This window comes from Musca autumnalis, unplaced genomic scaffold (genome assembly GCF_047663935.1).
Source record: "Musca autumnalis isolate F117 unplaced genomic scaffold, ASM4766393v1 scaffold_4, whole genome shotgun sequence".
Taxonomy (NCBI): Eukaryota; Metazoa; Arthropoda; class Insecta; order Diptera; family Muscidae; genus Musca; species Musca autumnalis.
Window position 1 is genome coordinate 244,296,160 of NW_027411977.1, and position 72,089 is coordinate 244,368,248.

At 35.9% G+C, this 72,089-nt stretch overlaps 3 protein-coding genes across 6 annotated transcripts in view; all 3 read right to left on the reverse strand.

Annotated features, from left to right (window-relative positions):
• Positions 1–4,175, reverse strand: part of nrm (neuromusculin) — an 898,245-nt gene extending 894,070 nt beyond the window's left edge. For all 4 annotated transcript variants that reach the window (XM_073984409.1, XM_073984420.1, XM_073984398.1 and 1 more), the window contains exon 1: positions 3,375–4,175. The gene's annotated coding sequence lies outside the window, so the exon portion shown is untranslated. The remainder of the gene's footprint in view (positions 1–3,374) is intronic.
• An 8,722-nt stretch (positions 4,176–12,897) lies between these two features.
• Positions 12,898–13,785, reverse strand: LOC141402250 (uncharacterized). The gene has a single exon (XM_073983144.1). It carries the CDS (start codon positions 13,633–13,635, stop codon positions 13,033–13,035), a length of 603 nt encoding a protein of 200 aa, XP_073839245.1. The 5' UTR covers positions 13,636–13,785; the 3' UTR covers positions 12,898–13,032.
• A 14,106-nt stretch (positions 13,786–27,891) lies between these two features.
• Mes2 (Mesoderm-expressed 2) lies at positions 27,892–53,733 on the reverse strand. Its single transcript, XM_073982419.1, has 3 exons — positions 52,579–53,733; positions 51,921–52,221; positions 27,892–30,088 (listed from the first exon to the last, which is right to left on the reverse strand). The coding sequence occupies exons 1-3, from the start codon at positions 52,805–52,807 to the stop codon at positions 28,948–28,950; spliced, it is 1,671 nt and encodes a 556-aa protein (XP_073838520.1). The 5' UTR covers positions 52,808–53,733; the 3' UTR covers positions 27,892–28,947.
• Positions 53,734–72,089: the final 18,356 nt, after the last annotated feature.

A 72,089-nucleotide genomic window follows, 5' to 3' on the forward strand; every position in this document is an offset into this window, starting at 1 on the left:
ACACTTGAAACCCAGTGGGTTTGTCAAATCCGGTTATATGTATATAAACGTACTATTAGACACAAATGTTGAACTTTTTTTGGGGGAGGTACCCTAAGGGAGGACCGATATGGAATATTTTAGAAGTTAAACTAAATTTGGAAAAAATATTAGTAGCTCTAAAGATTGGACCATTTTAGTGACAATATTTTAATATTGGTGTAAGGTACGGAAGTTGTGGACAGGCACTGCCCATCATCGAACTGAAACTAAGTGAGGACAAAATATGACGAAGGCCAAATTTTGGACCAAATCGGTTGATCAGTTTGAAAGTTATAGTGTTCTGCCATAGGGGTTTTTTTTACACTCTTCGGGCTGTTTTCTCAAGAAGTATGGACTTGCTCCTGAAAAAAAACTTTTACCGTTGTAATTGACATAGCGAATGCGTGTTGCTTCGGCAAAAATCAAAGTGATTCGAGAGCAGGTCTTTAATTGAACTTATCCGAAATTGTGTGTGGGAGGTACCGAAAGGAGGGGACAAATATAATCCATATTCGAACCTGATCTATATCTGGTAGATATATTAGGATGTGTAAAGTAAGGACCAAATCGGTCACTCCCTTTAAGATTTATGGTGCGCACAATATTTCCGAACAATTTTTTTAAATTTGTGGTGGAGATACCTAAAGTAGTGAACCGATATGGCTTATCTTCGAATTTAAACTACGTTTGGACAAAATATAACGAAGGCCAAATTTTGGACAGAATCGGCAGTTCAGTTCGAGAGTTATCGTGCGCTCCAACCACTACACACGGTGTCAAAGGGGTTTTTTCAACTTTCAGGCTATATTCTCAGAAAGTATGGGCTTACCCTTAAGAAACTTGTATCGTCGTATTGAGTCTATTTTGAATTTTCATCAACGTTTGGTAGAAGTTTCACGAGGTACATAGTGTGAACCAAATCGGTAACTCCCTTCAAGAGTTATCGTGCGCACCAATTTTCCGAACATCTTCCTTCTTTTGTGGGGAAGGTACCGGAAGGAGTGGACTGATATTACCCGAACTTAAACTAAGTTTGAACAAAATATTACGGAATCAAGCTTTGGTCCAAATCGGTTGATCCGTTCGAGAGTTGTCGTGCGCTCCAACCACTACACACGGTGTCAAAGGGGTTTTTTTGAACATTTCAGGCTATTTTCTCAGGAATTATGGACTTGCCCCTGATGAAACTTGTACTGTCGTATGGGGGCATTGAATACAAGTTGTTACATCAAAAATCAAAGCAATTCGAGAGCAGGTCCGAAGTTTTGTGTGGGAGGTACAGGAAGGAGTGGACCGATATAACCCATCTTCGAAATTAAACTAAGTTTGGACAAAATATTATGAAAACCAAATTTGGGACCGAATCGGTTGATACGTTCGAGAGTTATCGTGAGCTCCAGACAGACGGGCGGACATGGCTAAATCAACCCCAAATTTTCTGAAACGAATTTCCAAACATACATGAGCCTAAAACTTTTGTTTCGCTGAGGCACATTTTCCCCGTATGAAAGTGCATATACCCTCATTAACATAAATGCTGAGGGTATAAAAAACACGACACCACTTTATACGGCTGCCAATGCGTTTTTAAAATTAAAGGCCATTATCCTGAAAATAATAGGCATCCATCAAGACAAAAATTATTTTAATGTATAATTATTTTAACTGTAAAAGTCTCCAATTATTTAGGCTACTTTTTCGTCCGAAAATATAGTCATGTCACTCTTTATGTCTTCAGAGTCGCTACTTGTGTATCACCATTGTTTTGTCTCTTCTAATCAATTTTGAGTTACTACTCTTTTGTGGAACAGGTGCGATATGCGAAATTAATTGTTGTACTACGAAGAAATTTAAGCCATTTTTCTTTTGTTAAAAAATTAATTTCCTAAATAAAGATATCTGTCTTAGGACCATTATTATATGTGTTTTTTTACTATCTGATGGATTTGAAAACGCAAAATAAACCAATTTGGAGGCATTAAAAATATAATTTTTATATTGAAAGTTAATGCCAAGAAGCTCCTTCTTGAAATTTAAGCATCACTTCTAACTTTAAGTTGAGCGGAACGCTCTAAATCTGTTCGGTAAATCCAAAATATAACAAAAGAAGACTTGTAATAATGGGGGTTAAGTAATGAACTTCAGTAATAATTTCACAGCTATTCAAGAATAGTCCCTTAACTAATCCAAAGAGGTATAAACTATTGAAGGGAGATTAACAGAAAGTGTATGTGGATAAAGCCCAACTTCGTACCTGAAGAAACATTACAATTGGAAAATCAGTTACATGGGACTATAATAAATCGTGGATCTATTTAGAAAATATTTGGTATTCACAGAAATACCGCACATTTGATGGCAAAATTTAAATAAAATACTGTAGCTAATGCTTCCATATAAATGTATTAATTTATTTTTTCAATTTTAAAAATTCATCTCAAGCAGTTAAAACAATTGAATCACTTAATAATTGATTTTAACCACCTTAAGAGGGCGTGTTAAAATATTGGGGTATAAAGAGTTCAAAAGGAATATGCAAAATAGTAATTCGTAACCATTCCAATTTCAACATATACTCAATAAAAATTTCAAAAATCCTTGAAAGTATTGAATCCTCTATCTTGAATTTGAAAGAATTGCACCCTTTAAAGGCTTCAATTCACCGTTGAATACAAATTTGTAATTTCAATCCACATTCCTAAAAATTTCTAGCTTATTTTCCCAAACCCCATGAAAGTATTGAATCCCACCTTTGGGTTCAAAAGACTTCATCGGGAAAATGCAAAAGATTGGTAATTGTCTGAATAGTACTTCCTAATCATTTAAATTTTATCTTATTTTCGATAAAAATATCTAGGCTTTCTTCAAAAATCGAATGCTATTCACATAAGTTATTCTTTGGTTGCCATGAAATTCTCAAGATCTATCCATTAGTTGAAAAAAGTGTATCCAGGAATTATAACATAAACATGATTTAATTCTCTTAAACTAAAAATCTGGTACAAGAAAAATCTCCTATCCTAATTCAACCTTAAATATAATTTCGATTCAATCCTTTTGCCGAATTTTTCCTATCAATAAGGCAATCGAGTTCACAACCTAATGAAATCAAATCAGAAACATCCACAATCCAGCAATCCGAAAGAGAATCATCATGAAATTCTTCATAATTTTCCATGTGCAACGATTTACGCCCTAAAAAGCAAACCTACACATTACATCCACACATACACACGTCTGTAAGACAAGTAAAACACTTAATTTGTAGCATAATTTTAGGCCTTAATTAAAATCTATGTATGTACATTTCTCCACATCCATAACACAACAAAAAGAAACAAACACACACATACACTTTTCCTTTACATTTCCTTTGGTTGCTAGCATGCACAGCACGGAGGTTCCTTTTCTATTTGCTGTAAATATCTGTATCTCTCACTAAGCGATGGCGAATTACACGATTAACAAGTCAATGACAAGCCAGCCTTTTGGAAGAGATTTTTTTGCCTTCAAATCAATAGATTTTTGTTTGTCACACAATAGAATTATTTGGTTTCACACTTTTTTCTTTTCTTTAATTTAAAACGCGGCGCAAAGAAATTTATTACACTTTGGTGTATTTTTTTGGTAGTCGTGTTGTTATTGTTGTACTCGAAACGAAATTGTGTTTGTATGCCATAAAAACAGCAGCATCAATGCCATGGCAGGCAAGAAAGACATCCCATCTATAGCTCTATAGCCAGCCGACGATGAAGAACCCGTTGTACGTACCCCGTCACAGCAGCAAATGCTCTATTTTTGTTGTTCGCGTATCTCTGTATTCGGTAAATTGTGTTTCGCATCAAACGGTAATTTTCATTTTTATTAATCAACTAAATATTTTGTTTATTTGTATTGGCCCGTAATGTTGCTGCTGGTCATTACTTGGTCGGCATTGTTAAATTAAAACGAAGCAACGAAACAAACAAAAAATTTGCCTAACAAATTTATTCTTTTTTTCACACTTTTCGTTTAAAATTCGCCCTAAAAACTGAAATTGTGCTGCTGCTACGGCCTGCTAATATTGTTGTGGATTTTTTACTCGCGTGCGAAAAATATCAACGTTACGCATATGAACGGTTGTTGTTAACGGTTTTAATGTTCGTTTGCAACTGAATTTGGAGGAAAGATTTTTGCAATACTTCCAAGACCAAAAAGTTTTGCTGCAAGTGTTGTTATGGGTGCACACCGGCAGGGAGAGGGAGGGGAGCCTACAACACGAGACTTCGCATTTGTGTATGAAGTGAGAAAAATCAGTCAGAGGAACACAGTGGCATTTTAGTCGGTTCCAACCGATTGTTGTTGCCAAAACAACAACACACCAGCAGCTAGAGAGATTCGTGGCAATTCACGTTGTTGGTTAAAATCAACAACATCACAACGATGCCAACATTAACACAGAAAACTGCCACGCAAATATCAGGAAATTTTATTGATTGTAATTTAATTCAATCCGCTTTAATTTCAACTGTAACACATTTGTTATTTTTCTCCAAAAGGAGTAACATTCAACTCTTTGCCTCAATTGCACATGGTTCCGGTCTTTTTGTCATTTACTACTCTTTCTCTCTCACTGCATCCGCTAGAAATTGTTTCCCATTTTTCTAGGAGTATACTACCGCTATTTTGTTTCATTTCCATTGGAACCCAAACTTAAAGTGAGAGAGAGCGAAAGAGAGAGAGAGAGTAAACAGGATAGGAATGAGAGTGCATCGTTGTTTTCTAACTGCAAAAGTTTTGGAATATGAGCTTTTGACAAAAGCTTATTTGTCACTAAATAGGGAATTACAGTTTACATCCGTTGTTATGGAATTTTAAAGAAATGAATACAAAAGTAAGGGATTTTTTGTCTATAACACTGTACAACACAAAAAATAATTACAAGATAATTCGGCCAGATTATGAAAGAGGACCGAAAAAAAGAAGACACGTGTATCGACGTTTTGAAAGTTCAAATCGGGAAGTAACCTAAATAGGCGTTGGAAGTGCGGCCCATTTCTACAGGTTTTGAAATATTCGACATCAGATTCCTTGGAATCCTTGCATTTTAGGTATAAAATGTATTTGGCAATATTACTGACAACAATGCGGGGTATCTTTTTATGAAAAAAATTAACCCTCATGCGAGTCACTAAAGTGGTCTTTTTGTCCCTACTACTACTTATAATTAAAAATAAAGGCTGTGAGTGTCCATTGCCAACAAATATTGGGCAAAAATATTGTATTAGGGCCTTGGAATATGATGAAAATTGATGCTTAGAGCTCCAAAAAATATTCTTATGAAGAAATCAATAGAAACAATTTACAAAGTCAAAATTGTATGCTGAATTGGGTTCAATATTTTCAAGACTACAACAAAAGTACAAAGAAGTCACATTTGATAGCTTAATAAGTCCGAAACAGAAGAAATATGGTAAAGACAAGTAAAAAAGTATCAGTCGGCTTTGCCGACAGAGATATACCCTCAGCCTGTGTATATTGAAACAATTTTTTTTTTCCAAAAAACGCATGTATTTAGGGAGTTTTAAACATTTTGGGCGTTTGAACTGACAAAAATGTTGATTAGGATTTAATATCAAAAGTTTTGTGGAGGATACTAAAAAGAATGGATCTCGAGCCACTACATATGGTACCATAGGGGTTTTTTAGAACTTCAGGGATGTTTGCTCAAGAAGTATGAACTTGCCCCTGAAACAACTTTTACCATCGCAATTGAGGCAGCAATGCAAGTTGCTTCAACAAAAATCAAAGTGATTCGAAAGCAGGTTTTAAAGTGAACATGTATCCGAAATTTTGAGTGGGGGGTACCGGATGGAGTGGACAAATATTGTCCATATTTGAACCTGATCTATATCTGGTAGATATATTAGGATGTGTAAAGTATGGATCAATTCGGCCACTCTCTTCAAGAGTTATCGTACGCACAATTTTTCCGAACATTTTTGAACTTTTGTGGGGGAGGTACCTGAAGGAGTGGACCGATATGGCTTATCTTCGAACTTAAACTATGTTTGGACAAAATATTACTAAGGCCAAACTTTGGACCGAATCGGCAGACCTGTTCGAGAGTTATTTTGCCCTCCAACCTCCTCACACGGTGTCATAGGGGTTTTTTTGCAACTTTCAGGCTGTTTTCTCAGGAAGTATGGAGTTGCCCCTGATGAAACGTATACCGTCGTATGGAGGGCAGTGAATACAAGTTGCTAAAGCAAAAATCAAAGCGATTCGAGAGATGTTCCTAAACTGAACTTTTCCAAAATTTTGTGTGGGAGGTACCCGACGGAGTGGACCGATTGAGTCCATATTAAAACCTGATCTAAGTCTGGTACACGCTCCACGATGGGCAAAATATAGACCAAATCGGTTACACCCTTCAAGAGTTATCGTGCGTACAAATTTTCCGAACATTTTCGAACTTTTGTGGGGGAGGTACCGGAAGGAGTGGACCGATATAGCTCATCTTCGAACTTAAACTAAGTTTGGACAAAATATTACGAAAGCCAAAATTTGAACCGAATCGGTTCATCCCTTCGAGAGTTATCGTGCGCTCCAGCCAGCCAGACAGACGGACGGACATTGCTCAATCGACTCCAAATTGTCTGAAACACATTTCGTCCAAACATACTTGGGGTCTAAAACCGTTATTTCGATGAGGCACATTTTGCCCGTATGAAAGTGTATATACCCTTCATAGCCTAAAGGCTGAGGGTATAATAACTCAAATTTCTGCCTTTTCAATTCAATTATTGATATTTTGACCGAGGAAAATGAATGCAAATCGATGGGTTCCACCCAGTTTCGTTGGCTGTGGACATCTACAGGTCCCAAAAATAAAGAAAACCCAATCGCCAAACGCTTTATGTCAGCATCAATGCCTTGAAATTTCAAACGATCCCTAGACGTTTGATGTGCACAAACAACTCAGCGATAGGGACACCCAGACGTTAATTTTATCGGAAAAAAGTACTTAATTTGGATGGTTTTGATGTTTACACGACTTTTACTCATGGTTTATGAACTGAAAAATTATTTCTGATCCATTATTACACAAGAAAAAGCACCTTTGTTCCTGTGCATTTCACGTTGCGCAATATCTTATAAATCAAAGCCCTTGATGTTGTCATGAAGGGTTCAGCGGTGGGAGTTTTGATATTTTTCGGAGCTGTAGATATCCACAGCCAACGAAACTGCGTGGAACCCATCGATTTTCATCCATTTTCCTCGGATAAAATATCAAAATCAATATCAATCATTGAATTTTAAAGGTCGAAATTTGAGTTATATCTACCATATTTCTTCTGTTTCGGATTTAATAAGCTATCAAATGTGACTTCTTTGTACTTTTGTTGTAGTCTTGAAAATATTGAACCTAATTCAGTACACAATTTTGAATTTGTAAATTGTTTCTATCGATTTCTTAATGAGAATATTTTTTGAAAGCATCGATTTTCATCATATTCCAAGGCCCTAGTACAATTTTTTGCCCAATATTTGTTGGCAATGGACAATCACGGCCTTTATTTTTAATTATAAGTAGTTTTTTGTAAAAGTTTTCCACATCTTACAACGGATTTGTGCAAATTCTTATGGTGGTTCTATCCTGGTGAACCATTAAAACATGCCAATATTTTGCCATTTTTTCGTAAAGCGAGTAAAAAGTACCGTTATAACGCATATGTGAAATATGTTAGGCAATGAAAATATCGGCTACTATATACTCTACATGTCCACCAAAATATAATTTTCAATTCCTTTTCCATCGTGAGATATAACGGTATTTGTAGTCAAAATTGGTTGGTTCTATTCAGATGAACCGGAGTGTACATCAAGTTTGCCAACAAAACACCCATATATTTTTTTTGAATAAATTTGTTTTGTTCCTTTTTTGAGTTGATGCATGAAAGTAACATGAAATTTAGTTCTGGACGAAAGGTGTTAAAAAAAGAAATATTGTACACAAAATTTCACTGTAAGTCCCAGAACAAACTAGATATCTAAGTAGAATACTTTGTTAAGAAAACGACGTTACAAATTAGATATTATGGTAGAAATTATTTGTTAAACTTTTAGACTCTTAATTAAAATATATTCCATACTGAGTCAAAATCTCCTAAAATGCTTCACTTTTTGGGGATTGTGCCAAATCAAATTTCATTATGAGTCTCTGAACAAAAGAAATTTGTAGCTATAATATTTAACATCTCCAGAAGCTTTCGCTTTTTATATATGATTTAGGACCATATTCTACCGTTTTTATTCACATTTTTGTTATCTGCCGTCACAAAATATGTTTTATTGATGTTTTTTCATAATAAATTCTTTCAGAAGATTATGTGCGCTCGATACAAACTGTTTTTGAAATATCTATGATGAATATATATAGGGAAAATATTGATAACCTAGATCGGACTTTGAAAAATTACGTATTTTAGTACTATAAACTAAAATAACGTCATCAGGATAAGTCATAGGTGTATGTGGAAATGCGGGGATAGTCTACGGATATTGTCCAGTGAATATATATCTAACATACGGGTCCATGATTTTGGCATGGCCCTAAATACTATAATGCTGGCAGCTACTCCTGCTCTGACAAAATTGAAATTCTGAAAGAATTAATTATGAAAAAAACATCAATAAAATATATTTTGTGACCTCAGATAACCAAAATGTGAATAAAAACGGTAAAATATGGTCCTAAATCATATATAAAAAGCGAAAGCTTTTGGAGATGTTAAATATTATAGCTACAAATTTCTTTTGTTCAGATATTCATAATGAAATTTGATTTGGAACATTTCTTCTTTTGACACAATCCCCAAAAAGTGAAGCATTTTAGGAGATTTTGACTCAGTATGGAATAAATTTTAATTAAGTGTCTAAAAGTTTAACAAATAATTTCTACCTTTATGGTCCTCTCTTGGTCAAGACCTAAGTTGAAGTTTTTGCTTGCCTCAAGTATCAGTGGCCGTTAATGTGGGATTACAATAGCAACAATAATACCTACATATGTATGTATATGTAGGTACTAAAATGTCCAATATGTATATACCCTTGCAAATCGTATTATTTCTCTTAAACATAAACCAATCTCGAAAATTGGCTATATCCGACAACTCTTTTCGGTACTTCACAATAGTTCAAAAAATTAAAAATTTTCGCTTAACTGCAGTTGAAGGACTGCTTGAGGATCGTTTTGATATTTTCACCGAAAGTACTCCTTGTGGTCCTGTTTACAGCGACAATGTTTTTCTTGGCCAAGTCTAAAGCTCTAGCACGATAACTATCGAAAGGGATGACTTCCAATTCAGATCCATTTAGATAGGGTCTATCAGTGGAAAATTAGGCCCACTCTTTAATATATATGCTGGGAACTTCTATAAATTGTTTGTAATCTTCGAAAAGTTTTTTTTTAAATAAGGGTTCTGTTTGATTCACCACTACTGTTATTGAGTTTTTTGCACACTCATATGCTAAATACCCTCAGCATATGACGGAAAATAGCTGTTTTTTTTTTAATATTTAACTCTAAATGTAAACTGCGTTCCGCAGGAAAGTTTTTCCTCCATTTAGGTGAGATATTTTTGCAAATGATGTCGTATCGCCTGGGACGGTGGTGCTATTGGAAAATATTAAGATTTTTGCAGACCCCGAACAGATCCAATATATTAAAAATACTTACTTCACTTGTCATGCCTCCATTTGAGTTTTAAGGTGATTTCTTTAAGATGCTGTTTGTCTGTTTACCTTAAGGATATAACCTAATTTCGCGCCCAGTTTCCAAAAGATCGTACATAGAATTTCACATTTTGAGAAAATCCATTCTGACTATCCTTCGAGTTCATATGGAATTTTATCAAGTTGGTCGTTTTTGAAAAAAATAGGTTGGTTATGGAATATTGATTTTCTTCTTCTCTCGCATGCTTCATAATAAAGAAATCGTTTCTTATGCTCCATATATTCGCTTTTTGTTGTGATTGTGCTTACACCATCGTTATGAAAGCTTCAATACGACATTTTCTGGATAAATTCGATTGGATCTAATACCCTAGACAGACGGCAGCGTTAATTTGCATTAACTGCCTTAGTTCAAATTAATTCGTGCATTATCCACATTCTTAATGCACAAAATCAAAGGAAATTTAAACTGTATTTAGCAATTTCAATATGGCAATGCTGTTGAAAATCAATTGCCTTTTGTCAAATTTCCATGTTTAAGAAAATAAAAACAGCTGTTTTATAAATGCAGAAACTATCAGGGTGAAAAATTAATTCAAATTAGGACATTTTTACCCCCGGTTTTTGTAACTTATTTTTGTTCGTTTGTCTATATTCGTAATAATTTAGGCATTCATAGCTCATCCCCCAGATGACATACACATCTAATTTTTCGTATACCCGTTCCATATATCGTTAAGGATTCCTCATTTAAAAATCAGCGCTCTACATTTGCGCTAAAGCGAGTAAATTGATCTACAAAATTTGACAATTCGTGTGAGAAGAATAAAATTGTTTACAAAAACTGGGGGTTAATGCAAATTAACTCTGCCGTCTGTCTAGGGTATAATATTTTATCATGATGACCATTAAAGTTGATGTGATATTAACATTAAAATGAAAATTATCTTCCAATATTTGAACATCAAACGAATGGATTAAATTTATGGAAATAAAAGAAAAAAAGCTTCTGACAAATAAATACAAATTTAAAAAGTTACAGGGCATTCGGCGCAAAACAAGCCTCGTCGCCTGGCTTTCTCCCTCTGCATCATTTCTGACACAATAAAAATAAAAGAATAAAAAAGGTCGAGTCAATTTCGAACTATCATGTCAGAAATGAAGCTGAGCAAGAAAGCCAGACTTCTAACGTAGCGAGGCCATAATTGTCCAGTATCAATATTTGACTAGTCCCGTATTAAACACTTTGATTTTAATTGTCAATTCCATAGTCTAGGCTTACATTAAGCAATTTCGCTTGTTTCAATGGTCAGATTAGGGGGAAGAAGGCAAGGAACACACCCATACACCAAGATACAGACAATTGTCCCCAGGATAATGAAGTAAAGTAAATCTCTTTCTATACGTCCAATAAATCCTCATAAAGGAGATTAACCTGACAAAAAACTTTAAGTTTACACCCAAGCCCTATAGAAGGTCGGCTATTCAGAGTTCTGTTAACAAATTTTGACAACAAACATAATAGATTTTACATTATTGTGATTTAAGTTTCTTTGTATTTTAAATCACAATAATGTTTATGACAGCAAACATAACAATGAGCTGGGCTTAGTGTCCAACTGTATGTGTTTACACCACAAGAACTTCAAGTCCTGATACAAATATGTTATTTTTCCCAACAAATCCCACATTAATTCTTTGACTTTAACTGCCAACCGTGGGGGCCACCGTGGTGCAATGGTTAGCACGTCCGCCTTGCACTCAGAAGGTCTGCGGTTCGAATCACAGGCCAAGAAACATCAAATTTTCAACGGTGGCAAAATTCCCCCTCAGTAATGCTGGCGACATTTCCTGAGTATTTAAGCCATGAAAAACTTCTCAACAAGTGGTGTCGTAAGACACGCCGTTCGGACTCGGCAATAAAAAGTAGGTCCCATATCATTGAGCCAATATGAATCGGCGTGCACTCATTGATATGAGAGAAGTCTCCCTTGTCCCATCTGGGATGTTTGTGGAACAATTATTATTATAACTGCCAACCAAATTTGAAATACCTGACCTCTACTCTACCCTTTTTGTGCATTTATTTACTTGTGAGAGAATATTAACTGTTTTAGTTCTTGCATTAGTTCACTTCCATTGCGTTTCACATTCCAATTAGAAACCCTACCTCAATCCTATTGGAATTCAGCAGAGCTTCCAATTCAACACGTTGGACAATGTGTTGTTTTCCTTTCCATCAACATTCCAATACAATAGACAGCTCTGTGCTCTAATTTTGTTCTGAGAAAACTTACAATAAGAACAACAACAGCGAGGAAGAGGAACACAATTCATATCACATTGACACTTAAACGGTTAACCGTCTAAACGTTAAAATTTTTAAACGTGTCAAAATTTGCTTGGTGTCTTAGATGAAATACCCCACACCAGAGTAATTTTCTTAACAGAAATCAATGCCGTTAATAAAATAGAGCAAAGGAATTCGCGTGGGAATAAGAGAGAAATTACCTTTACAACATTAGATGAGAGAGTGTTTTAGCTGAGAGGAGATACGAAGAAGAAATTTTTCTTGGAACGAACAATTTGTTTTTGTTTGTATACAAAGAAAAACAAATGAACGAGCGAGCAAGCCAAACCACGACGAACGAACCTACCTTAACATAATTAATGCCGGCCGGGTGATTTCTGTGCGTGTTGTTTGTTGTGTTGTTGGGAGCGCGCCAACAAATTCATGACACCAACAAAGAGCAGCGTTGCAAGGGGGATTGTTGGAATCCGAAGAAAACAATAACAATACGAATGAAGAGAGCAAAACAAATGAAATGTAATTTCTTATTATAAATTCTTATAAGCGATGGTGTTATTGTGAATGATTTCATTCAGAGGGGAAGTTAAGCCAACAGTAAGAAGTGCGAAATTCAAGTGGAAAACTTGAGAAAGAAAAAAATGAATTAGAATTGGTTTGTATGACCACATATTAGGTCGGCTTGATAACTTTTCCGGCAACAATTTCTCAGTAAGTCCATATTTATTGTCAGTTTGAAGGAGAGACAGGTGAGGCATATGGTAACCCTTTGCCTCTCAACACCCTCCCACATCGACAAACTGACAATTGCCACAAGGAAAATTGCCTAACGTAAATATGGACTAACTTCATTTTAACTTCAATTTTTATTTAAATTCTATTAAAATTTATTTTCAAAAAACTTTCTTAGCAAACTTGATAAAAATTGTTTCTCTAATAGACCCTTTAGATTTCATAGATGGCGTTCCACATTTAACATCTTTCGCTTATTTCCCCTTAATAGACTCCTTAGATTTAGTGGAGGGCGTTCCACTTTTCACATCCTTCAACGACTGAGCCGATTGGGCCTCACCCTCTTTGGGTGGACACTTTTTCAACTGTTCCAATTCCCATTCGGGGTCATTACGATATTCTGTGATGAGACAATCACTCTCTTCTTGCAAATCTGCTATTAGACCCCGCACACGACAAATCATCTGGGATTGTTTCGCTTCAATGTTGCCCATTTTCTGATTATCCCTTTCAATGCGTGGCAACTCCTCCGGCTTACATTGACTAAATGCATCAACCTCTTCGAAAGCAATACGCTCTAAATCTCTCAACAGCTTTTCACGTTCCATAGGTTGAGCTTGCATCAGCTGCCGCAAACGAAATTGCAAGCGGGCAAATTGTGTTGTTAAACTTAGGAATGCCGATTGCAATTGTTCATAGTTGCATTCTAGGTTGCGAACATATTCAATTTGTTGGACATTATTCACTGAAGGATACCAAATGTACGAGTTGGAATTACTTTTATATTGTTTGGAGCAAAGCGACTCGGAGGAGGGGGCACTCGATTTGTTATCAGCGGCTTTCTTTGTGGCGGGCATTGTTGAAGATAGATTTTAACGGTATGAAGGTGGTAAAGAGCGAAATCTTAAGGATTGGTTTTTAAATTTTCTTTTTTTCACAAAGAATTTTGAATTTTGATTTTATTCATGGCACAATTGTGTCATGATTTTATTGAAAGTTTAAATTAGAGTTGCCTTATTTATATTTACTTTGAATTTTGAAAAGTAGTCGATTTTATTGAAATTTAAAAATATTTTTTAGAATAGTTTTGTTTATGGATTGAGTTTCTCATAAAAGGCTTTGTGATGCATCAAACATAGGCCCTACAGAACATACGTAAACTCCTAGGCTTCACAGACCGAACACAGGCGTTAACCCTCGAAGGGAGAAACCGGTTTGATCCAAACGTTGTACATAGTATTATTTCTTACAGACTCGAATCATGTACGATTATCGGACCACTCTTTCGGGTACCTCCCACAAAAGGTTAGGAAATAGTGAAGTTTAAGGTCTCGTCTGGTGTCGTTTTAGTCTAGTTACGACGGCACAGTCTTTTTCGGGTCAAGTCCATTCTTTCCCCAAAAACCCAAAAAACCCTATAGACGTTGTATTGTGTTTACTTTACTTACTTAGGCCCGAGACTGAGGGTATATCTCTATCGGCACAGCTGACTGATAATTTCTATCCTGTTACTACCAAAATTGCCACATGTAGATGACGATTGGGAGAAAAAACCTGAAGTAAAGAATGGTTATCTCCTGAATTCCTGATCCTGGTACCTGAACTTCACAAAAAACTAATGAAGGATGTGAAAAGAAGGGCATGAAACAAATGAAGTTTCATCTATACAATGGCAAGAAAGTCACAATAGCGGTCCCTTCAACATCGCTATTCTAGACGAATTCATGGAATATTACCAAAACAAAGGCATAAACCAACAACTCGAGGATATAGAATACGCAGACGACATCGTCTTTTTGCTAAAAAAAGTACGGACTTGGAATTAAAGCCGGCAAGACCAAAACTATGGTTATATGACTGACTAATCCAAAGACGTTAGCAAGTTATTTTAATCAACAATTTGTCGAGCACCCCGACACCCCACGACATGGCGAAGAGTACTGCGTCGCAGGAGGAACCTTTAGAATTTACATCTGGATGATGTTGTAAAATGGTATCAGGATATCGTCCATTTGGGGACAAAATAGGGGATTGTGAACTTCGAATTAACGCCGACAAGACTAAGTCTATGATCCGAAGACGTGCGCAATTTATTTTAACCGACAATTTTTCGACCACCCCTTAAATGACAGGGCGAAGAGTACTGCGTCGCAGGTGGGACCATAACAATTTACAATTGATGATGTTGTAAATACCATCAGGAACTCTAAATCATCCAAAGACTTACGCCCTGGCGGTATCTGGTAATGCTGAAACAAGTGGACGTTAGTCTATAGTTCTCAACCTGTCGTTAGCCACCCGCATCGTGCCCGAAGTCTGGAATCTAGCCAGTGTGGTCCCGCTACTGAAGCCGCAAGGGCAAGGATGCTAATAAAGGTGAATTTTAGAAGCCAATGTGGTGGTTGTCTCCCGTTGCAAGGACTCTGGAGGCTTTACTACTCCCCAGCATCAGAAATGGCTTTCCAGCATGGGTACCATAAGCAGTACAGCGCTACACGTCATCTCCACACATATTAGCCGAAAACTCAACCAGAACAAGTCGTGCGATAGGACAGTGTTGGTGGCATTCGAAAGCCTTCATTACTGATCTTAGCTACGGATACCTTCCCTGATGTCATTTGTGAATGTCTAAACTATTGCTCGATCGTACCATTTTTTTCCGCACAGGGAATATGCAAATATCCGCTACTAAATGTGCGGTCACTCCTTTCACCACATGGACTGCGGAGATGGTCACAGAATTGAATGTCCTGGTCGATGGTAGCAGAATTCCGACCACTAACTACCCCAAGATTGTAGGGTAATAGCCAAAAAAATTTTAAAAAAAACCCATCGGCACCAACAAAATGACTGCTAATTACTTACGATTTGAATATCTGATTTGGCCGAAACATCATAAAATAACCTTGTTGGAAGGTCCACATCGGACAGCACCTTCGTGCATGTCCCTCAGGAAAGTCCATAATTATACCCTCCGCCACAATATGGAGCGTATAATTAAATGTGTTATTCCGTTTGTAACACATCGAAATATTCATCGGATACCCTATAAAGTATATATTCTTGATCTGCATAAAATTCAAAGTCGATATAACCACGTCCATCTGTCCGTCCGTCTGTTGAAATCAAGATACAGCTCGCAATTTTTAAGACAGACCTTTGTAATTTGGTACAGAAGTTTCTATTACTCCTAGGATATTTGGTATTGCCAATGGGCTATATCGGTCCACGTTTTGATATAGCCCCCATAGGACGGTACCACCCGATTTTCGGTATTTTGAAGCTATTAGCCTCATTATCACACCGAAATGGCTGAAATTTGGTACTTAGTCTTTGTGAGGGGTACAAAAACGTTCCCCCAGAAATTTGCTGGTATAGGTCTTCGCCTTCATATTGCCCCCATAGAAAGGTACCTCACGATTTTTGGTATTTTGAAGGTTGTGGTCTTCATTTGGGTTACTAAACCTTCCTTATGAAACTTGTCGGTATAGTTCCACGCCTTCATATAGTCTCCATAGAACGTCCCTCCCGATTTTCGGTGTTTTAAAGTTTATGGCCTCAATATTCCTCAGAAATAGCTGAAATTTGGTATTTACTCTTCGATGGGGGTATAAAACTTTTCTCCGAAAAAGCTAAAATTTGGAATTTGGTCTTCATTTGGGTTACTAAACCTTCCTTATGAAACTTGTCGGTATAGGTCCACGCTTTCATATAGCCTCCATAGAACGTACCTCCCGATTTTCGGTGTTTTGAAGGTTGTGGCCTAAATATTCCACCGAAATAGCTGAATTTTGGTATGGGGTCTTCATTTGGGGTATTAAAGGTTCCAAAAGAAATTTGTCGTTATAGGTCCACGCCTCAGTATAGCTTCCATAGAACGGTACCCTTTCTGTTTCCGATAATTTGAAGGTTGTGGCATCAATATCCCATCGAAATAGCTGAATTTTGGTTTGGAGTCTTCATTTGGGGTGATAAACGTTCCAAAAGAAATTTGTCGTTATAAGTCTACTCCTTCATATAGCCTCCATAGAACGCACCTCCCGATTTTCGGTGTTTTGAAGGTTATGGCCTCAATATTCCTCAGAAATAGCTGAAATTTGGTATTGAGTCTTCGTTGGGGGTATACAACTTTCACCCAGAAACTTATCGGTACACGTACACGCCTTAGTATAGCCCCCATAGAACGGTACCTCCCTATTTCCTGTATTTTGAAGGTTGTGACCTAAATATTCCACCGAAATATCTGAATTTTGGTATGGAGTCTTCATTTGGGGTATTAAACGTTCCAAAAGAAAGTTGTCGTTATAAGTCTACTCCTTCATATATCCCCCATAGAACGCACCTCCCTATTTTCGGTGTTTTGAAGGTTATGGCTTCAATATTCCTCAGAAATAGCTGAAATTTGGTATTTAGTCTTCGTTGGGGGTTTAAAACTTTCACCCAGAAACTTGTCGATACAGGTCCACGCCTTAGTATAGCCCCCATGGAACGGTACCTCCCTATTTCCGGTAATTTGAAGGTTGTGGCCTAAATATTCCACCGAAATATCTGACATTTAGTATTTTGTCTTCATTTTGGGGTATTAAACGTTCCAAAAGAAATTTGTCGTTATAGGTACACGCCTTAGTATAGCCCCCGTAGAACAGTACCTCCCTATTTCCAGTATTTTGAAGGTTGTGGCCTAAATATTCCACTGAAATGGCTGAAAATTGGTATTTGGTCTTCATTTGGGTTACATAACCTTCCTTATGAAACTTGTCGGTATAGGTCCATGCCTTCATATCGCCCACATAGAACGTACCTCCCGATTTTCGGTGTTTTGAAGGTTATGGCTTCAATATTCCACCGAAATAGCTGAATTTTGGTATGGAGTCTTCCTTTGGGGTATTAAACGTTCCAAAAGAAATTTGTCGTTATAAGTCTACTCCTTCATATAGTCCCCATAGAACGCACCTCCCGATTCTCGGTGTTTTGAAGGTTATGGCCTCAATATTGCAGCGAAATTGCTCAAATTTGGTATTTCGTCTTCGTTGGGAGTATAAAACTTTCGCCCAGAAACTTGTTGCTACAGGTACACGCCTTAGTATAGGCCCCATGGAACAGTACTATTTCCGATAATTTGAAGGTTGTGGCCTCACTATTCCACGAAAATGGCTGAAATTTGCTATTTGGTCTTCATTTAGGGTATTAAACGTTCTATATGAAATTTGTCGGTACAGGACTACTCCTTCATATAGACCCCTTAAAACCGTGCCACCCGATTTTCGATATTTTGAAGGTTTTAGACTCATTATCACAACAAAATGTCTGAAATTTGGTACTTAGTCTTCCTTGGGGGTATAACACTTTCTCCCAGAAAACTGTCGGTATAGGCTCACGCCTTCATATAGCCCTCATAGAACGGTACCTCCCAAGTTTCGGTATTCTGAAGGTTGTAGCTACAGCAACCCACCGAAATGGCTGAAATTTGGTGTTTAGTCTTTGTTGGAGGTAAAAGCCATTCTTACTTAATTTCGTCGGTATAGGTCCACATTTCGATATAGCCCCATAGAACAGTAAGATTTTCGTAGTTCTGAAGGTTGTAAAGTCAATATCCCACCGAAAGACTGAAATTTGTTATTTAGTCTTCATGGGGTTATAAAATATTCCAGAAGAGAATTATCAGTATATGTCCGTGGGTTCCTACCTATATCCCCCATAGAAGCGTATCTTAATTTTGATGTTTTTAAGGTTTTACCGAAATATCGGAAATTGTATTCTATGAGACGCATGAAAAAAACTACATTTTCGAATAGTTTCTTGGAGCTTTTGCAAGAAAACCTAAATGTCCTTATCTAAAAAGCATACAAATGCACCAACAGCTCTTTGATCACATAGGCATTAATTCTTTTTAAGGCATTTAAAGTTCCTTTTATTTTGCAAAACATCCCCAACTTTGTATCACAATTCGTCTTAACTCATAAAGAAGTCCAGAGTCTATTTATCACCATCGCTCATAAAAACATCTTTTAAAATTGCCAATAGGAATAAACGAAGACGAAAGACAAAACAATTAGATACGGTCAATGTCAATGACCTCTCCTCATCTTCCTTCCAAAAAACAACAAATTTCTCAGACAACAACTACGCAAAAGCGGCAGGAACTCTTGCAGACAAAAGGGATTCTTAACAATGCCAAACTAAAGCGTATTTATGTAGGCCTTCTTTTCATCTACAAAAAGATATGGTTTTGTTAGCCGATAATGAAAACATACACACAACACACAGTGGCGAACATCGCTCAGACGGACAAACAATGACGGTTAAATGTCTAAAACTAGTTTGCCATGTTAATGAAAGATTTGGTGTGTTTAATTTTTTTTTTGCCATAGAACCCTTACAATCAAATCTCAGGCCAACATTTTTGCTCATATGATCATTGTTGTTGTTGGCATTATTTTAGGGGATGATTTTATGGTTGTAGCTGCTGCTGGTGTTAATCTTTTTGCGTTTAAGTTTACCAGGTTCTTGGCAATGAACGTGTGTATTCTCGTATATGGTTGCCGGGAGAACACCTTTGTTGGCTGACTGGCTGCTGCCCATTCACAACCACATCTGCTTTTCGTGTGTTACCCTTAACTAGTTGAGGAAATAAGCCCTGAATGTTTGCTCTGCTCATGTCTGACTGGTTGGATGTGAATACGTTTCATTAAAAGGCCTATTGTTTTGCCTGTAGCAGGGAACAACATTCTCCTTAGGCAACAAAAATGTATGATTAATGAACGAGAAGAGAGCCTTGGCATTACGTTCCGGTCTTGGCGCATGCGTTTAGTGCTTGAACAACAGGGCCACTAACAATAACAACACTGGCAACAGGAGGGCCGAATGTGTCGTTTATAAGATGATGTAATAGTCATAATGTCTGCTGGGCCGCATATTGTCACAGATGCGGGTTTTTATGATTTAGACACGTTCGTTCGTTCAAACAACATCTGGCCAAATGTCTAAACAAGAAGAAAGGGGGAAATTACAAAAAAACATGCCAACAGAAATATGGGTGGAAAATTGGAACGAAGAACGTGTGAAGATGTAGCAGACGGATGATAACAGGGATTTGTTATAGAACACATTTATGTTGTCCTGCGGATGTGGTGAGAACTTATAAATGCAAAATCATCCAAAATGTTGCGAAATCATTCGGCTAGAAACCTAATGGTAATGCTGAAGCCACCTGAAGTAAATCGTTTAACATATCTCCTTGAACTGTCGTTATGTGGGGTACACACGATCAGTTTTGCTCAAATAATCGGTTGCTTGTTAGTGTGACCGCTAATTTTTTTTGTTGTCAGTCATCAGGCAACCACAAAATATTTAGCACCCATATAACGGTACCTCCCTATTTCCGGTATTTTGAAGGTTATGCTACGGCCTCAATAATCCACCGAAATTGGCGTTTGGTCTTCATTTAGGGTATTAAACGTTCCATATGAAATTTGTCCGTATAGGTCCACGCCTTCATATAACCCCCATAGAACGTACATACCTGGCCTCAATATTCCTCAGAAATGGCTGAAATTTGTAATTTAGTATTCGATGGGAGTATGAAACGTTCTCTCAGAACGGTACCTCCCTATTTTCGGTATTTATTTGGTCTTCATTTGCTGTATTAAACGTTCCATATGAAATGTGTCGGTATAGGTCCACGCCTTAGTATATCCCCATAGAAAAGTACCTCCCTATTTCCGGTATTTTTAAAGTTGTGGCCTCAATATTCCACCGAAATTGGTATTTGGTCTTCATTTGGGATATTAAACGTTCTACCGATTTTCGGTATTTTAAAGGTTGTGGCCGCAGCAACCCACCGAAATGGCTGAAATTTGGTATTTAGTTTTTGTTAGAGGTAAAAGCAGTTTTGACTGAAATTCTTTGGTATAGGTCCACGTTTCGATATAGCCCCCATAGAACGGTACCTCCCGATTTTCGTAATTCTGAAGGTGGTGACGTCAATATCACAATCTTCCATGGGGTTATCAAATATTCCAAAAGAGAATTATCAGTATAGGTCCGCGGCTGTTTGAAGATCGTTTGAAGAGCGGTCAACATAGATATTGGAGTTAGTTGATTAGGTTTCGTAGGTCATTACTGGCAAGTACCGCATGCTAGGCAGATGTGTCATAAATTTTTGCCCTATAAGAATTTAAAAGGCTGCACCATCCTGATGGTAGTTTAGCCTACACTACTATGGTTTGTTGTGGCAGCTGACTTTTTCATCCGCGATAGATGTGGAATGTACCCCGAGGACCGTATTCACACGATAGTTGTTTATGACATCTGCGATCTCTATAAATTATATCTCTTTTATATCGATGGTCCTTCCTTTCTGTATCAAGAAGTTATCTCCTGACATGCCTAGATGGTGAAATCCTAAACATCGTACGGTGATTGTGATGATTCTCACCGTAACACCCGAGCAAGTACTGCAACGGGAGAATACCATTGTGTTTCCGTACTGGAAGAATCTTCGACTCCTCATGCAGATGGTCCACTGATTACACAAGAGGCACCCTGTTGCAGTTCTTAGCTTGACGTGCAATCATCCGCATACGTAACGATGTTAATAACGTACGCAGGGGGAGGGGAGGAAGGTAGATGCAGAAAAGGTTATACAGTTCCGTGGATATATCACCCCACCTTGTGGAACTCCCTGTTTTACTCTACGGGGCTGCACTTCTTATTTCTGGCGCTCACACATATAATTGATTATCTAACGTTTCAAACTTGGCCGCAGGTTTGTCTGTTTATTACCTCTAACAGCGAGGAGTGTTTGACTGTACCAAAGGCTTTTGATAAGTAGAGCGCAACCACTGTCCTTTGGCACAGAGCTTTTGTGCAGCGCTGTTGTAGTGCTGTGCCTCTTACGAAGCCCATGGTGATGATCAGCAGCTCGGGATAGAGTAGGGGAGGAGTAAAGTCTTTGCTACAGGCGACAAAATAAAAATCGGTCTTTACGATTCATCTTTTGCTAGCATTCTTGCCTGGCTTCAGTAGCGGTACCATCCTGCCCATTTTACACATTTCGGATGTGAGATACTCGACTCCCGGTTCACCCAGTTGTTTCATCATTACCATGAAGATGCCGTCATGACCTAACGCTTTAGATGAATTAGCGTTCTTGATGGCATTTGTAAATTGTTGTGGTTCCTTCTCGACAGGAATAGAGGTAATGGGACGCGGCACTCCTCACTTCACGTGGCGTTCGACAAATTGTTGATTTTAATACCTTGCGTACTTCTTCAGATAAGGCAGGGTAGCGTCACAGGAGTCTTATCTTCCTTTTTTCCGGGGTTCGGGGGTAATTTAACCGTTGCCACAATTCACTAATTTCGACTTCATTGTGGGACATCTTGAGTGTCAGCTCCATAACTCTGGGGTCACTAAGATTCGCTTGACGAAACAGATTCCCTCGCCTATGCTGAGAAATTTGGTCTGACTTCGGGTAAACGATCAGAAAATATAAAGCGAGCGGATACAAATGTGATGATACCCCAGAACATCCTTTCTGCTACCCGAACATCAGAAAGGCTGGCAGCTCTCTGAAGCGGTGATTAGTGAACTCTCTGAAACTAGGCCAATTAGCTTTCCATGATTGATGAAAAGGTGGAATTCAGAGTTGAAGAAATTGGGTGGTATGCTGATATAGACAATTATCGAGAGGTGGTCTGACCCGAGAGAAACGGCGGGTTGCGACACGATGGTTGTGTCTGTCGAATTATGGCATTCTTCGCTAATTCTGGTAGGGGCGTCCACATTGACCGTGTAATACTTAAAGCTATTAATCTGCTCAGCCAGTGCTATACCACTTCGGTAATTTCTCTGTTCCGAATAGAGCAAGGCTCAAATGAGATAGGTCTGAATTGAACAGACAGGTGCAGCATGAAAGCTGGTCCCCCACCTTCATTTCTGGCACGATACTTTCTCAGTACGTTGTTACCATCACAACGCTGTAAGCGGCAATTGTTGTTGAGCATAGTTCCCTTTGCAGTCGTGACCATGACATTCTTCCGACTCGAGTGTTTCCCCGATCTTACCTCGGAGTCCATTGTAATTAAATTGCAAAAACTATGCATTTCTAGGTAATGGAACAGAGACGTTTGGTGAGGTTGCTGTTAGGGGGAGGGCGGGGTAGTATTGTATTTTGATGACGATAACATACTGGGGTTTGTGTTCTCGCAGCGTGCAGCAAAATGGTAGTCGTAGTCCCGTATATAGACGAGTCCAGAGCTACTTCTGAGATAAAACTCACTCGCGGCATATATTGCATCTTACTGAAGTTCTAGTGTGGTCCGAGCACATCCAAATTGGTTTTGGGTTTTCCTCCGTCCCGCTACCGACTCCTGCAGTTTGATTCAAGCTGACTAGCAATTAAGTTTAAGACCTTCGCATGCCCGAAATGTGAACTCCGCCTAAAACCAGTCCGAAACTGGACGGATATCCGGAGGTTGAAGATTCAGGATCACTTTCAATGTGAAGAGTGTTTTGATTGCTCCGATAATAAGAATTGACTCAGGCCTTTGCACACTAGATAGTTTGGCCAATAATGCTTTCTTTATTCACGAGTGCTTGCCACTAGACAAGTCCAGCACTGGTTAGGTTGAACAGAACCGCGGTTACATACAGCCAGTTGTACCAGAGTTCTTGGTATAAGGTCAGGTTGGTAAAAATTTAACACTTATCAGAACTACTTTATCATCAGCTGTTGAGGTGAGAGAACCCGCCTGCTATTCGATGTGCCTCTGTCAACAGTTTTCCTCGCGGAACTCTCTCATATGCAATAATTGATAATGGTGCTTTTTAGCATTTCATCCAACCATTGAAGGAAATTCTTGTGTTGCTGAGAGTTTTATGGTTGGATTTAAACTTTACATTATTAAAGATATCGAGAAAGAACGCCATGTTGGAGTTTTAATTTTCCATATTCTTGTCAACGTGTCCAACCACCTCAAATAAAGTCCTCGAAATACATCCCCCATCTATCGCAGCTGAAGATCGTCATCTGCCACGACAAACTAGAGTAGTTTTGGCTCAACTACGCTCGGGATACTGCAGCCGCCTTAATTCTTATTGGGCGGAAATCAACCGCGCCGTGTAAGACATCTGCCCAGTATGCGGCATGGGCCCGCACGACACAAAACACCTTTACAACTGCCCAACCAAACCTACTCATCCAACTCCAGTGGATCTGTGGTTACATCCCATCGATGCAGCCACTTTCCTGGAACTGGAGATAGACCCAGAGCCAGATTGAACAGAAGAACGAACATACAAACATAATAATAAACCACCTCAAGGCGGTTTCTACTGACTTACTCTTGATCTAAGCGTATTAAAGTTTACCGATCTTTTTGGAATCTAATTGTGACCCAACAGTAACTTTTCCATAGTCTTCAATATAAAGAAAAACAACTAATTAATCTTTGGGTAGTGTGTGACTCGGCTTCCCCGTTTTAGTGCTGGCTCCCCTACATTCTGAGGCATTGCTAGTATTATACATATCTTCCGGTCCCGGTGGTTTGTAAGGTTGAAAGCTGCTAATCGCCCATTGATGTCTGGGGAAACTAGTTAGTCTGTCTATCAGCTGTTCAGTCTCCCTTGTCCCTTCTGGGATGTTTGTGGAACAATTATTATTATATCTGCTGTTCATCTACAGTTCGGATTTGATTATGGCTTGCTGTAGGCAGAACACCATCAAGGCCCGCGCAGCCTGGGAAGTGAAACCCTGATAGCAGATCGAGAGTCTCTAGTTTAGAGTTAGTCAACGTAATGTCGCTCCCCTTAATAGTACCTATGGATTTGGGATTCTTAGTATCTTGCGAAACTTGTCCACTTTATTAACTCCCTCTATAGACTTACTAAAACTGGGCCAAGACTTCCGCTTAGCTTTCTTGATTTCACTCTTGAACTTATTGAAATTAACATTGTAGACAACCCAATCCGTACTGAGTTTCGTCACACTGGCTTTTTATACCCTCAGCATTTATGCTAACGAGGGTATATACACTTTCATACGGGCAAAATGTGCCTCATCGAAATAACTGTTTTTGAGCCCAAGTATGTTTGGACGAAATCCGTTTCAGGCAAATTGTAATCGATTTAGCAATGTCCGTCCGTCTGTTTGTCTGGCTGGTGCGCACACGAACTCTCGAACGGATAAGCCGATTTGGTCCAAAATTTGGCTTTCGTAATATTTTGTCCAAACTTAGTTTAAGTTTGAAGATATCGGTCCACTCCTTCAGGTACCTCCCCCACAAAAGTTCGAAAATGTTCAGAAAATTTGTGCGCACGATAACTATTGAAGGGAGAAACCGATTTGGTCCATACTTTGCACATCGTGAAATTTCTATCAGACGTATGTAGATGAGGTTCCAATAACGGTCCACTCCTTCGGGTACCTGCCACACAAAATTTCGGTAAAGTTCAGTTTAGTACCTGCTCTCGAATCGTTTTGATTTTTATTGCAGCAACTTGTATTCGCTGTCCCCATTACGAAGGCACAAGTTTTATCAGGGGCAAGTCCATACTTCCTGAGAAAATATCCAGAAAGTTCTAAAAAACCCCTATGGCACAATGTGTAGCGGTTGGATCGCACCATAACTCTCGAACGGATCTACCGATTCGGCTATCGCAATATTTTGTCTAACTTTAGTTTAAGTCCGAAGATGAGCCATATCGGTCCATTCCTTTAGGTACCTCTCCCACAAAAATTTGAAAAGATTCGGAAAATTTGTGCCCGCGATAACTCTTGAAGGCAGTAACGGATTTGTTCCCTAATTTGCACATCGTAATATTTCTACAAGACATCGATCTGGCTTGAATATGGACTATATATGTCAACTCCTTCAGGTACCTCCCACACAAAATTTTGGAAAAGTTCAGTTTAGGACCTGCTTTCGAATCGCTTTTATCTTTGTTGTAACAACTTGTATTCGCTGCCCCCATGACAACGGTGCAAGTTTTTTTCAGCTGAAAGTCCATACTTCCTTAGAACATAGCCCTATGGCAGTATGCGTACGATAACTCTCTAACGGATCAGCCATTTCCGTCTAAAATATTAGTCCTAACTAAGTTTAAGTTTGAAGATTGGTACTGTCTGTGCACACCTTCCGGCACCTCCCCCCACCTCCAAATGTTAAAAAATTCCACTAAAATAGTACGCGCTATATCTGCTGAATGGAGCAACCGTCCAACCCTTGATCTATTAATATTTTGTCCAAATAAAGTTTTACTTCAGAAATCGGTCTTCTCCTTACCTCCCCACGGTGCGCCTTAACTAATTTTAAATGGAAGGTGCTTACACCTGGGAAATTTTTGCAGATTCTGAAAATACAATGCTCATAGATGAGAAGTATCAAGAAACAAAAAAAAAATCGCCGGAGGGATTTTCAAATAAATCGCGATTTAAGTTCACATTTTTAGGGGTTCTTTAGGTTTTCACAATTTTGCTTGGAAACCGCGCGTCCTATGTAAATAGGCCTAAAGAAAATGTTGTAGCTGTGAAAATTCTCCACAAAATTTACTTTTATTATACTTTCGTAGGTTTACCGTTTTTGAGATATAGAAGTTCAAATTGAGACAATGCACTGGCTGTATCGCCTCCATATAAAACAATGTCATTACTTCAATTTCTGAAATAAAACTTTTATATCTTGAAAATGGTACAACCTAGGAAATTATAAAATTATCCAGTCTTGTAGAGAAATTTCACATCTTCTACATTTTCTTTATTCCCATTTTGATATGTCTTGCGGTTTCCAAGCAAAATCTTGAAGACTTAAGATAAAAACCTAAAAATTTGAACTGAACCTCTATATCTCAAAAATGGTAAAACCTACGAAAAAACCTAAAGGTCAGTCTTGTAGAGAATTTTCACAGCTACAACATTTTCTTTAGACTCATTTCGATACGACTTGCGATTTCCAAGCAAAATCGTGAAAACCTAAAAAAACCCTAAAATTGTGAATTTTGATCGCGATTTATTTAAAAAACCCTCCGGCGATTTTGTTTTCTTTATTTTTCTTATCTATGAACATTGCTGTTTCAGAATCCGCGAAATCTTCCCATGTGTAAGCGGTTTTCATCAAAAGTTAGTTAAGGCGCACTGAGCATGATATTGTTTTATAAGGAGGCGATACAGCCAGTGCATTGTCTCAATTTGAACTTCTATATCTCAAAAACGGTAAAACCTACGAAAATGTCATAAAGAGCAATCTTGTGGCGAAATTTCACAGTTAGTTCCATTTACATAGGGCTCGCGGTTTCCAAGCAAAATCGTGAATACCTAAAGAACCCATAAAAATGTGAACTTAAATCGCGATTTATTTGAAAATCCCTCCAGCGATTTTTGTGTTTCTTGATATTTCTCATCTATGAGCATTGTAGTTTCAGAATCTGCAAAAACTTCCCAGGTGTAAGCACCTTCCATTTAAATTTTGTTAAGGCACACCGTGTCCCCCACAAAAGTTAAAAATTTTTGTTTAGGCGAAGTTTAGGATCTGTTCGAAAACATTTGGAAAATTATACCAATGCCATACTTTGTGGTTCTGTTTAAGCGATTTTTTTTTTTTTTCGTGGACAAGTCCGTGCTTCCTAACATCGTGACCGAAAACCTCTTTGTTATACGCTGACCAACTGAAATGACGAGTGGGCACAAAATCTATCAAAAGGAATGAATCCCAAAATGGACTATGTCGCTCCATTCTTTCAAGTACATCCTTCGTAACATATTTGAGCTTCAAACAAAATATATTTTTTGTCGGCAAATTTCAAAAAGGTCTACAAAATCAGTAATCCGTAGATTCGCTATTGTCACACAGGCTGCGGGTATATCTGATACTTTTTTACTTGTTTTTATAGGATTTTCTAGCTGATTTACGAAGATTAGCTAATTGGATTTTACCTTCTGATATGGTGAAAGGAATAAAAATAACTTCTTCAGTGACTTGACTAATTAAAAATACCGCAACGATATTTTTAAGTATTTCAAGGGGTAACATTAAGAGCAATCCATCTAAACGAAATTATCCCATTTTCCTTATTCTTCAATCAAAAATTGTTGAGAGTCAATAAAAACCATATGATTTTACATTTTTTTGGTAATTTTTATTTTAACAAAACTTCAAGGTATTTAAAAATTTTTGGTTTGTTTTACGTTCTGTACTTGAAAAAAAACTATAATAAAAAATATGCTATTATTAACATGTATGTGTATGTTTGTATAGATGTTTATGAAGCAGATGAAATAATAGCTAGAAAGCTTATAACTAAAAAAAATACAATTAGATATAAAAACTAAAATTAAAGATTAATATTAATATTAATTAAACTACATAACTTTGGCACCCTTAAATTATAATAAAATTAACGAGAAAGGGAGAGAGAAAGAAAATAAAAATATTCATTGAGTAAAAAATAATATTTACACACACACAGATTAAAATATAGAATGGTATATGTATATGGCAAGAGCGAGCAATAAGGATATTAAATTACAAGCCCTAATTATTCTTAAAAAATATATTTGAGCCTAGAATTCATTTTACACAGGACTTTTAAGGAATTAGCCAAAAGTTCTTTAAGGAAAATCATAACATCTCTTTAATGATTTTTAAGGTTGAAAAACTTAACATTTTAATTCAATTTAAATTTCTTTTGTAACATAATGCCTTGTTTGGCATGAGTGTGTGAGAAGTTTACAAAAAATTTTGTATCTGATATTTCATTTTGTTTTAAAACTAATTGCAAAAGGAAATAATAAAATAATTTACTTGGTGTTGTATAAAAACTAAGGTTTTGAGGCAAGTTAAAAAAAGATATTCACAGAAAACAGATTCTTTCAGTTTTTTGTTTCAGGCAAGTATTTTTTGTTTTGTATTTGGTGTTCATTAAAAATTAATATAATCTCTTTGATTTTTTTTTTTTGGGGGAATTCATTTTTTTTTTCTTGCTATTCCGCATTAATGGAATATTACAAAAATATCAGTATAAAAGGTATGTATGTATGTCTTTTTTGTTGTATAAAAATCACAAGTAAAGTTTTTTGTAAATGGCACTTCTTTTGTTTTTGTTCTTTGTTTTGATGCTTTGGGTTTTACATTTCACCAATTTTTTTGCTTTGGGGTGGTGGTAGAATTTGTTTATTTCCCCTCATTACCACTTGCAGGAGTGGTGGCAGCACTCCCTGCCGCCGAAGGTGATGATGCAGCAGTGATCACAGCTGTTGCTGATGCCGTGGTGGCCACAGCAGCATTGTTCATCTGTGTTTGCACCAGCAACATGAGAATTTTATTCATTAAATTATCCGCCTCCGAATCTTCCATGCTATTTAGTTTGGCCGATATGAAACCACAGAATTTCGAATTTAAAACTTCACGCACTGTCTGGGGTTGTGGCATTATATCGCCCATTAAACCGTTATGTGTTAGACCATTGGCCATATTTTGAGCCCGCAAATGGCGATGCTGTTGCAGCATTTGGCCATCGTATTCATCCTGATCCTGGTCATCATCATCCTCATCACCGCCATCGTTATCCTCTTCCCCGGTGCTATTCAAGTGTTTACGTCTGCGTTTCAGTGGTGGTACTCCTGCGCCACCCGAGCTACCATTAATGCCTGCACCACTGGTAGTGGGTGAATGTTGAGAATTCAATATCAAAGGATATGGAAAATCTGCATCTATGGCTTCCAATTCTTCTACCTCATCTGAGCCTTGATTACTAAGACCACCGGCCTCCTCATCACCGCTACGCATTGAAGAGTTATCCAAATCATCGTAAGTGTTGTTTTGTCCATTCGACGAGGAATCGTTACGGGTCGATGAGACACGACTGTCATTGTGCAATTGTTGTTGTAATTGGTTTCCTGAATGTTGCTGTTGTTGTGTTGTATTGTTTGCATTATTAGCATGTGATGTATGGTGTTGATGGGCTGGTAGGGGATTGAAGCTGGCTCCCAAAGCTGCCGCCAATTGTTGTTGATGTTGTTGTACAACCGCATTGGGATTTGTATTTTGATTAGACAAATCCAATTCGGATTTTACGTTATAATAGTAATCATCGCCCGCGCTCATATTTAGATTGGATGAACATTTGGAAAGATTCAATGCTGAATCATTAAAAGATGAATGCATTGAATTCAATTTGTAATTGCTTTTGTTGTGATGGTGGTTGCTGTTGTTGTTATTGTTATTAGCTGCAGCAGCATTGGAGATGTGTTGGGCCAAGGCACTAAGATTCAAGCCCAAGGGGCCACTGTGCTCCAAAGCATGTGAGCCACCTCTGTAAAGAAAAGAAAAAAGGAAAATAATTAGAAAATGTTGAAAATTAAAAAAAGAGGATAAAAATTAAAGCTAATGTAAAAAACTAAATTTATTTTAATATTTTGTTAGTTGAGACTATGGTTTAACATGTTATTTCGCCTTGGGAGATAATAATCTATGTAGAGCCCTAAAATTTTTAATTCTACACCAATAGAAACCTAAGTGGAGACTTGTGTAGAGTTTTCAAAAATGTCATATAACTGAAATAGAGTGTTTTTAATGTGTTTTAAAATGATTTTTTAGAATTTTCACTAACTCTCCACAAGTCTCCACTTGTTAAATTTGATTTCTAAGATGAAATAAGTGTCTAATTTTTGCAAGAAGAAAATATGTAAACGATTTCGGGTGAAATAAAATAGTTTTCACTTGGTAATTATCGCCTAAAATTTCAACATAAAATCCCATATTAAATAATTCGCAGATTTTAACGGAAATGAAGAAATATTAAAGTTATTTTAATATTTTCTTAATGGAGACTATGTTGCAAAATGTTATTTCGCCTTGGAAGACAATAATCTATGCCATGAACTAAAATTTAAAACACAAGTGGAGACTTTTGTAGAGTTTTCAAAAATGACAAATAACTTTACCGCAGTGTTTATAATGTTTGTTAGAAAAATTTTTGAGTATTTTCAATCACTCTCCACAAGTCTCCACTTGTTTTATTTTACTTTTAAGATACAATTTTTTGTAAGGAGAAAATATGTGAGTGGCATTGTGTGAAATCAAATAGTCTCCACTTGGAAGTTATTACCCAAAACTTAAATATAAAATATAATATATATATATATATATAACTTAAATATAAATATAATATTTCGAAGATTTTGTGCCAAAGGAACTTCTGATCAGTTTATCAAAAAGATAAATTGCTCTACACTTGGAATTTATATCACAAAACTACTTCAGAAAATTCCTACAATAATATTTTAATAATCTCGAACAATCAAAATTCAAGCAAAATTAGGCTAATTAAAAAAATCCCAAGTAAAAAAACGAGAAGATTTAATAGCAGATGGAGAAAAGTTTCATTTAATTTATTATTTTGTTAGTGGAGACTTAGTTGTAAAATGTCATTTCCCTTTAGGGAACAATAATCTACACAGTGTCATAAAATTTGTCAGTTTACACCAATAAAAACAAAACTGGAGACTTGTGTAGAGTTTTCAAAAGTGTCATAAAACATAGCCACAGTGTTTATAATGTGTTTTAAAATAATTTTTGAGTATTTTCAATAATTCTTCACAAGCCTCCACTGCTTAAATTTGACTTTTAAGAAGAAATTACCTCAAAACTACTTCAGAAAATCCCTAATTACAAAACAATCTGGAAACACAATTCGAGCACATATTCGTTTGATTGAAAAAATTCCAAAGGTAAGTAAACAATTTTGCGGAAGTCTTATAAGTAAATGTGTGTGTTTTGAAGCAAAAAACCCAACTACCTGTAATTAGGTAAGTAGTAAAGATTTATTTAAAAGCAAAAATAGAAAACTTAAATTTAGTTTACTATTTTCTTAGTGGAGACTTTGTAGAAAAATATTATTTCGCCATTGGAAACAATAATCTATGCAGTGCCATTAAATTTGTCATTCTACACCAATAAAAACAGCCGTGGAGACTTGTGTAGAGTTTTTAAAAAAGGCATATAACTTAACCGCAGTGTTTATAATGTCTTTTAAAACTATTTGTGGGTATTTTCAAAAACTCTTCACAAGTCTCCACTCGTGAAATTCTATTTCTAAGATGAAATTAGTATGTAATTTTTGCAAGGAGAAAATACGCAAACGATTTCGAGTGAAAAATATGGTCTCCACTTGGAAGTTGTTACCCAAAACTTATCTCATATAAAATGTTTCGCAGATTTTGTGTCAAAGTATCCTCTACTCACTTTATCAATATGATAAATTACCCTACAATTGGAATTTATACCTCAATACTATTTCAGAAAATCCTTACAATAATATTTTTAGGAAACAAAACAATCTTGGAAACACAAGCACAAGCAAATATTCGTTTGATTGAAAAAATCCCAAATGTAAGTAAACAATTTTGCGGAAGTCCTATGAGGAAATGAGTGTGTTTTGAAGCAAAAACCCAACTACCTGTAATTAGGTAAGTAGTAAAGATTGATTCAAAATCAAAGATAGGTACTATTTTCTTAGTGGATACTGTGTTGTAAAATATTATTTCGCATTGCCATAAAATTTACAATTCTACGCCAATTAAAAAAAGTGGAGACTTGTGTAGAGTTTTCAAAAATGTCATATAACTTAACCACAGAGTCTGTAATGTATTTTAGAATAATTTTTGAGTACATTCAATAACTCTCCACAAGTCTCCACTTGTCAAATTCTATTTCTAAGATGAAGTAAGTGTCTAATTTTTGTAAGGAGAAAATATGTGAGTGGTTTTGTGTGAAATCAAATAGTCTCCACTTGGAAGTTATCACCTAAAACCTTAAAATAAAATTCCATATAAAATATTTCGAAGATTTTGTATCAAAGGAACTTCTATTGACTCTATTAGAAAGATAAATTACCCTACACTTGGAATTTATGGCTCACAACTACTTTAGAAAATCCTTACAATAATATTATTAGGATTCAAAACAATCTTAGAAATACAATACAAGCAAATATTCGCCTTATTTAAAATTCCCAAATGTAAGTAAACAATTTTGCGGAAGTCCTATAAGAAAATCTGTTTTTTGAAGCAAAAACCCAACTACCTGGCCTTTGGTAGGTAGGAAAGACTTGTTTATGACCAAAATCTCTGTGATTTGTTTGCCACACATTTATGTTTGTACCTCAGCTGGCTTTTCCGCTACACCAAGTTTTTACATACAGGCTTCTACTTCTTCTTATTGTTCCCATAAACCAGGCAAATCCTTATGTGTTTAAAAATAGTTCAGGGCACACAAAACATGTTCCAGAAGACACATCTGCCATACAAATGTTTGTTTTGCGCTGTTGCTGAAACAAGAGCTCTTGAGAAAGAAGCACACACACACACACATTTGTCTCTTGTTTTCTTTTTGGTCTTCAACTAAATAAATGCTTAACATATGTAAAGAACAAATGTCTGCTTATAGCGCATGCGTGCCTTCCGAAACATTTTGGAGCTCTACATGGCTTTCTTTTCATGGATACAAAAGAAAATCTTGGTGTAATTTGATATTTATACCAAAAAACAACCAAGTCGGGCTGTTGTGATCCCATTTAGGCAGCGATCAGAGAGAGAGTGAGCAATTAAAGGAAATACGTACTTTGTAGGATTTGTTCGTTTTAATGAATGAATGACTGGCTGCAAATATGCGTGGATGAATGATGAGCGTGTGTGTTGGTTTGTTTGCTTGAGGGGTGGGTGTTCTTGTACTTCATGGGAAAAATGCATGAAAAATGTGCTACATTTCCTTTAAGATAATGGGTCAATACATTTGACATTTTATGGCTTCCCATATGCATATCAGCAAAAGAAAATTGGAAACATTTGAATAGAGATTTCTAAAAATATCACGGAATTATAAGGATGTGTGGGAAAGCGAATGAAAAAAACTGTACACAATAAAACTTCCAAGTAATGGATGAATACAAATGTTGGCATTTTTGGGGTTTTTAAACAAAGCCAAAACAAATTTGTTGTTAATACACATGGTTTTTGTTAGTGGAGACCAGGATTTTTCCGTTTGGAATTTGTTTTGACATCTTGGGGAACACATTTCCCTGAGAAAATGGTTACTTTTGGGGAAAATTTTAAAGTGGAGACTTTGGAGAGTTTCCAAAAACCTTTAAAATGGTTTTATTTTGTAGGAAACAAAATTTATAAACTAATTCCAGGCATTTTGGAAACTCTACACAAGTCTCCACTTTTAAATTATCATCAAATTTTACCATTTTCTCAGGGAAATGTCTTCTAAAAGATTTCTAGAGAAATTCCAGTCAATAAAATCCCGATCTCCACTAACAAAAAATTACTTAAATTATCCAAAACAATTACCGTTTTCTTGTGAAAATGCCAGAAACAATTCTCGGTCTCCACTAACAAAAACTATGCGAATTAACAAAAAAATACATTGGATTTGAGCTAAAAAATGGGTGTTCTAATGCAGAAGTTTGTATTCATCCACTACTTGGAACAATAAAACGCTAACAAAATAGTGCAACCTAAGTCTACACTAGGGACAAATACACGAAAAATGCAATATAAAGTTGATACTTTATCGAAAAATCATTTCAAAGTTCAAATATTACTCATACTATTACTTGCGAAATAATATCAAGACTATCTGGACTTTGAAGACAATCCTTTCCCTCTTTTCAGGCTTATCACTTTAGTTAAACATTTCACAATACACCATTATTCACAAACCAACATTCAAGCAGATTTTCACTTTTTATTAAACCCTACCCTGCTATTGTCAACAAAAAAGGATGACTCATGGGGTAGAATTTTCTTAACAAAGAACAATTCGTGCTTTTGATGTTGTCATAGAGTCAGCCAGCCAGCCAACAAAAGCAATTCGCGTTTTATATTATTGAAAAATCAGTATCAAAAGTTTATATTTCCATATTCTCCAAAACGGCACCAAAGCCCGTTTCATTGTGAGGTTGTTCTTTTGCTGTTGCTTTTAATTATTTAAACAAAGTCTTGAGTTGAGTTCACAACAATATAGCCCGCCCGACAATCGACCGACCGACCACACTAACTAACACCAGCAACACACACAATGTATGAATTTCATTTCACATGTGCTGCCAGCCAGCAAAACAACCAGAATTTAATGATAAGAAAAAAGGGGGTTTAAAAGAAACAAACACACACACAATGTACTCGGCATAGCAAATGAAGAATAAACTGCATTTATGGATGGACTCTGACGCCTTTTTATGTCCAACCATACCCTGGACGTTGATTTCAATTTTACATATTGTATTTTTTGTTGTGGTTTCGATATAAATATAAATGCCACCAACAACAACAACATCCCTACATAATATTGGTCAACATTTAAGGGAACAACAATGATTGTTGTGAAAAGCAAAACACAGAAAAAAACATGGTGATAAAATACCACCACCACCCCATCCAAATGCCAAGCCTGACTGCACACCAAAGATTAGTTTGTTTGGCTTTGAGAAAAGCAAGCAAATGTGTTAAGAAATTCTTAGAACATGAAGCAAATGTTTAATTGATAAGAATTTTGAGTTTATTTTTTTTACCCGCAAACTGTTAAGAATTCATGGCTCATGATTGAATTGTTTCAGCTTGGAAATGAGGTAATTTTTTGAATCTTGAAACACGCAAACCAAGTCTCCACTTAATTCTGGGGTAATGGTTTTGTTACTATTTTGATTTTTTTGAAAGTAAGGCGCAAAGCATGGTCAAAGTCTCCACTAAGAAAAACAGTTTGGAAAATGAGAGGAAACTAGTATAAAAAAATTCTTTGCAAATTATTGTTGCGTTAATTAATGGTTTGTGCTTAAGATTTTAAAAAATAGAACTTATAATTGCTGAGAATTGGCCATTTAAAAGCTCTACACAAGTCTCCACTCATTGTTTTTTTGGTAATAACGCATCAATTTTGCAGGCATTTTGTAGTAGGTTGTTAACAAAATGATGTAAAATTGAAAAATGCAAGTCTCCACTAATAAAAATTAAGACCATTAAACTCTTTTTTTAGAAATTAAGGGGTTGTTTCTTCTAAACAAAGTTAAAGAGTTATTTAAAACATGTTTAATTTTTAAACAGAGCTTCAAAATTCTATAAATGATTAATTTTTGAAACTCTACACAAGTCTCCACTCATTGTTTGTGGTAATAACGTATCAAGTTTGCAGGCATTTTGTAAAAAATTGTTAACAAAATGATGTAAAATTGAAAAATGCCAGTCTCCGCTAATAAAAATGTCTCCACTAATAAAAATCAAGGCAAATGTAAGTCTGCTTAGGAAATGGAGGGTTGTTTAGGAAATTCTTAAGAAATATTTAATGTTGAAATTTAGCTTCAAATTGCCAATTTTAGAAACTCTACACAAGTCTCCAATAATTGTTTGTGGGTATAATGCAAAAATTTTATAGCAATTTTGTAGTAAATTGAGCAAAAAATCATATAAAATTGAAAAATGCAAGTCTCCACTAATAAAAATCAAGGCAAATATAAGTCTGCTTAGGAAATGGAGGGTTGTTTCTTCTTACAAAAGTTTAGGAAATTGTTAAAGAAATCTTTAATGTAAAACTTTAGCTTCAAATTGTCAATTTTAGAAACTCTACACAAGTCTCCACTCATTGTTTGTGGGTATAATGCAAAAATTGTATGGCAATTTTGTAGTAAATTGAGCAAAAAATCATATAAAATTGAAAAACGCAAGTCTCCACTAATAAAAATCAAGACTAATATAAGCCTGGTTAGGAAATGGAGGGTTGTTTCTTTAAAAAAAGTTTAGGAAATTGTTAAAGAAATCTTTAATGTAGAAATTTAGCTTCAAATTGCCAATTTTGGAAACTCTACACAAGTCTCCACTCATTGTTTGTGGGTATAATGCAAAAATTGTATAGCAATTTTGTAAAAAATTGAGCAAAACATCATATAAAATTGAAAAATGCAAGTCGCCACTAATAAAAAACAAGACCATTAAACGCTTTTTTAGAAGATAAGGGGTTGTTTCTTCTAAACAAAGTTAAAGATTTATATAAAACATGTTTAATTTTTAAATAGAGCTTCAAAATTCTATGAATGATCAATTTTTGAAACTCTACAAAAGTCTCCACTAATTGGCAGCAATTATGCAGGCATTTTGTAGTAAATTGTTTAGGGAATCATATAAAAACGAAAAATACTAGTCTCCACTAAAAAATCGCTATTAATAAAAATTTTTGGAAGTTGTTTAACACGTTCGCGGACGTGAATGATATAGCATTCATTTTGATGGTGACGTAGGATGACGTGACTGCTATAGCATTCACTTCCAAAGTCAATTTTTAGTCATTTACTTGTATTCAATCGAATGTTTTTGTGATTAATGTACAAAATACGACTGATTTCATAAATATCCATAATACAATAAATAAAAAATTATAATAATATTAATAGTTAATAAATAAATGCAAAAAAACTAATTTCGAATAAAAATTAGTTGCCATTTTTGCACTTCTCTGAGTTTTTTTTTCCGTCCGCGCACGTGTTAAAAATATATTAAAATTTGTTTATTGTAAAAATAGAGTTTCAAAGTGCCGGCAATTGTCAATTTTCGGACACAAGTCTCCACTCATTGTTTGTGGTTCTAATGCAGAAATTTTGTTGGCATTTTCTAATGAATTGTTTTGGGAATCATGTCAAATCGAAAAATATAAGTCTGTACTAAAAAATCTCTATTAATAAAAATCAAAACTCAAACCAAAAGTCTGCTTCGAAAATGATTGTTTCTTCTAAAAAAGTTTTGGAAGTTGATTAAAAAATTTATTTATTAAAATTTGTTTATTGTTCATATAGAATTTTAGAAATTTTACACAAGTCTTCACTCATTATTTATTGCTACAGTACAATTTTGGGGCCATTTTGTAGTAAATTGAAAAGAAAATCGTTTAAAACCGAAAGTGCAAAACTACACTTTTAAAAAAAAATTAATAGCTGTGTTCCTTTACTTACCTGAGGTTACCATTTGTTACCATTTTTAACCTGCATAGCGTTCCTTAACCCCAAAAAGTGGTTAAACTGGCAGCAATTTTTAAGAGAGTGAGAGAGGAGAGAGAGCACATATGCCTTTCTCTTCTACCACAGGCTACCCGACAAATTTCTACAGGTAAAAAATTGTACAACTGATTTTTCGACTTTTGTTTGACGATTATTTCACAATGAAGAAAAAAATGGACGAAAAACAGAAGAAAAAGTCGAACGCTGACAACTTTTGACATTGCTACCAGATCTACCATTTTTCCGTTCCTTTAATTTCTGGTAAAAATGTTCATGAGAGAGAGCAATTTTGAACAATTCACACTTTTCTCTTTTACCACTTTTACTATTACAAAAGTAAAGGAACAAAGCTAATACAAATAAAGGGCTGCTTAGAAAATAGTGGGTGGATTCCGAAAAAAATTTTGGAAAATATTGAAGAACTGGTTAAAAACTGTTTAATGTTCAAATAGAGCTTCAAAATACTAAGAGTTGTAAATTTTTGAATCTCTACACAAGTCTCCACTCCTTATCTTAGGGTTATAGTGTAAAAATTTTGTAGACAGTTTGAAGAAAATTGACCAAAAAATTATTTTAAATTGGAAAATAAAAGTCTCCGCTAGCAAAAAAAAAATCTCCAATAAAAAATATCAAAACAAAATGTAAGCAATTAAAAAAAAAATGTAAAGTTGTTACTTTTCAAAAATTAGGATCTGGATATCCTTGTTAATTTTAGCACGCTCTACAAGTCTCCAATCTTGGTTAGTGGTTATGATATAACAACTTTGTAGTAAAGTGGAAAAATATCTTTTACATTCGAAAAAATATAAGTCTCCACTAATAAAAAACCAGACAAATTTTTTCCTCAAAAAAGTTTTAAAAATGTTTTAAGATCCAAATTAACTCCGAAAATTTATTATTTTTGAAACTCAACTCGTTGTTGCAAAAAAATTGAAAATCTCCACATGTCTCCACTCGTAATTTGTAGTTATTTTTTAATGATTTTCTTGTTTATCTTTTCAAATATTTTTGGAAATATCTTCAGATGCAAATGTATTAAAAATTTAAGTCTTTACTAATCAAAAAGGGAGAAAAATTTTAATAGTAAAATCATAACTCAGAGAAGTGTAAATTGATAAAAAAAAAACATTTTTATTAATTAGATAAAATAGGTTTTACAAAATTAAAAATATTCGAAAATGCTGAAAATTGACAATTTATGAAACTCTAGACAAGTCTCCACTTGTTTATTAGTAATCATATTGCAATGATTTTAGTGATATTTTCAAGGGGCTTCGGTAAGGACTTAACAACAAGCGAAAAATTTAAGTCTTCACTCACGAAATTGCAAAATGTTTCAGACCAACGGACAGACAGCCTATAGTGCGAAGCAGAGCTCTGAATACTCGCTCGAATTCCATTGGCGAGTGAAACTTTTTTCGAATTCGAGCAAGTTGAGGGGGATATCTTACCCCACCCCCAAATAAACTAGCCCCACTACCACCAAAAAAATCGGACCCACAAAAAACTACCACCTCCCCCCAAATCTTCACTCGCGAGTAAATCGGAGCTCTGGTGTGAAGACCATCACACCTCACTCACTGCAATTTTTTTATGTTAATAAAAATAACTAAACATTTCCTCACATTCCAAACACAATTTGTAGCAACGTAGCATTCCCCAAATACATATTAACAAATTTAAATCCACCATTTAATTCAATTAGAATTAACAATGAGACAATTGAAGATAACCTATCTTAAGCTTAATTCAGTTTGATGGCACAGAAACCTTGATTCACATTTTTTTCTTTTTTTTGTTTCTGTTTCGGTTTTGTTGGCTTAATCAAATCCAGCAGCATCAAGCGTCAAACAAATACATAAATTTGAAACCAAATAGCAACAACAACAACACCACCGACAAATGGTGTAAAGCAGAAAAAAGTGACATTTCACAATTAAATTGAACACAACGGGCAGCAGCAACAGAATAACAAAAAAAATCCGTTTAAATTAATTGAGGTTGACGATAACTGTACCATCACCACCATCATAGCCGCCGTCACCAAAACACCAGAATTGCGTTTATTTCACTTCACAGCATCCCAACGTACATACATACAGGCGTACGTACGTACATACCATACCTTGCATGATTTTCATGTAGTACAATGAGAACGATAGGAGCAGTAGCAATAGCGGCGGGCGGCTAAAATACCAAAACCTCATACAATATTGTATGCGCACACATCCCCACAAATCTACAAATACGTTATTTGTATGTTTGTACATTTTCGCCGACATTTCTATGTATAGATGGATGGATGGTTGTTTGTAGTTCTCAACCATATTTAAATAGCAGAAATGTACAAAATATAAAACGGTTTAAAGCTGATAAGAGCAGACGGGGCAAAATAATAACAAATAATCAACAACTCAGTGGCTGGCTGGCAGACTGACTGACCATGTATACAAACAGTCGAGTGGACGGGCAGGCAGGCGAGAAATGTACATCATACCATCCATCTTGCATCTATCCACTTTATTCCGACCATCTAGCAATTTAAACTGAGACTCAATCACATGTACGACAATAAGCCACTCTCACTCTCATTTCACCCGAAACGACAGGCCAAACCAACAATAAAAAAAAACAAAAACAATCATACCAGCAGCTTACATACTTAAAAACCATTTGCATCCCAACAATTTGAAGCCACGACACATACAGGAAAGAGATTGAGGGCGAAAAAAACCCTCCCTACCATAAAATCCAGCGAACAGACGACTTTCAAGCCAAGGCATAAAATAATTGATGTTCGTTCAGCCAATTTTCAACAATCCCGTCATCACAGCCATTCCAACTGCTACTCTTCTCTTTTGGGACCATATGTGTCCCCGCCAACCAAAAAGAACGAACCATGATGCGATGCTGACTGACGACGATCATGCCAAACGAAAAACAATTTTACATACCACTGCAAATTCATGTTATACACAACAATAACCAATACCATCATAAATGTGGTAATCAGTGAAAAGTCGGAATTGAAATGAAAAGAAAAGAGAATTAAAGCCAAGCAAAGAACAAGCAGCAGCAGCTACCCTGTTTTCGTGTGTCTGATGACATGGAGTACTCCATGCTTTTCCCCCATTTGCCAAGATCACCGCATCGAACGAAACAAGACAGGGTAATAAGCAAACAATGTGGAAGAAAAAATCCAAGCACACAAAAATTGTACTCAGACAACGTTAGCGTCCACACGCACACAATCATGGTCTACGAACCGTTTAATCAATTGGCGGAAAAACTTAGTTGAGTACACCAAAGATCATTGGTTAGAATCGGGCACTGTGGAACAACAAGTAAAAACATCACATCTTGGAAAAAGCAAAAAATTGTTCGTACGAACATCCCTGAAAGGATGTTGCCTGAATATACATATTTTTAGATCTTAATGTGGAACATGGTACGACAATAGTAACAGAGGAGTTTTTACACTATTAAAAAAACCTAGCCAACACTCAACATGTGGCTGAAAATTATGATGTTGACCTGCAGGAGCTCCGAAGCTACAACCTTCTCTGGGTAAGGAGGTCAGGTTAATCATTGGTAACCATTACTTCGTTGGGGATCAATGAATGTATATTGAAAAAATAAAATAATTCAATTTTCAACATTTTTGAAATCTCTACACAAGTCTCCACTTGTTAAATGTTGCTTGCAAATAGGTACAAATACTTTAAATCATCTGAGAAAAAAAAATGAACAAATCTTTTAGATCAAAAATAAATAAGTCTCCACCATGAAAGTCTCCACAACGAATGACGAACAAAAGGAGGTTTAACACGAATAAAGTCATTAGTTAACACTCAATATTTCACTGAGCGGTTTAACCACCATTTAAAATTATGATGTTAGCTTGCCGAAGTTTCGAACCTACAAGCCTCGCTTTGTAAGGCGGATATGCTAACCATTGGATCGAATTACTTCGTTGAGGATTAAGGAACCTATATTTAAACAAGTAAAAAAGTATCAGTCGGCTTGGCCGACAGAGATATACCCTCAGCCTGTGTATATTGAAACAATTTTTTTCCCAAAAAACGTATGTATATTGGGGGTTTTAAAAATTTTCGGCGTATAAACCGACAAAAATGTTGATTCCGATTAAAGAGCAAAAGTTTTGCGGAGGAGATACTTAAAGAAATGGATCGACATTGACCATTATGGAAGTGGATCTCCAGCCACTACATAAGGTGCAATAGGGGGTTTTTACACCCTTCGGGTTGTTTGCTTATGAAGTATGGACTTGCCCCTGGAAAAAAACTTTTACCATCGTAATTGAGGCAGTGAATACAAGTTGCTTCAACAAAAATCAAAGTGATTCGATATAAGTAGTGGGATTCTGTAACTCATTTTTGCTGTTATCGATAATTGTCGGTAAAATTAAAATGCTTATAATTTCGATAATTAACGAAAATTTTCGGTAAGTAAGCGATTCGAGACATGTCCCTAAACAGAACTTTTCCGAAATTTTGTGTGGGAGGTACCCGAAGGAGTGAACCGATTGAAACCTTATCTAAGTCTGGTACAAATTTCACGATGTGCAAAGTATGGACCAAATCGGTTACTCCCTTCAAGAGTTATCGTGCGCACAAATTTTACGAACATTTTCGAATTTTTTTTTGGGAGGTACCGGAAGGAGTTGACCGATATAGTCCATCTTCGAACTTAAACTAAGTTTGGGCAAAATATTACGAACGCCAAAATTTTAACCGAATCGGTTTATCCGTTCGAGAGTTATCGTGCGCTCCAGCCAGCCAGAAAGACAGACAGACGGACGGACATTGCTCAATCGACTCCAAATTGTCTGAAACACATTTCCTCCAAACATACTTGGGGATAAAACCATTATTTCGATGAGGCACATTTTGCCCGTATAAAAGTGTATATACCCCCGTTAGCATAAATGCTGAGGGTATAAAAATAATAATTTAATTTTCAACATTTTTGAAATCTCTACACAAGTCTCCACTTGTTAAATGTTGCTTGTAAATAGGTACAAATACTTTAAATCTTCTTAAAGAAAATGAAGAAATGTTTTAGATCAAAAATAAATAAGTCTCCATTAAGAAAGTCTCCACATAGAATGGGGAACAAAGGAGGTTTACCACGAATAAAGTCATTAGTTAGCACTCAATATTTCACTGAGTGGTATAGCCACCATTTAAAATTATGATGTTAGCTTGCCCAAGTTTCGAACCTACAAGCCTCTCTTTGTAAGGCGGATATGCTAACCATTGGTTCCAGTTACTTCGTTGGGGATTAAGGAACCTATATTTAAAAAATAATGCGATTTTCATCATTTTTGAAATCTGTACATAAGTCTCCACTTTTAAAATTCAGCTTGCAAATGGCTAAAAATCCTTTAAATCTTTTCAGAGAATTTAAACAAGTTTCGTATTTAAAGCAAATTTCGACTAATTAGCAATTGAAAAAGGCTATTCTTCAAGTAGTAAGTAAAATATTCATACATATCTTCCCACAAACATCCCAGAAGAACATGGGAGACTTTTCTCATATCAAAGAGAGTATCTTGGCTCAATGATATGGGACCTAGTTCTTATCAACGAGTCCGAACGGCGTGTTTTAGGACACCACCTGTAGAAAAGTTTTACATAGCTGAAATATTCTGGAAAAAGTCTCTCCTCTCTCTCAATTTATAATAAAAATAATTATAGCCAAATAAGTTTTTTTTTAATAAAAATAATAAGTCTCCACTAACATATTTCATAGCTTAGATCAATTTATGGCTGTAAATAGCATATAGCGGACCTTCATTATAGTGAAGAAGGGACAGATTTTAATAATATATTCTGTTGTAAGATGCAAGTTACCACCAAACATACATTTTACGTTGATTTGATTGAGTTTGATTGAGTCTCTCCAAAATTGGAGACTTTTGTTTTTTGGTTAGAAATATATCTAACTAACGTAGGACAACTAAAATAGCACAAAATTGCTATGTTCAACCGTGAAAACCAACTCTCCACTGACAAAAGCTCCACAATATCAAACAATTAAAAACACGTCTGCAAACAAAATCAGCTGTAGACCTTCAGAATGCTAAAACTAAACTAATAAATACCCTGAGGATTATTCGGATTACTTCTAGATCGCCTTAGGTAAGAAAAAAATATTATAGAATAAAACAAAAAGTCTCCAAAAAAATTTTATTACTTCGGAAAGTTTTCTTCAAGAAATTCAATAAATTTTGGTATTTATAAAACACTCTAAAATTGGAGACTTTTTAATTTTAGGCTCCAAGTCTCCACCAAACATACATTTTACGTTGATTTGATTGAGTTCTGGCATCTCTCCAAAATTGGAGACTTTTATTTTTTGGTTGGAAATATATTTAATTAACGTAAAACAACTGACAAAAGTTCCACAATATCAAACAATAAAAAAACGTCTGTGAAGAAAATCATGTGTAGACCTTCAGAATGTAGAAACTAACCTAATAAATACCCTGACGATTATTCGGATTACATCTAGATCGCCTTAGGAAAGAAAAAATATCACAGAGTAAAACAAAAATACTCAAAAAAAATTATTACTTCGGAAAATTTTCTTCAGTAAATTTTGGTATTTATAAAACACTCTAAAATTGGAGACTTTTTTATTTTAGCAAGAAAAACATCCAGTTACCAGAAAACCTCTATTACAGAAATCTCCATAACCACATTAAATTACGAAATCCAACCCAAAACAAGTCTACACTCTTAAACACTGCTTTAAAATCGAATATATTCAATAAAAACTGAGCAAACATATGCAAACTAGTTCTTCGGTAAGCCTTTAGAATGCATAAACTAACCTAAACAATACACGGAAGATTATTGAAATAACTTTTATCTCGTCTTAGGAAGGAAAAACGAAAAATATAGAACAAAATAAAGAAGTCTCCAATAACATTTTATTATGTAGAATTTTTTCCTAAAATATTTCGTTTTACGACCTTAAATTTTAATTGAATAAATAAATAAATTAAATAAAGCAACAAATAGTTAAGTTTTGGAATTTAGAAAACTCTCCTAAATTGGAGACTTTTTATTTTTAGCTAAAAAAATTCCAGTTTACAGAAAAACCTTTGCTACATTAATTTACGAAGTCCAACTCTAAAAATCAAGTCTCCACTAACAAACACTCCTGAAAATCAAACAAACTGAAAGAAATATTTAGGCTGTTGGCCCTCAGAAATCATAACCTAACCTAACAGAAAACCGTTTTATTACATTGAATAAGGAAATCCAACAATAAAAACCAAGTCTCCACTAACAAATATTACTAAAAATCGTCAAAAACAAAATTGAAGAAATATTTGCAAACAAGTTCAAGTTCAAAATAATAATGACCACAAATAAACTGAGGATTTTTGGGTATTCTTCTAGAACGTCTTAGAGAAGAAAAAGGAATTTTATAGAGTTAAAATAAGGAAGTCTTCAACAATGTTTTATTATGTAGGACACCTTGTAGAATATTTTTTTTTAGATTATTCTATTTGTGGCATTGAATATGCATAGCAACATTATTGAAAATCAAAAAATCACTTAAATTTTCGAATTTCGAAAACTCTCCAAAATTTTAGACTTTTTATTTCTAGCTAAAAAAAACTTCCAGTTTACAGAAAAACCTTTGTTACATTAACTTACGAAGTCCAACTCAACAAATCAAATCTCCACTAAGAAACACTCCTGAAAGTCAGGTACATTCAAACAAACTGAAAGAAATATTGAGGCTGTAGGTCCTCAGAAATCATAACCTAACCTAAAAAACACCTTGAAATTGTTGGAATTACTTTTAGATCATTTTAGAAGAAAACTGAATATTATTGAACAAAAATAAAGAAGTCTACACGAACCATTAACAAATTGGGGTTCCATGCGGATTTTTTTTTCAAATATTCTTATTTATAACTTTGAAAGGAATTTATTGAAAATCAAGAAATCACTTATATTTTCGAATTTTGAAAACTCTACAAAATTGGAGACTTTTTATTTGTAGCTAGAAAAACTTCTAGTTGCCAGAAAACCAGCTTTATTACATGAAATTGCGAAATCCAACAATAAAACCCAGGTCTACACTCTCATTATCTAAAGAAAAAATAATAAATAATTTCTTTAAAACTGTAATATATCAAGTTAACATTAATAATAACATTTTTTTGGGAATGCTACAAAAATTTCAAATTTAATTTTTTGGATTTTATAAACATTTTTTATAAAATATTTCTCATAATAATTTTTATAAGACAAGAATCGAGGGCCTGGTGCTAGATTCTTGTTCTGTGAAAATTTGATTAGAAAAATATATTATTTGATTGTTTTCATTTAACAATAATTCAATTTTTTAACCACTTTAATAACAATTATCCCCACTGTGCGTGCACAAATACAGACATTCATTATGATTTAAACATGTATTTCAAATTGTCCACAGGAAATGAAACCAAGTCTTTTAGCGCAGTTTATTAATTTAGAATCCAATTCTTTGCCTTAATAAAACTAAAGACCAGGCCTAACAACGACGACCCCACAACAAAAACAAAACAAAAACGAAAGTATGTGGCAATAAATGTTTCCACACTTGAATGGAGCCCAAACCAAGAGCAGCCACGGCCATATCTTAAAAATTGACAAAGCAATTGTGCGATCTGACTGAGCTGATGTTTGTTGCGTAGTAGTACCAGCGTGTTCTATACAATGGTTCAATTACAGCCGCAAATTGAAAAATAACGTCAACGACAACAACAACAACAGTGCCAACGACACAAGAAATGGGGGATGAAATTTTATTGTAGTTGAGTTTTTAATTTTAGCGTTTTGAGCATTCATTCTTGGTTTTTGTAAGGGCTTTATGGACGCGTTTATATAGTTTGGCTTGATTTAAATGGATGATTGAGTTCATCATCGCCATCATGGTGATTATTGTGATCATCAGTTGGTCGATTGAATTTGGCCTCGTAAGCCTCGAAAACACATTTTTATTATTTAATACGATTGCAATAATGATCAGCCTCCACAACGTCAAGAACAACAACGAATTGTGATGACATGGCTTGGTACATTTGTTTGACCATGTGTTGTTGAAGAGAAGCTTCTGAGGAGTATATGTATTGTGGTAGTAACGGTAGGAGTGGGGGGTGAAGAAGGTGTTGGGGTAGAGAAAAATCAGCAGATGGGTATAAGTGTTTTGTACTCGTCTTTTATAAGAAGATTATTATTATCATCGTTATGGCCTCGTTGTCGTCGTTGTTGGCAGTGTCCCACCATCATGCGAACAGCCGCCATTATTCAAAACACAACAAACACATACACGTCATAACTGGGCGTAAACCATTTTGTTAATTCAGATGCTCAGCTTTTTTTGGTTTGTTATTATTTTCTCGGTATTTGTTAAGTACTTTTGCAGGCTTACATGGAGGGGGATTCATCAAATTATTTTTTTTATTTTTGCAAATTTGGATTAAATAGATATCATTATTTGTGAGGAATTTGTGGAATGAAGGTTTAGAATTGAGCTAATTTTTGCTGATTAGACATTAAGCTGCTTATAACGGATTTTTAAGGTGATTCAGAGGCATAGTATTGTGAGGAGTTTAAGTGTAAACAGTAACAAGGCTTGAAAACGTAATAATTTCAAAATTTTGAAATCTCTACACAAGTCTCCACTTTTTATTTTTCTATCCAAAATGCGTAATTTCAATTATTTTGGGTTCAAATATTGTTTGTAAAGCATTTTTGGGTAAAATAATAAAGTCTCCACTGGGAAATTGTAGCTAATATGGGGGAAATAATCAAATTTTAAATCAAATAACGGAGCTTAAACCATTTTGTTAATTCAGATGCTCAGCTTTCTTTATTATTATTTTCTCGGAATTTGTTAAATACTTTAGCAGGCTTATATGAAGGGGATTCATCAAATTAGTTTTTTTTTTTTTTGGCAAATTGGAATTAAATAGATTTTATTATTTGTGAGGAATGTTGGTTTAGAAATGAGCTAATTTTTCTGATTAGACATTAAGCTGCTTATTACGGGTTTTTAAGGTGATTCAGAGGCATAGTATTGTGAGAAGTTTAAGTGTAAATAGTAATAAGTCTTGAAAACGTAGTAATTTCAACATTTTGAAATCTCTACACAAGTCTCCACTTTTTATTTTTCTACCCAAAATACATAATTTAACTTATTTTGGGTTTAAATATTTGTTGTAGTGCAATTTTGGGTAAAGTAATAAAGTCTCCACTGGGAAATTGCAGTCAATAAAATGAAATAACCAAATTTTAAACAAAAATTTTGTGAAAAATATCATTTCAAAGATTGTTGTTGATTTCTGTTGGAAAAAGTATTATATATTTTATTTTGCGAGCAATTTTAAATGTCTCCAATTTGTTTATTCTCTTCAAAGCTTTAAAATTTCTCATTTAAAATTACAAAAACGATTTGTTTTATGGAAATTTAGTGAAATGTTCATTTTTAAGAAAGTTTTAAGACATATAACTGAAGATGTTCTTCGTAGACGTCTTCTACTCTATAGAAGACATTTGATGACGTCTTATATTTTCTATAACACCTTTAAAGACGTCTTATGTTCTATACAATACCTCTAAAGAAGTCTTCTATTCTCTACAAGACCTCTGAAGAAGTCTTCTATTCTATAGAGGACCTCTGTAAACGTAATTTATTTTTAGAAGACGTCTTATCCTCTATAGATGAACCCTGAAGAAGTCTTCTATTATATAGGAGACCTCTGAAGAAGTCTTCTATTATATTGAAGACGTCTGAAGACCGAAGACGTCTTATATTCAATAGAAGACCTCTAAAGAAGTTTTATATTCAATAGAAGACCTCTGAAGAAGTTTTATATTCAATAGAAGACCTGTAAAGACACCCTCTATTCTATAGAAAACCTCCAAAGACGTCTTCTATTCTCTCTATTACCTCTAAAAACGTCTTTTATTCTATAGAAGACCTCTAAATACGCCTTCTATTCTATAGAAGACCTCTAAAGACGGCTTCTATTCTATAGAAGGCCTCTAAAGACCACTTCTATTCTATAGAAGACTTCTAAAGACGCCTTCTATTCTATAGAAGACCTCTAAAGACGTATTATATTCAACTGAAGACGTCTTATATTCAATAGAAGACCTCTGATGAAGTTTTGTTTTCAATACAAGACCTCTAAAGACGTCTTCTAGTCTATAGAAGACCTCTTAAGACGTCTTCTATTCTATAGAAGACCTCTAAAGACGTCTTCTATTCTATATAAGACCTCTAAAGACGTCTTCTATTCTATATAAGACCTCTAAAGACGTCTTCTATTCTATATAAGACCTCTAAAGACGTCTTCTATTCTATATAACACCTCTAAAGACGTCTTCTATTCTATAGAAGACCTCTGAAGATGTCTCCTCTTTAATAGAAGACGTCTTCTATTCTATAGAAAACCTCTAAAGACGTCTTCTATTCTATAGAAGACCTCTAAAGACGTCTTCTATTCTATAGAAGACCTCTAAAGACGTCTTCTATTCTATAGAAGACCTCTAAAGACGTCTTCTATTCTATAGAATACCTCTAAAGACGTCTTCTATAGAAGACCTCTAAAGACGTCTCCTATTCTATAGAAGACCTCTAACGACGTCTTCTATTCTATAGAAGACCTCTAAAGACGTCTTCTATTCTATAGAAGACCTCTAAAGACGTCTTCTATTCTATAGAAGACCTCTAAAGACGTCTTCTATTCTATAGAAGACCTCTAAAGACGTCTTCTATTCTATAGAAGACCTCTAAAGACGTCTTCTATTCTATAGAAGACCTCTAAAGACGTCTTCTATTCTATAGAAGACCTCTAAAGACGTCTTCTATTCTATAGAATACCTCTAAAGACGTCTTCTATTCTATAGAAGACCTCTAAAGACGTCTTCTATTCTATAGAATACCTCTAAAGACGTCTTCTATTCTATAGAATACCTCTAAAGACGTCTTCTATTCTATAGAAGACCTCTAAAGACGTCTTCTATTCTATAGAAGACCTCTAAAGACGTCTTCTATTCTATAGAAGACCTCTAAAGACGTCTTCTATTCTATAGAAGACCTCTAAAGACGTCTTCTATTCTATAGAAGACCTCTAAAGACGTCTTCTATTCTATAGAAGACTCTAAAGACATCTTCTGTTCTATAGAAGACCTCTAAAGACGTCTTTTATTCTACAGAAGACCTCTAAAGACGTCTTATATTCTATAGAAGACCTCTAAAGACGTCTTTTATTCTACAGAAGACCTCTAAAGACGTCTTATATTCTATAGAAGACCGCTAAAGACGTCTTCTATTCTATAGAAGACCTCTAAAGACGTCTTCTATTCTATAGAAGACCTCTAAAGACGTCTTCTATTCTATAGAAGACCTCTAAAGACGTCTTCTATTCTATAGAAGACCTCTAAAGACGTCTTCTATTCTATAGAATACCTCTAAAGACGTCTTCTATTCTATAGAAGACCTCTAAAGACGTCTTCTATTCTATAGAAGACCTCTAAAGACGTCTTCTATTCTATAGAAGACCTCTAAAGACGTCTTCTATTCTATAGAAGACCTCTAAAGACGTCTTCTATTCTATAGAAGACCTCTAAAGACGTCTTCTCTTCTATAGAAGACCTCTAAAGACGTCTTCTATTCTATAGAAGACTCTAAAGACATCTTCTGTTCTATAGAAGACCTCTAAAGACGTCTTCTAGTCAATAGAAGACCTCTAAAGACGTCTTTTATTCTACAGAAGACCTCTAAAGACGTCTTATATTCTATAGAAGACCTCTAAAGACGTCTTCTATTCTATAGAAGACCTCTAAAGACGTCTTCTCTTCTATAGAAGACCTCTAAAGACGTCTTCTATTCTATAGAAGACTCTAAAGACATCTTCTGTTCTATAGAAGACCTCTAAAGACGTCTTCTAGTCTATAGAAGACCTCTTAAGACGTCTTCTATTCTACAGAAGACCTCTAAAGACGTCTTATATTCTATAGAACATCTCTAAAGACGTTTTCGATTACATAGAAGATCTCTAAGGCGTCTTCTATTCTATAGAAGACCCCTAAAGGCGTCTTCTATTCTATAGAAGACCTTAAAAGACGTCTTCTATTGAATAGAAGACCTCTAAAGACACCTTTTATTCTACAGAAGATCTCTAAAGACCTCTTCTATTCTAGTTTTCTCTTTAGTTGAAGCCCTCTAAAGACGTCTTCCATTCAATATAAGCCCTCTGAAGATGTCTTGTATTCTATAGAAGTCCTCTGCCGACGTTTGCTATTCAATATAAGATCTCCGAAAACGTCTTTTATTCAATGGAAGACCTCTGAAGACATCCTTTATTCTATAGAAGACCTCTTCTATTCCATAGAAGACTTCTGAAGACGTCTTCTACTCCATAGAAGACCTTTGAATACTTCTTTTAATCCATAGAAGACCGCTGAAGACGTATTTTTTACTATTTGACAACTTATTCAAACAAATTTAATAAATGTCGACATAACCTGTGATTTTCAAAATTGTGAAAGGTCTCCACGAAACGACGAAGTGTGCCTGCAACACCCTCAAATAATAAAAATATTATTATCATGGTGTAAATTAGCCTTGATTATTATGAACCTTGTATTTTTCCATTTTCGAATTGGAAATCAATTTATCATTCCAAAACAACTTAATTTCCAAAATTTGAAAATCTCTCCACAACTCTCCACTTCCGAAATAACCATGGAAAATGTCCCAATTCAATGCGAAACACCTAATAAAACCTCAAATATGAATAGAAGTCATGAAAAAATAAGTCTCCACTAATAAATATTTATACTAAATGGCAAGCGAAAGGTATATTTTTCCGAACACACGAAATTTAAATTCTTAATCCTTTCAGTGTCAAAAATATTGTCTGCCCATGTGAAAACATTGTTAATCTCAAAAGTATTGGATAAATGGACTGGTAGGGTTAATCCTTGTCTCACAGCGAAGGCGAAAGTGAAGATCCTCTTCTCTTTTCAAATAATAAAATTAAATACAAATTTGTTGTACTCACTTTCTTTCACGTATGACATCTCTCAAAAAGTCCATTGCCTCATAAAGACTCCATTTGGGCTTGAAATTATTACCCATCAGCTTGACATGGGCCAATTCGCGACGATAGGATTCTCGCAGAGATTTAAAAGCTCGCGCCACACGCCTGCCGGGCGCATTGAACTCCTTTCCGATCATTTCCCATGCACGATTTTTTTCTTCCTCGGCCCCCTTGAAATTTGGTAAACGTGAATCCCACAAAATGGGATTATCATGGACCATTTGGATCAGTTTCAATTTATCGGAGGCATTACGTCGGACCACTGCAAGTAAATCGAGGGTAAATAAAAATTGTTCTTTGGTTAATACAGAAGTAGTACAAGAAGAAGAAGTAGATGATGAAGTACTACGAGGAGATGACAAGATGTTGTTTGTTGTTGTTGTTGTGGTAGTGCAGTTGGAAGACATGTTGTTGTTCGTGTTCTTATTACCACAACAACAATAATTATATTTGAAGTTACTAGAATTAAGACTACAACATTTACTACATCTAGTGGCGTCTGACTGAGAGGAGAAGGAAATGGCATTAAGGTGGGCTTTTGCAAACTCCAGGGCCATTTTCCTCTTCCTATTGAGAAGACTACGAGTTAAGGGACGATTTGGTTTATAGGTCAACGCACATTTTTTAATTTTTTGCTGATGTTGTTGTTGCTGCTGCGGATGCTGTTCCATTGCTGGTGGCTGATGCTTGGGTTTTAAATCCAAAGCCAATGCTATAGCGGCGGCTGAGGCGGCGGCGCTAGCACTCATCTCTTGTGAGGATCTGTGATGGCTAATGTCGTTGTTGAAATCACTGGTCGTTGAGGTGGGTGATGAGTTCAGAGATTTCAATAACTTTTTATGGCTCATCAATGAAATGTTTTTGGCACAAATTTCTTTATAACAAATTTTGAATATTTTTTCTAAATTAATTTTGTTACTTTGATTGTGTTTGTTTATTGTAAATCACAACGCAAACGTCCATTGATCTTTGGACTGAATGTTTCTTTTTGTCTTCTTTTTTTAAATTCAATTAATTCAATTTTATTTTTTTGTTAAAACATTTTTTTCTTTTGTAGAATTACTTTTGTTTTTTTTGCACTCTGCTGTTTTGATTTTCACAATTATCACTTTTCTAGCCCCGTTCACTGTTGTGTGTCTGGGCTGGCTGACTGGCTGTCTTCGTTGTTCGCCTGCTTGTTTTGATCTACTACCCTCTCACGACCAAGTTTAAAACCCAACTAAAAGCCATCACTGCCAAAGACCAACCACCCCAGCCAGAGCCCGCATTTTTCAAATTTGTATTTACAGCAAAACAAAACAACAAAAATAAACCACGGCAATACAACTACTGCCTGCTGCCTGAGAGGAGAGCAACAAGAACAAAACAAAAACAACAACAATTAAGGCAACGTCAGTCAGCAGAAGCAACAGCCAGCGGCAGAAGAGCAGCCTATAACTAAAATGAAAACAGCAACAACAAAACTAAAATCCGTCTTAGACACAAAATTTATGCCATAATGCGATGATGACGGCACGGCGAAGTACGACCGACGATCAGTTCAGTTTATTTCATACATACAACTGCAACAAAGAACGACACCGCCAGCAACAAACACACCGTCACATCCAGCCACAACGGGGATTCATCAGCACGGCAAAAAACCAAACCTCTCTCTGCCTGTTTCTGCTGCCACTAGGTTTGGTCGGTCGCTAGGTTGTATAGATTTACATTAACTTTGTCTAAATAGAATCGGGTTTGTACTCTCTTTTCGCCTTTTCTTCAAACATTTAACAAATGCTTATGCATCGTCGTTGTCGTCCATACCGGGACTTTGCCATTCACACACATTCTAGGTCGTACCACACGAAAAATCATCTCCTCCGAGTTCTGAGTCGACGAGCGAATCGAGCAAACAGTACTCATAAAACGACAACAGAAAATCACGCTTAAAATCGCCGTAAATTGAACTCTGAGAAACAAAACAAAGGCAAATGGAGATTATTTACAGCGACAAGGCCTTCCGCTGGGCCTCTTTGGGAATTAAGAAATAGGTTTTTATAAATAAGGTCTCCTTCCTTTAGAAAACTAATTAAAGTTCGTTTATCGATAGAAAAGGAAATATTCCCCTAATAAAATACTTATTCTCACAGGGAAATGAACAGATATTTTCATAGACAATTCCATAAAAAAATAAATAATTCTCTTTCGAGTTGAGCTTATTAGACCTATTATATACATTGAAAAATTAGGAGTCGGTAGTCCCACACATTCAACCATTACGCTACGTTTCACGGGTGGTTAAGCCGATCTTCAGGCGTATTGAATGTTGTTTTTGTGGCAGACGAAGGCAAAACTTGGTAACTAGTATATATATCGCACTTCATTAGATAAATGCATATGCGAAATTATGCCAGTTAATTGAAACTGTAAACTTTTCCTAAAGTCCTGCTTGGTAATCCCACTTTTCAATGTTCACAAATACTATGGTAAGTTTTATTCCTACGTCATTAGTAATGACTATATCTTCTGATATAGGAGAGCAATTACTAATGACGTCCTACGTCATTAGTAATGACTATATCTTCTGATATAGGAGAGCAATTACTAATGACGTAGGAATAAAACTTACCATAGTATTTGTGAACATTGAAAAGTATTAGTTCCCAAGCTTTGCCTTCGTCTGCCACAAAAACAACATTCAAATGTAACATTTGTATTTACTATTAAATCCATAGATGAACTTAAGCAGTCACTTAGGTGGAGAGAATAACATTAGGATGACATGTATCTTTACAATATTTTTGGAATGTAGGTAGAAGAAATGATACACGACTAAAACCTTTCCCTCATAACGATTCCATTAGGATTTGATATTACTTAATTTACTTACTTACCTAGCCCTCTACAGAACGTTTGTCCTGTAAACCGATCTAAGAAAAGATTTCCACTTCTTTTTATTTGTAGGTTTTCTTTCCCAATTTGGAATACCGTGTTTTTTGATTTCGTCATCTACTAATCCATCAAAGACTTGGTCTTTCATGAGGCCCGTCCCATTATAATACACCTTTTTGTTGGTTTATCAGCGCTTATTCTTATAACATGGCCTTATCAACGCAATCGTTGTATCTCGATACGTTTAACAATACTGATGTCGTTGTAAAGCCGATACATTTCATATTACGTCGATATAACTGTACAACACAAAAAATAATTTTAAGATAATTCGACCAGATTATGAAAGATGACAAAAAAAAGGAGACACGTCTATCGGCGTTTTGAAAGTTTACGTCGGAAGGTATCCTAAATAGGAGTGGCAAGTTCCGCCCATTTCTACAGGTTTTGAAATATTCGACAGATTCCTTGGAATCCTTGCATTTTAGGTATAAGGTGCCTGGCAATATTACTGACAAAAATACGGGGTATCTTTTTATGAAAAAAATTAACCCTCATGCGAGTCACTAAAGGGGTCTTTTTGGTCCCTTTTTTCAAAAACGTTTAAAAACTCCTTTAAAGTGTGATCGTATCAGAATATTCTACAAAATTATTTGTCATAGGAACTGACATACATGTGTGTATCATAAATGATCATAACAAATTTAGTTAGGATATGGCTAGTTACTTCGATTTCAAGGGTTAATTCAGTCAAATTTATCAGAGCAGGAGTAGCTGCCATCATTAGAGTATTTAGGACCATGCCAAACCATGGATGTTAGGACTCGTATGTCAGATATACATACAGTCAGGGACAAAAGTTTACATACAGCCCCTAAATCCCGGGTATTAGGGTCAGTAGTGATTTTTATGAAATTCCAAGTATGCAGTTTTATTTCGTCTCACTAATAAACAATATTTAATAGAACAAAAGTATATTCCATAATACAAATAACGGTACATTTTACAGAAACCTAAAAATGATGGGGACAAAAGTTTACATACACCCCAAGGATATATGCGTATTACCGTGCAATTTATGGAATTAACAGCAAAATTTATACATTTTATTGTTTTGGCGAATGCCTCTGGGTGTTTGAGATATATTTTAGAGAAAAGAAAATAATTTTTGGAGGTGAAATGCCGTTATTTAAGGTCAAACTTCTTGTATAGCTTGTTAAAGCCGACCCTTGCTTAATTATTTGCGTTTTTAGGTAATGCACTTTAAAAAAACCACAAAATTAGTGTCAGATTACAAATTTTGAGACCCTAGAAAGCTTTGGAGTTGTTTTTGTGCAAAATATTGCTTCTGGGACGTCGATAAAGGCCCGCTTTTCATCAGATTTCTCAGGAAGTTAATATATTCCGCGGAATTCTTGGTGCACATTACATACAGAAGGCCTTGAATTGCCTTGTAATATGGTCTGATACAATCCTGTGGCATCAATTGAATCAGAAATGTGAAATATTCTATTACAAACCTGTTCCCGAAGCTTCCAAAGCATCAAAATGTAAGCACTACCAAAAAAGCATGAAATTTGTACTGTGAACAACGTCGTTTTCGTATTATGATCATTACCGTCACTATAGGGGCGAAAAGTTTCGTAAAATTGTACATTTTTGAGTTAATTGATGCCAGAGGATTGTATCTTCCTGAGAAATCTGATGAAAAGCGGGCATTTATCGACGTCCCAGAAGCAATATTTTGCACAAAAACAACTCCAAAGCTTTCTAGGGTCTCAAAATTTGTAATCTGACACTAACTTTGTGGTTTTTTTAAGGTGCATTACCTAAAAACGCATAGAATTAAGCAAGGTTTAGCTTCAACAAGCTATACAAGAAGTTTGACCTTAAATAACGGCATTTGACCCCCAAAAATTATTTTCTTTTCTCTAAAATATATCTCAGACAACCAGAGGCATTCGCCAAAACAATAAAATGTATAAATTTTGCTCATAATTCCATAAATTGCACGGCAATACGCATATTTCCTTGGGTGTATGTAAACTTTTGTCCCCATCATTTTTAAGTTTTTGTAAAATGTACCGTTATTTGTATTATGGAATATACTTTTGTTCTATTAAATATTGTTTATTAGTGAGACGAAATAAAACTGCATACTTGGAATTTCATAAAAATCACTACTGACCCTAATACCCGGGATTTAGGGGCTGTATGTAAACTTTTGTCCCTGACTGTATATTCACTGGACAATAGCCGTAGAATATCCCCGCATTTTCACATACAATATCAGGAACCTATGATATTTCAAAAACAGTTTGGATCGAGCACACATAATCTTCTGAAAGAATTTATTATGAACAAGTAAAAAAGTATCAGTCGGCTTTGCCGACTGAGATATACCCTCAGCCTGTGCAAATTAAAACTCTTTTTACAAAAAACTTATGTATTTAGGGGGTTTCAAAATGTTGGTCGTATGAACCGACAAAAATGTTGATTACGATTAAAGTTCAAAAATTTTGCGGAAAAGGTACTTAAAGGAATGGACCGACATAGACCATGGGGGTGCCATAGGGGGTTTTTACACCCTTCGGTCTGTTTTCTCAAGAGGTATGGACTTGCCCCTGAAACGACTTCTACCATCGTAATTGAGGCAGCGAATATAAGTTGCTTCAACAAAAAATCAAAGTGATTCAATAGCAGGCCTTAAAGTGAACTTATCCAAAATTTTGTGTGGGAGGTACCGAATGGAGTGGACAAATATATGTAGTCCATATTCGAACCTGATCTGTATCTGGTAGATATTATGGGAATGTGTAAAGTATGGACCAAATCGGTCACTCCCATCAAGAGTTATCGTGTGCACAATTTTTCCGAACATTTTTGAACATTTGTGGGGTAGGTACCTGAAGTAGTGGACCGATATGGCTTATCTACGGACTTAAACTAAGTTTGGAAACAATATTACGAAGGCCAAATTTTGGCCGGAATCGGCATATCCGTTCGAGAATTATCTTGCGCTTCCAGCCATAAACATGGTGTCATAGGGTTTGTTTTTCAACTTTCAGGCTATTTTCTCAGGAAGTATGGACTTGCCCCTGAGGAAACTTGTACCTTCGTATAGGGGACAGTGAATACCAGATGTTACAACAAAAACCAAAGCGATTCAAGAGCAGGTCCTAAACTGAACTTTTCCTAAATTTTGTGTGAGAGGTACTCGAAGGAGTTTAACGATTGAGTCCATATTGGAACCTCATCTACATCTGGTAGATATTTCATAACGTGCCAAGTATGGACCAAATCGGTTACTTCGTTCAAGAATTATCGTACGCACAAATTTTCCCAACATTTTCGAACTTTTGTGGGGGAGGTACCGGAAGGATATAATCCATCTTTGGACCGATATAATCCATCTTTGAACTAAGTTTGGACAAAATATTACGAAAGCCAAATTTTGGACCGAATCGGCAGATCCGTTCGAAAGTTATCTTGCACTCCAACCACTACACACGGTGTCATAGGGTTTTTTGTAACGTTCAGGCTATTTTCTCAGGAAGTATGGACTTGCCCCTAATGAAACTTACAGCGTCGTATAGAGGACAGTGAACACAACTTGCGTAAACAAAAATCAAAGCGATTCGAGACCAGGTCCTAAACTGAACTTTTCCGAAATTTTGTGTGGGAGGTACCCGAAGGAGTGAACCGATTGAGTCCATATTGGAACCTCATCTAAGTTTGGTAGAAATTACACGATGTGCAAAGTATGGACCAAATCGGTTATTCCCTTCAAGAGTTATCGTGCGCACAAGTTTTGCGACAATTTTTGAATATTTGTGGGGGAGGTACCGGAAGGAGTGGACCGATATAACCCATCTTCGAACTTAAATCAAATCTGGACAAAATATTTCGATACCCAAAATTTGAACCGAATCGCTTGATCCGTTCGAGAGTTATCGTGCGCACCAGCCAGCCAGACAGACAGACAGACAGACGGACAGACAGACAGACAGACGGACGGACATTGCTAGATCTACTCAAAATTGTCTGAAACGGATATCGTACAAACATACTTGGGGTCTAAAACCATTATTTCGATGAGGCACATTTTTGGTCGTATCAAAGTGTAAATACCCTCTTTAGCCTAAAGGCTGAGGGTATAAAAATATCAATAAAATATATTTTGTGACCGCAGATAACGAAAATGTGAATAAAAACGGTATAATATGGTCCTAAATCATGTATATAAAGCGAAAGCTTCTGGTGATGTTAAATATTATAGCTACAAATTTCTTTTGTTCAGAGACTCGAAACGAAAAATTTGGAACATTTCTTCTTTTGACACAACCCCCAAAAAGTGAGGTATTTTAGGAGATTTTGGCTCAGTATGGAATAAATTTTAATTAAGAGTCTAACCCCCATTATTATAAGTCAACTTTTGTTATAGTTTGGATTTACCGAACGGATTTATAGCTTTCCGGTTAACATAAAGTTAAATGTGATTGAATATCAAGGAGGAGTTTTTTTGGCAATAACTTTCAATGTAAAAATTATATTTTTAATGCCTCTAAATTGGTTTATTTTGCGTTTTCAAATCCATCAGATAGTAAAAGAACACATTTAATAATGGCCCTAAAAGTTTAACAAATAATTTATACTATAATATCTAATTTTGTAACGTCATTTTCTAAACAAAGTATTTTTCATGCATCAACTCGAAAAAAGAACAAAACAAATTTATTCAAAAAATATTAGGGTGTTTTGTTGGCAAACTTGATGTATATATTTTCTTGATATATATTGCAAATACATATTTCATTTGTTCGGCGACTTATATTGAAATTTGATGGAGGATATTTTTGTTTTTGAAGTCTTCTATCTAGAATGAAGTTTTGTGGGACAAAACTTAATAAACTCAGATAAAGTAAAACGTGATTTTATTTTTGGCAGATTCCTGTAGTTTAGGTACGATGTAGCGTTTTGGTGTATTCGGGGTTCTATAGTAAAATTTTATGACAAATAATTTTGTAGAATATTTTGAACTGATATGATCACATTTTAAAGGAGTTTTTAAACGTTTTGAAAAAAATTACCCAAAAAAAAAAAACCCCTTTAGTGACTCGCATAAAAAGATACCCCGTTTTTTTGTCAGTAATATTGCCAAAGACACTTTATACCTAAAATGCAAGGATTCCAAGGTATCTGATGTCAAATATTTCAAAACCTGTAGAAATTGGCGGAACTTGCCACGTCTATTTAGGTTACTTCCCGACGTAAACCTTCAAAACGCCGATACACGTGTCTTCTTTTTTTCGGTCCTCTTTCATAATCTGTGCGGCGTTTCTTGTAATTTTAAAAAAAGTTCGATTTTGTTGTACAGTGTATTCATCGTCAACTCATTGACCGCCGGAGATATTTAGAAGCTGATGTTGTTTGTTGTGTTTATGACGGTCCCGAGGTAAAAGAAATCTTTAACTATCGCAAAATTGCAGATATGTACAAACTTCTACAGTTGGTCCGAGTTCTCCAGACGCATTGCTCGTCGATACCATCAACTTGGTCTTGTCGCCCACTTTAGCAGAAAAAGATTTCGACCTTTTCAAAGGTATTTTACTTATTTCCTTTAAATATCGACCAATGTTGTCACTGTCGTCGGCAAAGGCGAGTAAAATATATCTTAGGGCGACCCAACGATTAACGTTAACCCGTGCCAACTGAGCGATCTTTGTTTCCATAGTAATTTGTAGGGGTCAAAGGTGTATTTTTCTCTAAAGGCCACTCTTATGGTTCAATTGATGAAAAAACTTTACCAGTTCAAATTTGTCAAAATCGGATCGTATTTTTATATAGCTATATAGGGGCCAAAATTCTCAAAATCACTCCAATATGAATATTGGAGCTATGTATACACATCAAAGTCCGATCCTATTTTTAAATTTGTTTAGGATTCGTTTTTACACAACAATGAACTGATAAAGTCGAAGGCTGCTTTATAATCGATAAAAAATGGTAAGTATCGATCTGCATCTCTTGGTCTTTCTCCAGGATTTGCCGCTAGGTAAATATCTGGTCAATGGTAGATTTGCCTGTTCTAAAGCTGCCAATTATTTCTTTGATCATTGGCTTTAGTCATTCACACAATATCCCTGACCCTACCTTATATGCAATAGGGGGCATCCTTATACCCCTAAAGTTAGAGCACAGCCTGATCTGCTTTCTTGTGGACGCGATCTTCCTGCCATATGGTGCTAACTAGCTGATATATACACCTTATCAACGTCCCGTCTTGAACAGATCGGCTGTTAAGCCATCGGCTGCAGCTGTCTTATTATTCTTCAACCGGTTTTTGCTTCCATTGATTTTTCACATTTCCTCTCTTTCATTTCTTTCTTTTCCTGTGGAAAAGACGTTTCTCCTTTCTCTTTTTATAGAGTACCCCTGCATGCTGCACTTCGGTAGCAGCAATAAAGTTCAGGTCATACCATGGTTTCCTAGGTGAAGGTCTCTGGTATGTAAGTATGGATTTTGCGGCCGTTTAAGTGGGTTGGGCTATATTTTGCCACCGTGTTGCTATCTTAACGGAGTGCTTTCATAAACAATTTTACCAGTTCAGTGACTATCGACAAAAATCTTTAAAATTGAAATGCGTATAATTTCGGTAATTAACGATATTATTCGGTAAGTTAGCGACCAATAAAAAGTAGTCGCAAAGTTCTACCGATAGCAACAGTGATGTCAACTTTTATTTGAACTTTTCATTCATAATTTTGCGTTTTAATTTGACCGATTTTTGTCGGTAAACAAAAAAATGCCCTAGAGAATCCCACTACTGTTTTGATTGCAGTTTGTATTGAAAAAGTGAATTCTAGGCTAGAATGTGCTACGATCGTTTCGCTGGTGGTTAATTCAGCTCATCAAGCATATAGGATGTGAATGGATAGAAGACAAAAGAGGAGTTTGAAAACTTATATTTATACCGACATTATTTGCAAATTTGCAGACTTCCGCAAATTGTGGGACTTCGATAGAATTCTCTTTGTCAATATAAACTCCTTACGCCATGTAAGCTCGATTAGTTTAATTAATGAAAAACATTCATAAATAATGACCTTTGTCCTAATAAGACAAAAAAAATAAAAATTCACAGCAAAGCCCTGCAGCCCCGGCTGAGGTTTGAAATTGGGCTGAATAAACCACCAGCATATAGGTTGGGTGTGTGGGACTTAGCTAGAATTCAGTTTTTCAATACAAACACCTTAGGTCATGATAGCTCTATTAATTTGTATTAGCTTTGTTCCAGAACTAAAAAGTTTTTAAAATTTTTACAACTTTTATACATTTTACCCGTTCCCGTACACAAAAAGCTGTAAAATTTTCATTACGCTTTAAATAAATGGCACTGAATGACGCTCTCTTTTAAATCTTTTAGTTCCGTTCCCGAACTATTTCAAAAAACTTTTGTGTGAGAACAATTTGTTTGTTTTTCGAGTTTTACTATTGAAAAGTACGGGAACGGAGCTATAAATTTCTCGTTGGAATTGAATGATCGAAAGGAAAGCCGAATAAATTCCCTTTTTCATATGCAAAAAAATCTTCGATCATTCAACTCACCAAATGAATCCCCTTTCTCTAAGGGGCCCCTTAAAATTTTACCGCCTGGCCACTTTGGAAAATCCCTTCACATCGTTTGTTATTACTTTGCCTGCCGCAAGTGTTGTTGTTGTTGCTTCTGCTGCTGTTTTTGGACGATATCAGTGTTTTGTATGCGTTTTCGCCTTTTTCTCGGCAGAAAGAAGGGAAAGAAAAAACAATTTAACGGTTGTGAGCCTAGATATGAACAACAACAAAGACTGAACTATAGAAGAGCTCTCACTCTTCTTTCCCAATAAGGCTGACTGATTGGGTTGGCTAGCCGAGCGGTTATCATTTGTTGTTACTCTCACTCTCAAGCTGGCTTACATGTGTGCTTCCATGCAGGCCATTGTTTTGTTGTTGTTGTTTGATTTGCTCGATTTTTATTTCCATTCTTAATTTTGGGGAATTTTTGCAGTACCATGGACAGAACGTCGTGTAGTGGTTTTTACAGTTGGTCTAATTTAAGGCTGGAGAGAATTATTACTGTGTGTAGGTATGTAAACATGTGTTTGCGTTTGTTTGTAAGAAAAATGTAGAATATGTTGGAAATTGAAGTCCCAATTGCTTGCTGCCGTGTAGATGACGACGACGATCAGCATCATCATCGCTATCAGGGATTTTTGCAGTAGAAGTTTTTTGTTGAAATTATTTTTCGAGAAATTCCAATTTAACGGGCTTAAATAAAAGATGGACAACAAAAATTTTTCTGAAATGTTGATGTAACAAATGACAAGCCATAATAAGTTGTTTAAGGAGGATTGAAAACAAATGCTAGTACATTTGTAAATTTATAGGGATTTTTTTAGAAGGAAAATCCATATTTGTAGCTCTGAATGTCACACCAAAAATATTATTTAATCTAAGTTCACTATCGCAACTCCAATGAATACAAAAATATTCCTAAAATAGTGCATAACTATAGGCCAGATGATCTCCCAATTTGTTATACCTACCCTTTGTAACGAGGTTTTGCTAACGAGGGCATATGCACTTTCATACGGGCAAAATGTGCCTCATCGAAATATTGGTTTTAGACCCCAAGTATGTTTGGACGAAATCAATTTCAGACAATTTGGAGTCGACTTAGCAATGTCCGTCCGTGTGTCTCGCTGTGCGCGATGGTGCGCACGATAACTCTCGAACGGATGAACCGATTTGGTCCAAAATTTGACTTTCGTAATATTTTGTCCAAACTTAGTTTAAGTTCGAAGATGGGTTATATCGGTCCACTCCTTCCGGTACCTCCCCCACAAAAGTTCAAAAATGTTCGAAAAATTTGGGCTCACGATAACTCTTGAAGGGCGTAACCGATTTGGTTCATACTTTGCACATCGTGAAATTTCTACCAGACATAGTTCAAGTTCCAATATGGATTATATCGAGCACCTCCTTCGGGTACCTTCCACACAAAATTTCGGATAATTTCACTTTAAGACCTGCTATCGAATCACTTTGATTTTTGTTGTAGCAACTTGTATTCACTGCCCCCCATACGATGGCACAAGTTTCATCAAGGGCAAGTTGCTACTTCCTGATAATATAGCTTGAAATGTGCAAAAAAACCCCTATGACACCGGGTGGGTGTAGTGGTTGGAGCGCAAGATAACTCTCGGACGGATCTGCCGATTCGGTCTAACATTTGGCCTTCGTAATATTTAGTTCATACATAGTTTAAGTTGTAAGATAAGCCATATCGGTCCACTACTTCCGGTACCTCCCACACAAAATTTCGGATAAGTTCACTTTAGGATGTGATATCGAATCACTTTAATTACTTTTTGAAGCAACTTGCATTCGCAGCCTCAATTACGACGGTAGAAGTTTTATCAGGGGAAAGTTCATATTTCTTGAGAAAACAGCCCGAAAGGTGGAAAAACCCCTTATAGCGCCATTTGTAGCGACTGGCGAGCTGATCTCGAACTGATCAACCGATTTAGTCCACAATTTAGCCTTCGTCATAATTTGTCCAAACTTAGTTTCAGTTCGAAGATGGGCAATACAAGGACACAAATTCCGGTACTTCGCCCCAATATTTAAAAAAAGTCACTAAATTTATATGGACGATATCTCTTGATCGGCCAACCAACGTGGTCAAAAAACTCCTATGAAGTAGGTAGAAGAAGTATTGTGTCTGCTTCTTTACTTTAGGTCCGAGGCTAAGGGTATATCTCTGTCGGCACAGCTGAATGATACTTTCATACTTATTTTTTTTTTCTATAAAATCTACATCTGCAACTCTGAAAGTTCATCAAGAATTTTCTTGAAACATGGAGTTGGAAGGAAGGAGTTGGCCTTAAATATTCAGGTGTCAACCAATAATATTCTTCCATGACTGTAGATCCAAAAGTATATTTACCATAATTTTTCATTAAATCCCCGTAAAGGTGGTTGTGGAACCTACCAAAGGTTGTAATTCTGAGGTTGACCAATAATGCCTTCTAAAAATCCAAAGCTGTAGTCCTGATGGCTTAACCTTAATTTACTTACTTCAAATCCACACGGACTTAGATACCAAAAATCAGCCTAAAAATACGGCTATAGTTCAGAGTATCTACAAAAAAATATGTTATTAAAAACCCACGACTGTAGGTCGGAGATTTAATAAACGGAGTTTTCTCAGAAATTTCATATTTGGTCTGACAGAATCATAATAAGTTTATTATATTCAGTTGGTCATTAATTCTTCGTGAAAAGAAGCAACCAGCAACCCCTCGTTTTTACACTTGAAATTTCCGCATCACCCTCATCATTTAATACGGGATTAGCTTATGAACAATAACAACAAAAAACCAGTAAGGAAAGGATCAAAGTCGGGCGGGGCCGACTATATGATACCCTACACCACTGTGAATATGTAAAATATAAATCGGAGCTATATCCAGATCTAAACCGATTATGATATAATTTGGCACATTTATTTCCGGACCGAATTCAGTCACACATTCCAAATATCATTGAAATCCGACTTATATAGCGTGTTTGGAGCAGGAAATACGCGAAATCGGCCGAAAATATATATGGGCGCTATATCCAAATCTGAACCGATTTCGATATAATTTGGCACATTTATTTCTAGACTGAATTCAGTCACACATTCCAAATTTCATCGAAATCGGAAATATATAGCGTGTTTGGTACAGAAAAGACGTGAAATCGGCCGAAAATATATATGGGAGCTATGTCCAAATCTGAACCGATTTCTATATAATTTGGCACACTTATTTCTATACCAAATTCAGTCAAACATTCCAAATTTCATTAAAATCGGACGTATATAGCGTGATTGGTACATCACATACGTGAAATCGGGCGAACATATATATGGGAGCTATATCCAAATCTGAACCGATTTCGATATAATTTGGCACATTTATTTTTAGACCAAATTCAGTCACACATTCCAAATTTCATCGAAATCGGACATATATAGCGTGTGTGTTACAGAAAATACGTGAAATCGGCCGAAAATATATATGGGGGCTATACCAAAACTTGGACCGATATAGCCCATCTTCGAACTTGATCTTCCGACGGCTAAAAAAATGGTATTCCCCAATTTTCAGCGAAATCGGTCAACAAATGCGACCTGTATGTTGCGAACGGACGGACGGACGGACGGACTGACATGCATAATTCGACTCAGAAAGTGATTCTATGTATATCCCTAGAAGGAACTATGGGTCTATCTCGCTTCCTTTTGTATGTTACATACAAATGCACTAACACATAATACCCCTTACCACATAGTGGTGTAGGGTATAAATAATATTATACATATCAACCTCACAAAAAGCCCTAATAAACTCATTTAATTTAATTTAGTTTTAAAACCATTTATTAACCATTTAAACTACAACCGCATTTTATCATTCCTCAAGTCTTTATCGGGAAAGGAAATTCAGTCTCATTGGCCGAACTGAACTGAACACTCACAATGTATGGCATTAATTCACTCTCACTTTTCATTAAACCAAATCAAAATCACATTAAAAGAGAGTGAGAACAGTATCTTCAGCCAAAGACAAATGTTTGAGAGAAAGAGGGGGAAACGACTCCGATAAAGACAAAACCGTAAAACTGATTTTCAAAAAAAAAATTCTAGGCCTACTATTCAGCCGACAACAGCAACAACTGTGCTGACAATTCGCCGTCCACCATGTGATAGTATGTAGCCTTGTTGTTGTGTGTGAGGGGGAGGGGGTTGGAAAAGTGCAGTAGCGCCAGAGCCGCGACGAAGATGCGCAGCCGACAATAACTCAATTCACAAGCCATGGTTTATGAAATCAAATGAACCAAATGCGTCGTCATCGTTGTTTTCCATGTTTTTGTATAAACTGTGACAATTTTGAGTGAGTGGAGAGGTTCTTTCTTCTAGTCTTTAAAATGTTATGGAGGGTTTGTTCTGATATGTGCGTTGTATGTAAATGGAAATACATACATATGTATGTATGTACTTATGTATAACCTATTGTACTATTCCTATGTACAATTCCGACGCACCACCATTAGCACTTTGGCCATTTCTAGAGATTGCTGCATTGCTCCAAATGCCTGCCCTAGGTTAGCTGTTGTTGTTTTGCTGCTGCTTCTTAACTAATCGGCAAATGTGGATTGTTTTGAATAACGGAAATGACTTCTTAAAGTAATATCTATTAAAAATAAAGAGACTTGGTTGGTGAACATTGATATTGTTCGGCTGATTGATGGGGTGGGAAGGGGAAGGAAATATTATAACACCATACCCACCTTGTGTGAGGTTAATGGAGCTTAGAAAAAAGATTTTTTTAATGGAGAATTTAGCAAGTTCGTTATTAAGGTTTTTGGGTCTATGTGGTGTATAGACCCATTAGTGAAGATAGAGCATTAGTGAAGATCAGGACGAAGCTAAGACATACATATGAAAAAGTTGAAGGAAATGTATCGAAATACATATCGTCTGCTCCGTCGGAAAAGGTCGTAAGTCCCTCTCAATAAATTTTTCAGGAGGAAGAAAAAACATTCCAGCGCTTTCTGTATTAACGATTTTATTATGGTGGTAAAGTCAGAATTCTTCGTTTATTTATTCCGCTTCAATACCTGTACTTTGTTTGATAAAATTCCATCGCGTTTGGGAGATAATTGGATGTCTTTGGACTTACGACTTTTTCCTTGTACAGTTTTGTATTTTTGTAGGGACTTACGACCTTTTCCTACAATTTACGGACGTTTTTAAAATAAAATATTTATGCTTTACAAAACAATGTGGAAAGGGTATTATAAGTTTGTTTTGTCCAATATTCGTGTAACATCGGGAAGTATTCGTCGTAGACCTCCTCCTCTTCTTGCCATTTTTTCATATATTGACGAGATAAAGCGATCTATCTATGTGCGTCCGTCCATCCATTAACAATTGTAATAAAACTCCAGGTCTCAATTTTGGACCGATCGTCACGAAATTTTGTGGAGAGGTCGGGTTCCGACCAGAAGTGACCCCATTAGATGTTGGTTATGATCGAAAGGTGTGAAATGGACCAAATCCACAATTTGTAGCTGTCCTGTAGATCGCAGTAATATTGCGATCGGGGCGACATTTTAAGAATGATTTGAGTTTAAGACAAAGAATAAGCTTGCAATTTAACATGGTGATGAGATAATTATTAGCGGGTTTAATGGACCAAAACTTATCGAAATCTTATATATAAAAGACATTGTGTGAATGTTTGTATGTTCCGCATAGACTCAAAAACGGTTGAATTTCAGAGAATGTACAAGGAACAACCGAGGTGAAAATAGGCTTTATATTTTTTTTGAATTTCGGAGTTGGCGGGGGCAGGCCCTATTTTAAAAAAAAAAAACTTTTTTGCAAAAGTTATGAAAGTATCGGTCAGAAAATAATTTGCGAGGCAACGGTTGTTGAATCTCCGATCCTAAGTACTTATTCCATGTAATTTTCAGATTATGCACAGGGATGTCCCTTGTTGGAAGTAGGCTATATATTTTGATAAATGTCGGAGGAGCGGGTTACACCTGTGCCCTATTTTTTAAATGCACTATATATAAAACTTACGAACTATTCCGTTTCCCCAATCCTGGGTACATATTTTAGCAATAAGACCCGACCCCTCCCACTTTCTTAAATATGCTACAAATCAATGGAAATACCAGATGTTATGCATAACGATGCTTTGGACTTATTGGAATGCAAGTGTTTAGATTAGAAGGCAACATATCGATAGCTATAGTTTCATCAGGTATATAAGATACATTATAAAAAGGTGGACACAGTCGGCATGTCTCAAGTCATCAGTTATTTGGCGGTATGTTAAAATTGCATATCGACACCAACATTTCTGAAGATTTTTATACCCTCCACCATAATATGGAGGGTATAAATTTGTCATTCAGTTTGTAACATATCGATATATTCCGCGGAGACCCTTTAAATTATACATATTCTTGATCAGAGTAAAATTCTAAGTCGGTATAAACATGACCGTCTGTCCGTCTTTTGAAATTAAGATGCAGCTCGTAATTTTAAAGATAGATCTTCGTGATTTGTATAGAAGTTTCTATTACTTCTAGGATGTTTGGGTTTGACGCCTTCATATAGCCCCCATAGAACGGTACCTCCAGATTTCCGGTATTTTGAAGGTGTGGCCTCAATATTCCTCCGAAATGGCTGAAATTTGGTATTTATTCTTCGTTAGGGGTATAAAACTTTCTCCCATAAATTTGTATATATAGGTCCACGCCTTCATATAGCCCCATAGAACGGTGCCTCCCAAACTTCGGTATTTTGAAGGTTAGCCACATTGTTTTACCGAAATTGCTGAAATTGGGTATTAAATCTACTTCATAAACGAAAGGAAACTAATTGAAGTAAAATTTAATACAACTCATAACAAGTTCGGCCTGGCCGAATTTATCGACGTTCTTACTTGTTATTGATAGTCACTTGCATATCCCAACTAATTTGCGTTTCAAAGGCCCGCAACGTGGACCGGTTTGGCTAATATTTAATATAAAACATGACACGTTGTACTTACGACCTTGTATTTTTGCCTTACGACATTTCCCTTCAATTAAATTTCATGATTAATTCCGTTAATGTACGTGGTTTCTTAGCTACATTGTAATCCCAAATAGTGTACTTTTTTGTCTTCCCAAGTATTTCTGCCCCAACTCCCTACATCTTTTGTTTTTGTCTGCAAACCATGTAGAATTTTCAGCATGTAATGTCTTCCTGCGTATAGGAAATTCGTCATCAGAGCTTTCAGAATCACCGTGAAAACCATAGGGAACTAGACCATGACACCATACTAGACCCATGACACCATATTGCTCTTTGTTAGCAAAAACCATGATGTCTTCTAAGTTTAATAACATTTCAATCAATTATTATTTTAGAATCATTAAATAATATAAACATTGCACATACCCGTCTGTTAGAACGTATTACTTTATTGAATTCAGAATACAAACTTATCTCGTTATGTGAATAAATGTCCCTAGAGAAACCACAAATTACCATTTGATAAAGAAAAAACAGTAAAAATTTTGATTTTTTTTTACAAATTTTTCAATATATGAGGTATTTGAACACATACAGCATCCCAATTTGTATCAACGAAAAGGCCAGAAGTTCTTCTTTCATAATCAGTTCGCTTATAGGGGAAAATAGATTTCAAATGTAAATTTTCGTTGCAATATAGAATTTATCACATTTTTGTTCAAAAGTTTGGTCCACAGGCTCCGCCAAATATAATCCGATTATCATCCAAAGGTGTAGGCTAGTTCTTTACATTGTACCCCAACCATGGATGACGTTAAACATTATATCTGAACTACATTAGCTGTAGTATTCTTTGAAAGTATAAATTTTCCTGTGGGCTTACGACCTTTTCGTTCTCAAATTTGTACGTTTTGTGGACTTACGACCTTTTCCGACAAGGGCAAAACATATAGAAAAACGCGACATACTACCATTTTCTTTGTATCATACTACGTGTTTCGACTTGTACTATCATCCTGTAACAAAAACGCGATTTTTTAAAAAAGTGGACTTACGACCTTTTCCGACGGAGCAGACGATATTCTTAAAAGAATCATCGAGACCGACCAAATTCCTCTCTCCGAACTGGTAGAGGCCAAATCGTTTAAATCAGCATTCGGCAACAATTTGAGCAAACAATGTTATCAGTGCACGGGTTTTCAATTAGTGAGTAGAGAGAGAAGCTCTCTTTGCTTGCTAGCGAGTAAAGAGGTTCCGAATTCTGGTTTAAATCCAGGTCAGGCAATGTGCGCTTACTGAGAGCAAGTGAGCGAAAACTTCAATGTAAAATGCATTGAAATGCATGCTCACTTGCTCTCAGCAAGCGCACATTGCCTATCCATGGTTTAAATCAGAGTGAGGCAGAGAACATTTTTGGGTCTCTCTTGTGCTCTCAATGAGCGTAAATTTGTTGTTGTTCACAACGTGTTAGCATCTACACAGGCTGTGAGCGATAACAAATTGACGCTCACTTAGAGTACATGGGCTCTCTTGTGAGTCACAATGCCTCCTCCTGGTTTAAATCCAGGTCAGGCAATTAGGCGCCCGTGTGCGCTCATTTAACGTTGCTCTCTCTACACTCACACAGGTCCTTCACATGAAGTATCTAGGGCATATCAAATCCATACCATTAAGGACTGAATTTCCCCTTGGTAAGGTGCGAGGATGGGGTTCCACCACCGGGAACGATGAAAATTTACAAACTTCAAGAGAAACAGAAGCGCGACCTTACAATTGGAGACCGGAAGATACTTAGCTCATTTTCCAAGAGCAGTGGACGGTTTTTGAAGTTGGCGATTGACAAGCAGAGCTTTGATCTGTACCGTCTTCTAAGCGGAAGTGATAGCCATTTTTAAGGCAATGGAGCTGATACAAGACAATTTAAGTGGTTTTGAGAGGTCGGTAGAGGTGTTTTTTGATCGTCTTCCTAAAAGAAAGGGTGCTTCTATAGACGCTTTCTGAAAGAAACGATGCTCCCATAAACCCTTTCTGAAAGAAAGCGTGCCTTCATAGACCCTTTCTGAAAGAAAGCGTGCCTTCATAGACCCTTTCTTAAAGAAAGGGTGCATCGATAGACCTTTTCTTAAAGAAAGGGTGCTTCGATAGACCCTTTCTTAAAGAAATGGTGCTTCGATAGACCCTTTTTTAAAGAAAGGGTGCTTCGATAGACCCTTTTTTAAAGAAAGGGTGCTTCGGTAGACCCTTTTTTAAAGAAAGGGTGCTTCGATAGACCCTTTTTAAAGAAAGGGTGCTTCGATAGACCCTTTTTTAAAGAAAGGGTGCTTCGATAGACCCTTTTTTAAAGAAAGGGTGCTTCGATAGACCCTTTTTTAAAGAAAGGGTGCTTCGATAGACCCTTTTTAAAGAAAGGGTGCTTCGATAGACCCTTTTTTAAAGAAAGGGTGCTTCGATAGACCCTTTTTTAAAGAAAGGGTGCTTCGATAGACCCTTTTTAAAGAAAGGGTGCTTCGATAGACCCTTTTTTAAAGAAAGGGTGCTTCGATAGACCCTTTTTTAAAGAAAGGGTGCTTCGATAGACCCTTTTTTAAAGAAAGGGTGCTTCGATAGACCCTTTTTTAAAAAAAGGGTGCTTC

Excerpts from the sequence above, each read along its gene's own strand:
- Mes2 (XM_073982419.1), bottom strand. The coding sequence starts at position 52,807 with ATGAGCCATAAAAAGTTATTGAAATCTCTGAACTCATCACCCACCTCA. Across the intron at positions 52,222-52,578 it reads TCAGCAAAAAATTAAAAAAT|TGGTCCGACGTAATGCCTCC; the intron begins GTGCGTTGACCT and ends ATTTACTTGCAG. Across the intron at positions 30,089-51,920 it reads GATGTCATACGTGAAAGAAA|AGGTGGCTCACATGCTTTGG; the intron begins GTGAGTACAACA and ends TTTTCTTTACAG.
- LOC141402250 (XM_073983144.1), bottom strand. The coding sequence starts at position 13,635 with ATGCCCGCCACAAAGAAAGCCGCTGATAACAAATCGAGTGCCCCCTCC.